The 72,089-nt window shown below is 46.8% G+C and overlaps 2 protein-coding genes across 2 annotated transcripts; both read left to right on the top strand.

Moving 5' to 3' along the window:
• The first annotated feature begins 31,437 nt into the window (after positions 1-31,437).
• On the top strand, positions 31,438-34,480 carry LOC145354252 (uncharacterized). The gene is made up of 2 exons (XM_080205339.1): positions 31,438-31,621; positions 32,765-34,480. Exons 1-2 carry the CDS (start codon positions 31,571-31,573, stop codon positions 33,746-33,748), a joined length of 1,035 nt encoding a protein of 344 aa, XP_080061465.1. The 5' UTR covers positions 31,438-31,570; the 3' UTR covers positions 33,749-34,480.
• A 15,266-nt stretch (positions 34,481-49,746) lies between these two features.
• Positions 49,747-50,797, top strand: LOC145354533 (uncharacterized). Its single transcript, XM_080205973.1, has one exon. The coding sequence runs from the start codon at positions 49,810-49,812 to the stop codon at positions 50,785-50,787; it is 978 nt and encodes a 325-aa protein (XP_080062099.1). The 5' UTR covers positions 49,747-49,809; the 3' UTR covers positions 50,788-50,797.
• The last annotated feature ends 21,292 nt before the right edge of the window (positions 50,798-72,089 follow it).

The raw sequence follows: 72,089 nt of genomic DNA, 5'->3' as shown, positions 1-72,089 counted from the left end.
GGTAAGAGGAGACAAAGAGTAATAGTGGAGGGGTCCTTTTCTAGCTGGAGGTCTGTCACTAGTGGTGTGCCGCAGGGCTCAGTACTTGGACCTCTTCTCTTTGTAGTATATATAAATGACTTGGAAGAGGGAGTAAGTGGTGCGATCAGCAAATTTGCAGATGACACGAAGATGGCTGGATTGGCGGGCAGTGAGGAATAGTGTCTGGCAATACAGCGGGATATAGATAGGCTGGTATATTGGGCAGATATATGGCAAATGGAGTTTAATCTGGATAAATGTGAGGTGATGCATTTTCGAAATAATGTAGGGGGGAGTTATATAATAAAAGGTAGACCTATAAAGAGTACAGAAACGTAGCAGGACCTGGGGGTGCAGGTGCACAAATCTTTGAAGGTGGCAGTACAAGTGGAGAAGGTTGTGAAGAAAGCTTATGGTATGTAAGCCTTTATAGGAAGGGGTATAGAATATAAGAGCTGGAGTCTAATGTTGCAGTTGTATAGAATGTTGGTTGGGCTGCATTTGGAGTACTGTGTCCAGTTCTGGTCGCCTTACTACCGGAAAGACGTGGAGACTCTGGAGAGAGTGCAGAGGAGGTTTACCAGGATGTTGCCTGGTATGGAAGGACTGGGTTATGAGGAAAGATTGAGCAAATCAGGGCTGTTTTCCCTTGAAAGACGGCGACTGAGGGGGGATCTAATAGAGGTATATAAGATTATGAAGGGTATAGATAGAGTAAACAGTGGTAAGCTATTTCCTATGTTTGAAATGCACAGTACGAGGGGCCACGGTCTTAGGGTGAGGGGGGAGAGATATAACACGGATATTAGAGGGAGGTTTTTCACACAGAGGGTAGTGGGGGTATGGAATGCTCTGCCAAGTAAGGTGGTGGAGGCAGGCACTCTGGAGTTGTTTAAGAGTAACTTAGACAGGCACATGAGTGGGTTGGAGATGGGAGGATATAGGAGATTGTTTTAAATAAGGTTCATTAGCATTGGGACGTCCCTGGTAATGTATAAGGATGTGGAATGATACTAATGTTTTCTCTTTTAATTCACAGGTTTTAAGTCTGTCCGCCTTGTTGTCCAACGAGGGGCATACACACGATGGGTCGTACAAGGGCTGCTCTTGGATGTTCGGGAATAGCCTCGTGCTTCATGTCGTTAGTGTGCGCTTAAACTGGACCAGATGCTGGGCAAGACGACAGCTCAGTGACTATCACTGTTTGCTGTGCAGACACATGGATTTGGGCCGGTGTCTGTGGGAGTTTGCGCATTCTCCCCGTGCTTGCGTGGGTTTTCTCTGGGTGCTCCGGTTTCCTCCCACACCCCAAAGATGTGCTATTAGACTGATTGGAGGTAATAAATTGTTCCTAAATTAGTTTTCCCTCAATGTGGAATGCCATAAACAATAGATAAGGGTCATGGGTGGAGGGGGGCTGGTAATGTTAAAATGGCGGCGCGGGCTCGTTGGGCCGAATGGCCTGTTTCCCAGGCTGTTTTTGTTCTTTGTTCTTTGTCTTAGGGGAATGGCCTCTAACCACCCTAACTATCGGATGGTAGGTTTGACCTTGACATCCCTAGCAGGGAATCCCTCTAAAAATCCCACTGGAAATAAATTAGTGGAAATTAGTAGAAAAGGAATGTTGGTCTTTATAGCGAGGGGGATAGAATATAAAAGTAGGGTGGTCTTGCTGCAACTGTACAGGGCACTGGTGAGGCCGCAGCTGGAGTACTGTGTGCAGTTTTGGTCGCCGCACTTGCGCAAGGATATTTTGGCTTTGGAGAGAGTGCAGAGGAGTTCACTAGGCTGATACCGGAGATGTGGGGGTTGGACTATGAAGAGAGGCTGAATAGACTGGGGTCTGTACTCGTTGGAGTTTAGAAGGATGAGGGGGGATCTTATAGAGACGTATAAGATAATGAAGGGGATGGATAGGGTAGAGGTAGAGAGATTCTTCCGCTTAGAAAGGACAGCAGGACTAGAGGGCACAACCTCAAGATAAGGGGGGTGCAGTTTAGATTAGAGTTGAGGACAAACTTCTTCACTCAAAGGGAGATGAATCTCTGGAATTCTCTGCCCGTTGAAGTGGTGGAGGCTACCTCGCTAAATATATTTAAGACGTGGGTAGATAGGTTTTTGACAGACAAGGGGATTAAGGGTTATGGAGAGAAAGTGGGAAAGTGGAACTGAGCCACTTCAGATAAGCCATGATCTTATTGAATGGCGGGGCAGGCTCGAAGGGCTAGATGGCCTACTCCTGCTCCTATTTCTTATGTTCTTATGTTCTTATACAGTGTATTAGATTTTATTAATAGAGGCATCAAGTACAAGACCAAGGGGTATATGTTCCAGCTGGAACATTATGTTCAGTTCTAGTCACCACACTTCAGGAACGATATGAAGGCATTGGAGACAGTGCAAAAAGGTTCAGAAAAATAGTTCCGGGACAAGGCATTTTCAGTTATAGAGGTAAATTAAGTAAGTTAGAACCTTTTTCCTTGGAGACAAGAAGGCCAAGAGGAAATTTTGATAGAGTATTCAAAATCTGGAGGTGTCGTAAATGAGTGGATGTATTAGCAAGAGGCAACATGGTTTTGTGACAGAGAGGTTATGTCTCAACAAATTGATCGAGTTTTTTGAGGAAGTGATGAAGATGATTGATGAGGGTAAGGTGGTGGATGTTGTCTCCATGGACTTCAGTAAGGCCTTTGACAAGGTCCCACATGGCAGACTGGTGCAGAAGGTGAAGTCACTCAGGGGATCAGAGGTGAGCTCAAAAGGTGGATACAGAACTAACTCACTCATAGAAGACAGAGGATAGCAGTGGAAGGGTGCATTTCTGAATGGAGGGCTGTGACAAGTGGTATTCCACAGGGATCAGTGCTGGGACCTTTGTTGTTTGTAATATATACATACACAAATGATTTGGAGGAAAATGTAACTGGTTTGCGAACAATTTTCGGATTTGCGGATAATGATGGATTTGCGGATAATGATGAGGACCATCAGAGGTTACAGCAGGATGTAGATCGGTTGGAGACTTGGGCAAAGAGATGGCAGATGAAGTTTAATCTGGACAAATGTGAAGAAACACATTTTGGAAGGTCTAATTTCTTAGATCTTCTATAAGGTAAGAAATATACAGAAAGTGGCAGAACCCTTAAGAGCATTGATAGGCAGAGGGATCTGGGTGTACAGGTACACAGGTCACTGGAAGTGGCAAGGCAGGTGGAGAAGGTAGTCAAGAAGGTATGTGGTATGCTTGCCTTCATTGGCCGAGGCACTATTTAAAAATTGGCAAGTCATGTTGCAATTTTATAGAATCTTAATTAAGCTGCACTTGGAATATAGTGTTCAATTCTGGTTGCCACACAACCAGAAGGATGTGGAGACTTTGGAGAGGGTACAGAAAAGATTTACCAGCATGTTGCCTGGTATGGAGGGCATGAGCCAAGAGGAGAGTTTGGAGAAACTTGGTTTGTTCTCATTAGAACGACGGAGGTTGAGGGACGACCTAATAGACGTCTACAAGATTATGAGAGGCATGGACAGAGTGGATAGTCAGAAGCTTTTTCCCAGGATTGAAGAGTCAAGTACCGGGGGCATAGCTTTAAAGGAGATGTATGAGGCAAATTTTTCACACATCGGGTGGTAGGTGCCTGAAACTTGCTGCCAGGGGAGGTAGTGGGAGCAGATACAATAATGAGTTTTAAGGGACGTCATGCCAAATACATGACTAGTGTGGGAACAGAGGGATATGGTCCCTGGAAAGATAGGGGGTTTTAGTTCAGTCGGGCAGCATGGTCAGTGTAAGTTTGGAGGGTTGAAAGGCCTGTTCCTGTGCTGTGCTTTCTTTGTCCTTTGAGTAGAAAGGAACTATTCCTAGTCTTGAAATAATCAAGGAGAGGGCGCAGATGTACAATAATTTGCAAAATAAGCAATGATGAGATGAGGAAAAACACAGCAAGTGGTTAAGGCCAGAAATTGCTTGTTTGGGAGCACGGTGGAGGAAGGTTTCAAAGCATCCGGAAGAGAAATAGACTGTTATCTGGGTTAGAATTCCCTCGAACCACAGAAAATTACAGCTCAGAAACAGGCCCTTTGGCCTTTCTTGTCTGTGCCCAACCATTTTTTGCCTAGTCCCACTGACCTGCACTTGGACCATATCTGGCTGGGATTATCCAGTCCCGCTGCTGTGAATGGAGATCTGGCTGAGCACGAAATTCTCTGTTCTCGCTGGCAACGATTGTGGGGCATGTGAGATCAGAAAATTCAGGCCCTGAAAAGGAAGAATGTGCAGGGTTACAATGAGAAGACAGGAGTGTGACACTAAATTGTTCCTTTGGAGAACTGGAGTAGACCCAATGGCCTTTGTTTGTGCTGTCACATTTCTCTGTGTGTAATAAATATCAGTTACAGTGTCAGTTTCTGGGACTTCAGATGGATACTTTCTTGGATTCATTGCCACTGGTCACTCGCGAGTCGACCTGATGATTTGGGGTCCTCCATTTTCTGTTTCATTCTCAGGGATCGCATGACTCAGGGATCCTGAGAGCTGTGACTCTGTTCCTGTTACCAGAAAATGCTACACATGATCAAAAAAGATATGTTTGTCTCTGACTTTGTTTCTGGATAAGCACTCAACCCATTAAAAAAATTCTTAACGACAGTTTAATGAACATTAATGAACAGTTTAAAGCAGTGAAATCCTTTTAATTTCTAATGGGAAAACAATTATAAGAAAGATGTGGAGGCATTGGAAAGGGTGCAGAGGAGGTTTACCAGGATGTTGCCTGGTATGGTGTCATGAGGAAAGGCTGAGGGACTTGAGGTTGTTTTCATTAGAGAGAAGGTTACGAGGTGACCTAATTGAGGCATACAAGATGATCAGAGGGTTAGATAGGGTGGACAGTGAGAGCCTTTTTCCTCGGATGGTGATAGCTAACACGAGGGGACACAGCTTTACATTAAGGGGTGGTAATTATAGGACGGATGTCAGAGGTAGGTTCTTTACTCAGAGGGTAGTAAGGGTGTGGAATGCCCTGCCTGCAGCAGTTGTGGACTCGCCAACTTTAAGGGTGTTCAAATGGTCAGTGGATAGGCATATGGATAACATTGGAAAAGTTTAGGTTAGAGGGTCATTAGATTGGTTCCACTGGTCGGTGCAGCATCGAGGGCCGAAGGGCCTGTACTGCTCTGGAATATTCTATGTTCTAAGGAAGACACAGCTTTTCCCAGAAAACCATCTGAGAAAATTCACAGGGATTGACCAATGAAAATAAAGCTATGGGACATAGTCAGCTGTTACCAGGGAGAATGTGTGAGGGAAGGTTTGTTATTCCCTGCTGCAGCCTAGTGCGAAAAACAATCAAAGAACAAAGAACAAAAACAGCCCGGGAAACAGGCCCTTCGGCCCAACGAGCCCGCACCGCCATTTTAACATTACCAACCCCCCCTCCACCCATGACCCTTATCTATTGTTTATGGCATTCCACATTGAGGGAAAACTAATTTAGGGACAATTTATTACCTCCAATCAGCCTAATAGCACATCTTTGGGGTGTGGGAGGAAACCGGAGCACCCAGAGAAAACCCACGCAAGCACGGGGAGAATGCGCAAACTCCCACAGACACCGGCCCAAATCCATGTGTCTGTACAGCAAACAGTGATAGTCACTGAGCTGTCGTCTTGCCCAGCATCTGGTCCAGTTTAAGCACACACTAACGACATGAAGCACTAGGCTATTCTCGAACATCCAAGAGCAGCCCCAGTACGACCCATCGCGTGTATGCCCCTCGTTGGGCAACAAGGCGGACCGACTTAAAACCTGTGAATTAAAAGAGAAAACGTTAGTATCATACCATATCTTTTTACATTACCAGGGACGTCCCAATGCTAATGAACCTTATTTAAAACAATCTCCTATATCCTTCCATCTCCAACCCACTCATGTGCCTGTCTAAGTAACTCTTAAACAACTCCAGAGTGCCTGCCTCCACCACCTTGCTTGGCAGAGCATTCCATACCCTCACTAACCTCTGTGTGAAAAACCTCCCTCCAATATCCGTGTTATATCTCTACCCCCTCACCCTAAGCCTGTGGCCCCTCGTACTGTGCGTCTCTAACATAGGAAATAGTTTACCTCTGTTTACTCTATCTATACCCTTCATAATCTTATATACCTGTATTAGATCCCCCCTCAGTTGCCGTCTTTCAAGGGAAAACAGCCCCAGTTTGCTCAATCCTTCCTCATAACCCAGTCCTTCTATAGCAGGCAACATCCTGCTAAACCTCCTCTGCACTCTCTCCAGAGTCTCCATGTCCTTCCAGTAGTAAGGCAACCAGAACTGGGCGCAGTACTCCAAATGCGTTCTGTAGAACTGCAACATTAGACTCCAGCTCTTATACTCTATACCTCTTCCTATAAAGGCTAACAATCCATTAGCTTTCTGCACAACCTTCTCCACTTGTACTGCCACCTTCAAAGACTTGTGCACTTGCACCCCCAGGTCCCGCTGCATTCCTATACTCTTTATAGGTTTATCCTTTATTATATAACTCCCCCCTACATTATTCCGGCCAAAATGCATCACCTCACATTTATCCAGATTAAACTCCATTTGCCATATATCTGCCCAATCAACCAGCCTATCAATATCCTGCTGTATTGCCAGACACTACTCCTCACTGCCCACCAATCCAGCCATTTTAGTGTCATCTGCAAATTTGCTGATCACACCACTTACTCCCTCTTCCAAGTCATTTACATATACTACAAAGAGAAGAGGTCCCAGTACTGAGCCCTGCGGCACACCACTGGTGACAGACCTCCAGCTAGAAAAGGACCCTTCCACTACTACTCTGCCTCCTCTTAGCAAGCCAGTTCTCCACCCATCTAGATACCTGGCCTTGTATCCCATGAGCCTTAATCTTTTCAACCAACCTACCATGAGGGACTTTGTCAAACGCCTTACTGAAATCCATATAGACGACATCAACAGCTCGTCCTTTGTCAACCGTTTTTGTCACCTCCTCAAAAAATTCTATCAGATTCGTAAGGCAAGAATTCCCCTTTACAAAGCCATGCTGCGTATCCTTAATCAGATCGCACGCTCTAAGTGCTCATACAACCTATCCCTAAGAATCCTCTCCATCAACTTGCCTACCACTGATGTCAAACTCACCAGCCTATAGTTACCCGGGTTATCCCTCCCACCCTTTTTACACAACGGTACCACGTTCACTATCCTCCAGTCCTCTGGGATCTCACCTGTGTCCAAAGAAGAGACAAAGATTTGCGTCAGAGGCCCAGCAATCTCATCTCTCGCCTCCCTAAGCAGCCTGGGATAAATGCCATCGGGCCCCGGAGATTTATCAGTTTTAATGCTACCTAAAAGCCCTAACACTTCTTCCCTCGTAATTGATAGTTCCTTCAATTGGTCTACAGTTCCCTCGATGACCGTACCAGACATCAAGCCCCTCTCCTTCGTGAATACCGATGCAAAGTATTCATTCAGGACCTCCCCCATTCCCTCAGACTCTAAGCACAATTCCCCCCGTCTGTCCCTGAAAGGACCGATTTTTCCCCTAGCCACCCTTTTGTTCCTGACATAGGAGTAAAATGCCTTTGGATTTTCCTTAATCCTACCTACCAAAGCCATTTCATGCCCCCTTTTTGCCCTCCTAACTCCCCTTTTGAGATCCCTCCTACTCTCTCTGTATTCCTCCACCACTCTCTCCATTCCCAGTTGCTTAGACCTAACATACGCCTCTCGTTTCTTCCTGACCAAGTCCTCAATATCTCTAGTAATCCACGGCTCTCTAATCCTACCTTTCCCATCCTTCCTCTTAACCGGAACATGTCTTTCCTGCACCCATTTCAGTTTTCCCTTGAAAGACTCCCACATGCCTAACGTGGACTTGCCCTCCAACAGCCTATCCCAGTCTGTATCCCTAAGCTCCTGCCTAATCCGGCGAAACTCCTTCTGCATACTATTTCAATCAAAGCTCTTAGATAATAAAACTAGCTAGGGAAGTAAATACTGAAAGGGATTTAAAATTATTTGAATACATCAGGGATCGAGAGTCAACACAATTAAAAACAGGTTCAGAACTACTATTGCAACATAAAGATAATCAGCATATAGAATGGAATTTAGGAATGCAGTCAGGTCAGATTTTCTGGAATTGTTTACGACTCAATTAGAAGCTGTGTAAATGAGTGCTAAAGATGGATTAATCAGGAAGGGTTGATTCCTCATCATCCCCCATCTATAATATTTTACGATCCGGCTGTATCTAGCCTTCCCCCAATTTAGCACCCTCCCCTTAGGACAGCACTAATCCTTTTCCATTAGTATCCTAAAGTAGACAGAGTTGTGGTCACTGTTAGCCACATGTTCACCTACTGCAACCTCAACCACCTGACCCGGCTCATTGCCCAGAACTAAATCCAGTATCGCCCCCTCTCTAGTCGGGCTATCTACATACTGCTCCAAGGACCCTTCCAATACATATCTTACGAATTCCTCCCTGTCCGAACCCCTAGCTCTAGGCACCTTCCAATCCACCCCAAAAAACTTATCCAAAATCACTGGGCAAGTGATGAAATTCCAGCAGGAGACTGGCATCAAATCCATCAGTTTCCCTTTTAAATTCGCAAAAGATTGCATAGAGACATTCTAACCACAAGATCGTAAAATATTATAGATGGGGGATGATGAGGAATCAACCCTTCCTGATTAATTCATCTTTAGCACTCATCTGCACAGCTTCTAATTGAGTCGTAAACAATTCCAGAAAATCTGACCTGACTGTATTCTTAAATTCCATTCTATATGCTGATTATCTTTATGTTGCAATAGTAGTTCTGAACCTATTTTTAATTGTGTTGACTCTCGGTCCCTGATGCATTCAAATAATTTTAAATCCCTTTCAGTATTTACTTCCCTAGCTAGTTTTATTATCTAAGAGCTTTGATTGAAATAGTATGCAGAAGGATTTTCGCAGGGGTGGGGCTAGTCAGGTTTAAGAACAGAAGAACATAAGAAATAGGAGCAGGAGTAGGCCATCTAGCCCCTCGAGCCTGCCCCGCCATTCAATAAGATCATGGCTGATCTGTCGTGGCTCAGTTTCACTTTCCCGCCCTCTCCCCATAACCCTTAATCCCCTCTCTTATCAAAAACCCATCAACCCTCGTCTTAAAAATATTTAGCGAGGTAGCCTCCACCACTTCAACGGGCAGAGAATTCCAGAGATTCACCACCCTTTGAGTGAAGAAGTTCCTCCTCAATTCCGTTCTAAACCGCCCCCCTTTTATCTTGAGGCTGTGCCCCCTAGTCCTACTATCCTTTCTGAGCGGGAAGAGTCTCTCCACCTCTATCCTATCCATCCCATTCATCATCTTATATGTCTCAATGAGATCTCCCCTCATTCTTCTAAACTCTAACGAGTACAAGCCTAGTTTATTCTGCCTTCCTCATAGCTCAACCCCCTCAACTCCGGTATCAGCCTAGTAAACCTCCTCTGCACTCCCTCCAAGGCCAAAATATCTTTGCGCAGGTGCGGTGCCCAAAACTGCACACAGTACTCCAGCTGCGGCCTCACCAATGCCCTATACAACTGCAGCAAGACCTCCCTACTTTTATATTCAATCCCCCTCGCTATGAAGGCCAGCATCCCATTCGCCTTCCTGACCACCTGCTGCACCTGCAAGCTGGGTTTTTGCGACTCATGCACAAGGACCCCGAGGTCCCTCTGCACCGTCGCCTGCTGCAGTTTTTCGCCACGTAAGTAATAGTCCTTCCTACCATTCTTCCTACCAAAGTAGACCACCTCACACTTGCCAACATTAAATTCCATTTGCCATTTCCTGGCCCATTCGCCCAGCCTATCTAGATCCTTCTGCAGACTCTCCACACCCTCCGCACAATTTGCCTTTCCCCCAGTCTTGGTGTCATCAGCAAATTTCGACACCCTACACTCGGTTCCCTCCTCCAGATCATCTATATAAATGGTAAATAGCTGAGATGGGGGATGATGAGGAATCAACCCTTCCTGATTAATCCATCTTTAGCACTCATTTACACAGCTCCTAATTGAGTCGTAAACAATTCCAGAAAATCTGACCTGACTGCATTCTTAAATTCCATTCTATATGCTGATTATCTTTATGTTGCAATAGTAGTTCTGAACCTGTTTTTAATTGTGTTGACTCTCGATCCCTGATGTATTCAAATAATTTTAAATCCCTTTCAGTATTTACTTCCCTAGCTAGTTTTATTATCTAAGAGCTTTGATTGAAATAGTATGCAGAAGGAGTTTCGCCGGATTAGGCAGGAGCTTAGGGATACAGACTGGGATAGGCTGTTGGAGGGCAAGTCCACGTTAGGCATGTGGGAGTCTTTCAAGGGAAAACTGAAATGGGTGCAGGAAAGACATGTTCTGGTTAAGAGGAAGGATGGGAAATCAGCAAATCATCAGCAAATTTCGACACCCTACACTCGGTTCCCTCCTCCAGATCATCTATATAAATGGTAAAAAGCTGAGGCCCCAGCACCGACCCCTGGGGCACTCCACTAGTCACCATCCGCCAATCTGAATAGCACCCGTTGACCCCCACTCTCTGCCTCATATTTGACAACCAATCCTCTATCCACGCTAACACCCTACCCCCTACTCCACGTCCCCTGACTTTCTGCAATAACCTCTTGTGATGTACTTTGTCAAACGCCTTCTGAAAATCCAGAAAAACCACATCCACCGGCTCTCCTCTATCCACCGCCCTAGACACATCCTCATAGAACTCCAGTAAATTTGTCAGACACGACTTCCCTTTAATGAAACCGTGCTGCGTCTGCTCTATCAAGCAATTCCCTTCAAGATGCCTCGCAATTTCCTCCTTAATGACGGATTCTAACATTTTACCTACCACAGACGTTAAACTAACCGGCCTATAATTCCCTGCCTTTTACCTGGCACCCTTCTTAAACAACGGCGTAACTTGTTGTTCTTCTGCCTTTTCTCCAGGAATAGCACAGCACTAATACCGATTTGATTTATCATTGTCACGTGAAATGTATTGTTATACTGTGATAAAATGCTTGTGAACAATTTCAATAACTCTACACCATATTAATAATTGTTTAAGGACACGGTATAAACACAGGATCCGTATCCCACACACATGGCGCTGACGACTGCTCCAGAACTAGATTCACCCTGTTCCATGACACTGGCATCGCGACCCAAGAATATAGAACATTCTGAGCAAGGGTCGTCTAGACTTGAAATGTCTGCAGCGATGTGAACTGATGTACCCGGGTTACGTCCAACTGCGAATAAGTTTCCAAGATGAGGGATTACACTCGGGAAGTATTGGGGGACAGGTGGGTTCATGGCTCAAAATTGCTGTTTGGAGGAGGGCGGGGACGGCATGTCAAAATGTTCAAATTATTTGAGGATGAAATAACAACACAGGCTTTCCCACTTTCTGTTTCGTTTTCAGCCGCAGAGGGGCGGCCTCGCTGACATGTCAAACTGCCAGGATGATTATTCTTAAAGCAAACGCTGCGGCAGGGACCAGCAACACCATCCAGCTGTAACCCGCTGCTGAGGGCGACCAGAGAAGCTCCCCTCCCAAACGTGTGTCCTTGTGGCTGGGGTGTGAAGTGGATATAACCAGCACTGCCACATTGCAGGGAATTTGAATTAAAGCCAGTTAGTTACTTAACATCAGTTAAAATTCATTTTAATGGGAAGTGTCGGTGTGTTAGAAGAGTGGAGCCCAGATTACTCCAAATCGCATAAGCACTATATTTAGACTTTATGCAAACTACTGTAAGCTTTCAAATTGGAACATGATCACTAATATAACAGATAACATGTGGAAATGAAGAAGGGTTGGGTTTGATACTATTTGCCATCATTTGATACCATTTGCATCATTGTCTTGGTGTGTGAGCTACTTCATCGATCCCACTCTGTTCTATCCAAATAGCAAACCATGTTCACCGCCGCAAAATGGCAGCGAATTCAGTCTGGCTTTCGTGGACCCGAAGATTTCTACCCACTGAAACATGTCAGCCACAGGGAATGGGGCAGGGGCTTCACTCCCCCAGATTCCGCTGTCTTTGGTATAAACATCGATGCCCTTAAAGAGTGCGAGCGGACTAAATTCTCCATCACCAATCTCATCCATGTCACCGATTGCAAAGGAGTGCGAGGTATTCTCAATGACCAATGCTTGAAAAAAGCCAGGAAGAAACAGATTGGGGAGGATCTCAAGCTCCAGTTTTCCTGGTGGAGTGTCCAAGTAAACCAGGAGGAGCTGAAGGTAAGGAGAGAAGCAGTGGCAGAACAGCTCAGACAAACCATGGAAGAGAAAGGAGTGTCAGCCCAAGATATGGACAGATTGCGGGACTCCCTGCTGGAGCAGTACCTCAGCTCTCCCGCTTTCCTGGAAATATCCAATTATGGGAATTTCAAATTCACCTACAAACTCAATAATCTAATCGGTGAATATAAAAAATCAGTTTGTAAGGGGGAAGATCCTGAGCTCAGAGCGTTGGGAACTTTCAAATATGATATCGAAATCATGCACACTGTGGTTGTCCACCCTCCCGGTGTCACCATATTCCAGAGCTGCCCTCTCCTGCCTTCTGAAGTCATATCCCAGGAAGGTACCGAATGGGAATGGAGACCAGAATCAACAGGTTCTGAAATGCGAGTGCTCACACAGGATGGTGATGGCAGCTGGAGAGTCATTGACTGTTCCCCAGACTGTCGGCGGTGGGACTTTGTGAATTTTGCTTTCTATCTGCCGGATGAAAAACCCGAGTTCCCGGTACCTCTGGAGTACGAACACCTCACTGTCTGCGAAATGGAACGGAGTCAGCGATTTCGACCGCCTTACACCTACATGAGCCTGAGAGAAGCGGAAGAATTCTATCAGTCTTTGCTTGATCAGGATAGCGCCCTGTAACCAGGCAGTTTCTGCCTGTGGGGGTTTAGTTAAATATTCTCACATTTTCTACAAATGTGACCAAATGTAATGTTAAAAGGAAAATATTGAATGGGGAATGGGGAATAGTAATCCTGTTAAATTCTGCGTTGAGCTGATAGATTATGGATTAATTGAATGTTTATTTTCGCTTTAATGAGCTAAAATACAATTACATCAAAACTTTAAACTGGTCTAGTGATGTTACTTATCTCATGTTGTATGTAAAAGTTAGATTTTTTTCAAAAATATTACATTAATCGGACAGTGTAAGGAATATGAGCAACACGGTGGCGCAGTGCCTCACGCTGCCTCACAGCACCAGGGTCCCGGGTTCAATTCCCAGTTCGGGTCACTGTCTGTGTAGAGTTTGCACATTCTCCCCGTGTCTGCGTGGGTTTCCTCTGGGTGCTCCGGTTTCCTCCCACAGTCCAAAGATGTGCAGGTTAGGTGGATTGGCCATGATAAATTGACCTTAGTGTAAGGAGGATGAGCAGGGTACTTGCTTGGGGTTGTGGGAATAGGGCTTGGGTGGGATAGTGGTCGGTAGAGACTCGATGGGCCGAATGGCCTCCTTCTGCACTGAAGGGATTCTAACAACAGCAACAACACAAGGAGCTAAAGGGAAAATGAATACTTACAAAACTGCAAACACTCAACAAATCGGTGATCACCTACACAAAAAGAGGTTTCTGCTTTTAACAAATCCCGTCTGACGACATCTCGATCTTCTGAATTTTAACCCACTAGCTGAACATCAGGCAGAAGAGATGGCAAATATTCAAGGAAGCAAGTCCTCCATTAAATAAAGACACAAGTTCGGTGTTAACTAAAAGTTGGGTAAAATATTTCTATTTTATACTGAATTTATTGAGTGCAGGGAGTTGGGCGAAGGTGAGTGAAATGAGAATTAAGAACAATGAAAACGGTGGGGACACATCAAATTCTCTGGCTTTCTTCTATTTCACTTGGGGGTCTCCACAGTTCTGGTTGATCACTTTCTCCATCTGCTCCTGCCCAGTCCAGCCCCCTCTATCTCCCCAATTCTATACGCTGCACTGGGTCACACCCGTTCTCACTGTTCTGAAGACCCAATAGGTGCATCATCATAAATCTTCAATCTTCCTTCCTCAATCTCACCTTGGAAGTGTTGTTGAGTCCGATAAACTGTGAGAGGCAAAACCACCTCCCTTTCCAATTCAGTCGACAAGTCTTGTTTGAAGTTTCCATATAAGGATATTTCAATTACGTTGCTGAGGGAGGATAAAAGATGATTGAATCAGATGCGATGTGTCCGCCCATCCCTCCCAATTATATAAAGACTGCTCTTGATTCCTTGTTGACTCGTTTCATGTGCTTCCCATCCTTCCTCTCCAGTTAGAGAAAATCATGTACACTCTCAAAAACTGGTATCGAATTCGAGTGGGATTCGGTGGTCCTGAAGATTTCTATCCCCTGAAACATGTCAGTCACAGCCAATGGGGCAGAGTCTTCGCTTTACCGGATTCATCTCTACTCGATGTAAAGATTGATGATCTCCAGCAGAGTGAAAGGACCCGCTTCTCCATCACAAACATCACTCATACCACCCACGCCGAAGCAGCCCGAAGCATCCTCGCTGACAAATGCATGAAGGGTGCAACTGGAAAGAAAATTGGAGAAAATCTCAGCGTCTGTTTCTCCTGGTGGCATGTGGAAGTGAGCCAACTGGAAAAAGAGGAAAAGAAGGAGAAACTCAAAGACAGAACGGAAAACTGGGTAAGAGAAAATACAGGAGATCTGCTCCAAGATATGGGCAGTTTGCGGGACTCCCTGCTGGAGCAGTTCCTCAGCTCTCCCGTTTTCCTGGAAATATCCAATTATGGGAATTTCAAATTCACCTACAAACTCAATGATCTAATCGGTGAATATAAAAAATCAGTTTGTAAGGGGAAAGATCCTGAGTTCAGAGTGTTGGGAACTTTCCGCTATGATCGCGAGGTGATGCACGCTGTGGTTGTCCATCCTCCCGGTGTCACCATATTCCAGAGCTGCCCTCCCCTGCCTTCTGAAGTCATATCCCGGGAAGGTACCAAATGGGAATGGAGACCAGAATCAACAGGTTCTGAAATGCGAGTGCTCACACAGAATGGTGATGGCAGCTGGAGAGTCAGTGACTGTTCCCCAGACTGTCGCTCCTGGGAATATCCCAGTTTTGCTTTCTATCTGCCGGATGAAAAACCCGAGTTCCCGGTACCTCTGGAGTACAAACACCTCACTGTCTGCGAAATGGACAGGAAATGGCGATTTCGCAAAATCTATCTGACCTTGGATAAAGCGCGCGAGATCTATAGATCCCTCAAACCCACTGAAAATGTGAGCTGTGAGATACTCTGAATCCACCCCTCAGTGTGAAAGGGAGCCACTGCCCAGCGGGCACGGTGTAGTTGGCAAGGGTGGGGTGGCACATATGGAGGTGGCTGGACCTGAGCAGCAGTCGGTGAGGGCAGGAAGGGGGGCCAGTGATGGGGGGAATGGGGGTGGGGGTGTGAAGTGGCCGGGGAATGGTCGGGGACGGGGTGGGGGGTGATGTGGAGGTTTATCTGTGCCAGCCTGGAATCGACCCCGCCCTGGTTTAGAATGAGATTTACGCTAGTGGCCTCCGTATTGCTGAGTGCGACAGATTCTTCACTGAGCTGAAAAAAAGCGTGAATTATTCCAGTTTTCACACAAATCCAACACTTCGAATTTTGGGGAGAATTCCTGCCTTTGGTTTGATCTTTGGGGATTAATTGTAAGTCTTGCGATAATTTCAAATGTTGGTTTTTAAAATCATATTGGAGAATGCATTTATTTATCGTTACTATTAATGCTCAGTGATATTTCTGCTTTGTTAACCATTCTGCGTCCTTCAGCGCTGACTCATACTGATCAGCACTGCAGACACTGGGTAGTAGGTGTGTGTACCGGCAGTAAATTATCTATTAAAATTACTCAGACATGGAGAAATATATTTCCATTTATATATTTAGTCTCGTTTAAATTACTGAAATATAATCGAATAAAACATGTTTAGCCTGCTCTATTCTGTTGCATATTTTTGTATTACTTTGAAAGGTAAAGTTTATTTATTAGTCACAAGTAAGGCTTACATTAACACTGCAATGAAGTTACTGTGAAATTCCCCTAGTCGCCATACTGTGGCACCTGTGTGGGTCACTGCACTCTAACCAGGACGTCTTTCAGACTGTGGACGGGAACCGGAGCAGCCGGAGGAAACCCACGCAGACATGGGGAGAATGTGCAGACTCCACACAGACAGTGACCCAAGGCCGGGAATCAAACCCAGGTCCCTGGAGCTGTGAAGCAGCAGTGCTAACCACTGTGCCACCCCATAAATATTCAATTTCTTACAAAATTAAATTCTATATATATCCTATTGTGTCTCCTCCCTGGCCTCCAGGCACCAGCAAATCAATCAAAACTAAGGAAGAAGGAAATAAACAAATGCTGTGGATTCTGGAATCTGATATAAAAACATATCTGGCTGCATCTGTGTGAGAGAGAAACAGAGTTTATTGATTTCACTATGACTCTTCAGAATCTGGGTCTGGTGTGAGTTTACTAGCTCATTCTGCCTGCTGATCATTGTGGTGAGCTGGGAGAATAGTGTGCAAAGCTAACAATCCAATTCTGGACCAGCCTGAAATGGTTTGCAATCTTCAGAGCCCCTTTTTAATGGTGCAAACAGCTGGACACCAAGCTTATTAATATGCAATTGACTGGATTTCAATATCATCGGCGTGTTCTGCGCGCCGGCTCCCCCCCCTCTGGGATGCATCTCACTCTCCAACGTGTGGTCACACCAGCAGCAATTGGTACTGCTCTTTAAAAGAGTGGATCAGGTGCAGCAGTCGCAGAGAGCTAGGAGGTGGATATCACCGAGTACCAACCTCTGTGGCACAGTTCTCCGCCGCTGCCATGGTGCGGGATGGGCTGGGAGGGTTACATGGGTACAGGGGTTTGGAGAGGCTGGTGCCGGTTTTGATTGCCCTCAGGTCGGGGTTGGCTGCTGAATGACCCCCAATGGATTTCACACAAGGTGTTGCACTGGCTACCCTGCTGTCTGTGGCAGGCCCCACTACAAAAACCAAGAGCCAGGCCTGGCTGCTGCTGTCTCAATCAAGGGAGTTTGGCAGGTGTTAAACACGGTTCCTCACACTGCATGGACTCAGCACTGCTCCCACTGCAGGAAGGTGCTTCTCCACTGTGAGCCGTTCCTGGGAGCCAATGCAGCAGGCATCCAGGCAGGTGCATGTAGATCCATGCTTCAGGAATCCCAATGAGGATCTCCTCGCAGCCACTCATGCTCCTTGTGCCTGCCGTGGCAAGGATGTGGTAAACCTACTGAGGTGGCGGATGGCACCTGGGATAATGTCAGGTTTCCAGCATCCAGACTCATGGTTTGCAGAGTGGGAGTGAGGGGCCTGGGCTTACGGACTGTCCCTCCCTCACTCTCTCCTTCCCCATCACCACCCTCCCCCGCCTTCCCCAGAGCAATGAGGGATTTAGCATTCGAGCCAGCAGAGCTCGTAGTTACATTCATGGCTGCTGTGGCAGATATGGGAGACAGCTACATGCGGCAAGACCAGCTCAGGATAGAGGCTGCAGCTGGAGGACAAGGAGCTGCCAGTCAACCATTGACTCGAGGTGGGGTGGGGGCTGAGAGGACAGCAGAGACTCAGGCTCGATAGGACCCACATGGGCTGTGGGACACCTTGTGCCACTGCAGCCTCTGGCTCAGAAGGGAGACAGTGCTGTACCTGTGGCAGGTCCCCACGGACCTGGCACCTTGTGGGCAGGACATTCGCTTCTGCTTGCTGTGAAGATCATGGTGTCCCTCAACATCACTGTTCTCCGGAGCAGTGTACCTGGTGGCTGTGGTGAGTGGTTGATTTTCTGTGGAAGTTCTTTGCTGTATTTCCGGTTCGTGGTGTTTTTGATTGCTTTTTATTTCTGTAGCGGAAGTTTGGCGAGAGGGTAGTTGGGAAGGGAGAGCGGGGGTATAAAAAAAGAAGGCAATAGTACACAGCGGGCAGCGTTGGGAGTGGGCAGCGGAGTGAGGTGGGAACAGAGTGAGAGCTGTAAGGGCTTTGGCTCGCTAAGCTTAGGCAAGGTGAGTTACTGGTTCCATCTTTCCTGTGTTCCATTTCTGTATACATAATTCCAAGGGTGGTCCGGTAAATGGCAGGGTCTATGGGGAGATGCTTCAGCCGTGTCAGGTGCCATATGTGGGAGTTCCTGGAGACAGCAGGTCTCCCAAAGGCCCACATCTGCATCAAGTGCTTAGAGCTGCAGCGTTTGAGGGCCCGGGTCAGGCAGTTAGAGCTCCGTTTAGAAGATGCATTTCTGGTCAGGGAGAACGAGGCAATAATGGCTATGAACCATGGTCAAGTGGAGATCCCAGGGCCTCGGGGATGGGACGGGTGGGTAACCATTAGGAAGGGGAAGAAGAGTCCAAAGTGCAAAGACTACCCCAGTGGTCCCCGAAAAGGCATCAACAGGAGTACAAAAGGTAAGACAGGAGGACCAGAATGCCTCAGAGAGAAGGAAGGGGACTGGCAATGAGATAGTGGTGGGGGGTGGGAGGGTTAAAGGAACAGATAGGCAGTTCTGTGGACAAAAGCGTGACTCCAGGATGGTAGTCTGCCTCCCTGGAGCAGGGGTACAGGACATATCAGAGAGGATAGAGGGAATTTTGAAGGGTGAAGGGACCCAGGCTGAAGTAATTATACACATAGGAGAGAAGGACGTAGGAAGGCAGAGTAGGGGGGATGTACGTAGGCAATTCAGGGAGTTGGGGGCCAAGCTGAAGAGCAGGGCCCCCAGGGTGGCATTCTCTGGGCTGCTGCCTCGTAACAGCAGGGCTAGGAATAATGAGATCATGCAGCTGAATGCGTGGCTGAGGGATTGGTGCAAGGTAGAGGGCTTTACTTTTGTCGATCACTGGGAAGTATTTGTGAGAGAAGGGCACCTGTACAGGAGGGATGGGGAACATTTGAATGGGAGGGGGACAAATATCTTAGCTGGGAGGTTAGCTGGAGTGTTTCGGTTTAAACTAATATGGAGGGGGGGTGGGGATGAGACTGACAGCTCATTAGGCACTGGGATCGGGAGCGAGTTGGGTGACAGGGGAGGTTTGGTTGAAAGGAAAATTATCCGGGGGAAGGAGGATCCGAGTGGGCCTGGAGGGTTGGATTGAGTCTGTTTTAATGCGAGGAGTGTAACGGGTAAAACGGATGAGCTTAGGGCCTTGATGTTCGTGAGGAATTTAGATGTGGTGACAGTGACGGAGATGTGGTTAAAGGAAGGGCAGGACTGGCAGCTGAATATTCCTGGGTGTAAGTGTTTTAGGTGTGACAGAGGAGGGTTGAAGAGAGGTGGTGGGGTGGCGTTGTTAGTTAAGGAGCACATCACAGCAGTGCAGAGGGAGGAGTTAGGGATTGAGTCGCTGTGGGTGGAGTTGAGGAATAGGAAGGGAGCGATTACTATGCTAGGGGTGTACTACAGGCCACCCAACAGCCCAAGGGCAGTGGAAGAAGGCATTTGTAAAGACATTTTAGATAGGTGCAGAAAGAATAGGGTGGTTGTAGTGGGAGATTTTAATCTTCCTGGAGTGGATTGGAAGGTGCCTAGAGCTGGGGGTACGGACGGGGAGGAGTTTGTAAAATGTGTGCTGGAAGGGTCCTTGGAGCAGTACGTAACTAGCCCGAGTAGGGAGGGGGCTAAACTGGATTTAGTGTTGGGTAATGAGCCGGGGCAGGTGGTTGAGGTTGCAGTAGGCGAACATGTGGCTAACAGTGACCACAAGTCTGTCTACTTTAGCATAAAAATGGAAAAAGATGAGTGCTGTCCGAAGGGGAGGGTGCTGAACTGTGGGAAGGTGAGCTATAGCCGGATTAGGAAGGAGCTGAAGGACACTGATTGGGAGAGGTTGTTGGCGGGTAAGTCCACGGTCGGCAAGTGGGAGGCTTTCAAGGGAAAACTGAAAGGGTTGCAGGAAAGACATGTGCCGGTAAAGAGGAAGGATGGGAAAGGCAGGATTAGAGAGCCATGGATTACAGGGGATATTGAGGACTTGAGCAGGAATAAGAGAGGCATATGTTAGGTCTGAGCAACTGGGAACGGAGAGAGCAGTGGAGGAATATAGAGAGAGCAGGAGGGAGCTTAAAAGGGGGGTTGGAAAGGTGAAAAGGGGGCATGAAATGGCTTTGGCTGATAGGATTAAGGAAAATCCAAAGGCATTTTACTCATATTAGGAACAAAAGGGTGGTTAGAGGGAAAATTGGTCCTCTTAGGGACAAAGAAGGGGAACTGTGCATAGAGTCTGAGGGAATGGGAGAGATCCTGAATGAATACTTTGCGTCGGTATTCACAAAGGAGAGGGGCTTGGTGTCTTATAATGTCTTGGAGGGAGCTGTAGACCAGTTGAAGGAAATATCCATTACGAGGGAGGAAGTGTTAGGGTTTTTAGGCAGCATAAAAACTGATGAAGCTCTGGGGCCTGATGGTATTTATCCCAGGCTGCTTAGGGAGGTGAGAGATGAAATTGCTGGGCCTCTGACACAAATCTGTGTCTCTTCTTTGGACACAGGTGAGGTCCCAGAGTACTGGAGCATAGCTAATGTGGTACCGCTGTTTAAAAAGGGCAGTAGGGTTAACCCTGGTAATTATAGGCCGGTGAGTTTGACGTCAGTGGTAGGAAAGTTGTTGGAAAAAATTCTTAGGGATAGTATGTATACGCATTTGGAGCGTTGCAATCTGATTAGGGATATGCAGCATGGCTTTGTTCAGGGGAGGTCTTGCCTTACGAATCTGGTAGAATTTTTTGAGGAGGTGACAAAAACGGTCGATGAAGGATGAGCCGTTGATGTCGTCTATATGGATTTCAGTAAGGCGTTTGACAAAGTCCCTCACGGTAGGCTGGTAGAAAAGGTTAAGGCTCATGGGATACAGGGACAGGTATCTAGATGGATTGAAAACTGGCTAGGCAACAGGAGACAGAGAGTAGTAGTGGAAGGGTCCTTTTCTAGCTGGAGGTCTGTCACCAGCGGTGTGCCGCAGGGCTCTGTACTGGGACCTCTTCTATTCGTGATATATATAAATGACTTGGAAGAGGACGTACGTGGTGTGATCAGCAAGTTTGCAGATGACACAAAGATGGCAGGATGGCAATGAGGAGGAGTGTCAGGTGACACAACAGGCTATAGATAGGCTGGTATATTGGGCAGATAAATGGCAGATGGAATTTAATGCTGATAAATGCGAGGTGATGCATTTTGGAAGGAATAATGCAGGGAGGAGTTACATGATAAAGGGTAGACCTATTAAGAGTATAGAAATGCAGAGGGACCTGGGAGTGCAAGTGCACAAGTCTCTGAAGGTGGCAACACAGGTGGAGAAGGTTCGAAGAAAGCTTATCGTATGCTGGCCTTCATAGGAAGGGGTATAGAGTACAAGAGCTGGCGTCTAATGCGTTGTACAGAACGTTGGTTAGACCGCATTTGGAGTACTGCATCCAGTTCTGGTCACCTTACTACCGGAAGGACCTGGAGACCCTGGAGAGAGTGCAGAGGAGGTTTACCAGGATGTTGCCTGGTATGGAAGGACTGGGTTATGAGGAAAGATTGAGCAAATTGGGGCTGTTTTCCCTTGAAAGACGGCGACTGAGGTGGGATCTAATAGAGGTATATAAGATTATGAAGGGTATAGATAGAGTAAACAGTGGTAAGCTATTTCCTATGTTTGAAATGCACAGTACGAGGGGCCACGGGCTTAGGGCGAGGGATAGAGATATAACACGGATATTAGAGGGAGGTTTTTCACGCAGAGGGTAGTGGGGGTATGGAATGCTCTGCCAAGTAAGGTGGTGGAGGCAGGCACGCTAGAGTTGTTTAAGAGTTACTTAGACAGGCACATGAGTGGGTTGGAGATGGGAGGATATAGGAGATTGTTTTAAATAAGGTTCATTAGCATTGGGACGTCCCTGGTAATGTATAAGGATGTGGTATGATAATAATGTTTTTCTCTTTTAATTCACAGGTTTTAAGTCGGTCCGCCTTGTTGTCCAACGAGGGGCATACACGCGATGGGTCGTACAAGGGCTGCTCTTGGATGTTCGAGAATAGCCTAGTGCTTCATGTCGTTAGTGTGTGCTTAAACTGGACCAGATACTGGGCAAGACGACAGCTCAGTGACTATCACTGATTGCTGTGCAGACACATGGATTTGGGTCAGTGTCTGTGGGAGTTTGCGCATTCTCCCCGTGCTTGCGTGGGTTTTCTCTGGGTGCTCCGGTTTCCTCCCACACCCCAAAGATGTGGTATTAGACTGATTGGAGGTAATAAATTGTCCCTAAATTAGTTTTCCCTCAATGTGGAATGCCATAAACAATAGATAAGGGTCATGGGTGGAGGGGGGGGCTGGTAATATTAAAATGGCGGCGCGGGCTCGTTGGGCCGAATGGCCTGTTTCCCAGGCTGTTTTTGTTCTTTGTTCTTTGTCTTAGGGGAATGGCCTCTAACCACCCTAACTATGGGATGGTAGGTTTGACCTTGACATCCCTAGCAGGGAATCCCTCTAAAAATCCCACTGGAAATAAATTAGTGGAAATTAGTAGAAAAGGAATGTTGGCCTTTATAGCGAGGGGGATAGAATATAAAAGTAGGGTGGTCTTGCAGCAACTGTACAGGGCACTGGTGAGGCCGCAGCTGGAGTACTGTGTGCAGTTTTGGTCGCCGCACTTGCGCAAGGATATTTTGGCTTTGGAGAGAGTGCAGAGGAGTTCACTAGGCTGATACCGGAGATGTGGGGGTTGGACTATGAAGAGAGGCTGAATAGACTGGGGTCTGTACTCGTTGGAGTTTAGAAGGATGAGGGGGGATCTTATAGAGACGTATAAGATAATGAAGGGGATGGATAGGGTAGAGGTAGAGAGATTCTTCCGCTTAGAAAGGACAGCAGGACTAGAGGGCACAACCTCAAGATAAGGGGGGTGCAGTTTAGATTAGAGTTGAGGACAAACTTCTTCACTCAAAGGGAGGTGAATCTCTGGAATTCTCTGCCCGTTGAAGTGGTGGAGACTACCTTGCTAAATATATTTAAGTCACGGATAGATAGTTTTTTGACAGACAAGGGAATTAAGTATATGGGGAGAAAGCGGGAAAGTGGAACTGATCCACTTCAGATCAGCCATGGTCATATTGAGTGGCGGGGCAGGCTCGATGGGCTAGAATGCCTACTCCTGCTCCCATTTCTTATGTTCTTATACAGTGTATTAGATTTTATTAATAGAGACATCAAGTACAAGACCAGGGGGTATATGTTCCAGCTGGAACATTATGTTCAGTTCTAGTCACCACACTTCAGGAACGATATGAAGGCATTGGAGACAGTGCAAAAAGGTTCAGAAAAATAGATCCGGGACAAGGCATTTTCAGTTATAGAGGTAAATTAAGTAAGTTAGAACTTTTTTCCTTGGAGACAAGAAGGCCAAGGGGTAATTTTGATAGAGTATTCAAAATCTGGAGCTGTCGGAAATGAGTGGATGTATTAGCAAGAGGCAACATGGTTTTGTGATAGAGAGGTTATGTCTCAACAAATTGATCGAGTTTTTTGAGGAAGTGATGAAGATGATTGATGAGGGTAAGGTGGTGGATGTTGTCTCCATGGACTTCAGTAAGGCCTTTGACAAGGTCCCACATGGCAGACTGGTGCAGAAGGTGAAGTCACTCAGGGGATCAGAGGTGAGCTCGAAAGGTGGATACAGAACTAACTCACTCATAGAAGACGAGGATAGCAGTGGAAGGGTGCATTTCTGAATGGAGGGCTGTGACAAGTGGCATTCCACAGGGATCAGTGCTGGGACCTTTGTTGTTTGTAATATATATATACACAAATGATTTGGAGGAAAATGTAACTGGTTTGCGAACAATTTTCGGATTTGCGGATAATGATGGATTTGCGGATAATGATGAGGACCATCAGAGGTTACAGCAGGATGTAGATCGGTTGGAGACTTGGGCAAAGAGATGGCAGATGAAGTTTAATCTGGACAAATGTGAAGAAACACATTTTGGAAGGTCTAATTTCTTAGATCTTCTATAAGGTAAGAAGGAGGCGAACTCCCTAGGGTCTTTTCAAAGACTTCTGGATGAGTATATGGGGTTTAATGGGATTGGGGGTTATAGATAGGTCTATAGATTGGTAGGTGTTGATGTGATCGGCGCAACTCGTGGGCCGAAGGGCCTGTTTGTGCTGTGGTGTTCTATGTTCTATGTTAAATATACAGAAAGTGGCAGAACGTCTACAAGATTATGAGAGGCATGGACAGAGTGGATAGTCAGAAGCTTTTTCCCAGGATTGAAGAGTCAAGTACCGGGAGCATAGCTTTAAAGGAGATGTATGAGGCAAATTTTTCACACACAGGGTGGTAGGTGCCTGAAACTTGCTGCCAGGGGAGGTAGTGGGAGCAGATACAATAATGAGTTTTAAGGGACGTCATGCCAAATACATGACTAGTGTGGGAACAGAGGGATATGGTCCCTGGAAAGACAGGGGGTTTTAGTTCAGTCGGGCAGCATGGTCAGTGTAAGTTTGGAGGGTTGAAAGGCCTGTTCCTGTGCTGTGCTTTCTTTGTCCTTTGAGTAGAAAGGAACTATTCCTAGTCTTGAAATAATCAAGGAGAGGGCGCAGATGTACAATAATTTGCAAAATAAGCAATGATGACATGAGGAAAAACACAGCAAGTAGTTAAGGCCAGAAATCGCTTGTTTGGGAGCACGGTGGAGGAAGGTTTCAAAGCATCCAGAAGAGAAATAGACTGTTATCTAGGTTAGAATTCCCTCGAACCACAGAAAATTACAGCTCAGAAACAGGCCCTTTGGCCTTTCTTGTCTGTGCCCAACCATTTTTTGCCTAGTCCCACTGACCTGCACTTGGACCATATCTGGCTGGGATTATCCAGTCCCGCTGCTGTGAATGGAGATCTGGCTGAGCACGAAATTCTCTGTTCTCGCTGGCAACGATTGTGGGGCATGTGAGATCAGAAAATTCAGGCCCTGAAAAGGAAGAATGTGCAGGGTTACAATGAGAAGACAGGAGTGTGACGCTAAATTGTTCCTTTGGAGAACTGGAGTAGACCCAATGGCCTTTGTTTGTGCTGTCACATTTCTCTGTGTGTAATAAATAACAGTTACAGTGTCAGTTTCTGGGACTTCAGATGGATACTTTCTTGGATTCATTGCCACTGGTCACTCGCGAGTCGACCTGATGATTTGGGGTCCTCCATTTTCTGTTTCATTCTCAGGGATCGCATGACTCAGGGATCCTGAGAGCTGTGACTCTGTTCCTGTTACCAGAAAATGCTACACATGATCAAAAAAGATATGTTTGTCTCTGACTTTGTTTCTGGATAAGCACTCAATCCATTAAAAAAATTCTCAACGACAGTTTAATGAACTTTAATGAACAGTTTAAAGCAGTGAAATCCTTTTAATTTCTAATAGGAAAACAATTATAAGAAAGATGTGGAAGCATTGGAAAGGGTGCAGAGGAGGTTTACCAGGATGTTGCCTGGTATGGTGGGAAGGTCTTATGAGGAAAGGCTGAGGGACTTGAGGTTGTTTTCATTAGAGAGAAGGTTACGAGGTGACCTAATTGAGGCATACAAGATGGTCAGAGGGTTAGATAGGGTGGACAGTGAGAGCCTTTTTCCTCGGATGGTGATGGCTAACACGAGGGGACACAGCTTTACATTAAGGGGTGGTAATTATAGGACGGATGTCAGAGGTAGGTTCTTTACTCAGAGGGTAGTAAGGGTGTGGAATGCCCTGCCTGCAGCAGTTGTGGACTCGCCAACTTTAAGGGTGTTCAAATGGTCAGTGGATAGGCATATGGATAACATTGGAATAGTTTAGGTTAGAGGGTCATTAGATTGGTTCCACTGGTCGGTGCAGCATCGAGGGCCGAAGGGCCTGTACTGCTCTGGAATATTCTATGTTCTAAGGAAGACACAGCTTTTCCCAGAAAACCATCTGAGAAAATTGACAGGGATTGACCAATGAAAATAAAGCTATGGGACATAGTCAGCTGTTACCAGGGAGAATGTGTGAGGGAAGGTTTGTTATTCCCTGCTGCAGCCTAGTGCGAAAAACAATCAAAGAACAAAGAACAAAAACAGCCCGGGAAACAGGCCCTTCGGCCCAACGAGCCCGCACCGCCATTTTAACATTACCAACCCCCCCTCCACCCATGACCCTTATCTATTGTTTATGGCATTCCACATTGAGGGAAACTAATTTAGGGACAATTTATTACCTCCAATCAGCCTAACAGCACATCTTTGGGGTGTGGGAGGAAACCGGAGCACCCGGAGAAAACCCACGCAAGCACGGGGAGAATGCGCAAACTCCCACAGACACCGACCCAAATCCATGTGTCTGTACAGCAAACAATGATGGTCACTGAGCTGTCGTCTTGCCCAGTTTCTGGTCCAGTTTAAGCACACACTAACGGCATGAAGCACGAGGCTATTCTCGAACATCCAAGAGCAGCCCCAGTACGACCCATCGCGTTTATGCCCCTCGTTGGACAACAAGGCGGACCGACTTAAAACCTGTGAATTAAAAGAGAAAACATTATTATCATACCACATCCTTAGACATTACGAGGGACGTCCCAATGCTAATGAACCTTATTTAAAACAATCTCCTATATCCTCCCATCTCCAACCCACTCATGTGCCTGTCTAAGTTACTCTTAAACAACTCCAGAGTGCCTGCCTCCACCACCTTACTTGGCAGAGCATTCCATACCCTCACTACCCTCTGCGTGAAAAACCTCCCTCCAAAATCCGTGTTATATCTCTCCCCCCTCACCCTAAGCCTGTGGGCCCTCGTACTGTGCGTCTCTAACATAGGAAATAGTTTACCTCTGTTTACTCTATCTATACCCTTCATAATCTTATATACCTCTATTAGATCCCCCCTCAGTTGCCGTCTTTCAAGGGAAAACAGCCCCAGTTTGCTCAATCCTTCCTCATAACCCAGTCCTTCTATACCAGGCAACATCCTGCTAAACCTCCTCTGCACTCTCTCCAGAGTCTCCACGTCCTTCCAGTAGTAAGGCAACCAGAACTGGGCGCAGTACTCCAAATGCGTTCTGTACAACTGCAACATTCGACTCCAGCTCTTATACTCTATACCCCTTCCTATAAAGGCTAACAATCCATTAGCTTTCTTCACAACCTTCTCCACTTTTACTGCCACCTTTAAAGACTTGTGCACTTGCACCCCCAGGTCCCGCTGCATTCCTATACTCTTTATAGGTTTACCCTTTATTATATAACTCCCCCCTACATTATTCCGGCCAAAATGCATCACCTCACATTTATCCAGATTAAACTCCATTTGCCATATATCTGCCCAATCAACCAGCCTATCAATATCCTGCTGTATTGCCAGACACTGCTCCTCACTGCCCACCAATCCAGCCATTTTAGTGTCATCTGCAAATTTGCTGATCACACCACTTACTCCCTCTTCCAAGTCATTTACATATACTACAAAGAGAAGAGGTCCCAGTACTGAGCCCTGCGGCACACCACTGGTGACAGACCTCCAGCTAGAAAAGGACCCTTCCACTACTATGCTCTGTCTCCTCTTAGCAAGCCAGTTCTCCACCCATCTAGATACCTGGCCTTGTATCCCATGAGCCTTAATCTTTTCAACCAACCTATCATGAGGGACTTTGTCAAACGCCTTACTGAAATCCATATAGACGACATCAACGGCTCATCCTTTGTCAACCGTTTTTGTCACCTCCTCAAAAAATTCTACCAGATTCGTAAGGCAAGACTTCCCCTTTACAAAGCCATGCTGCATATCCCTAATCAGATCGCACGCTGTAAGTGCTCATACAACCTATCCCTAAGAATCCTCTCCATCAACTTGCCTACCACTGATGTCAAACTCACCGGCCTATAGTTACCCAGGTTATCCCTCCTACCCTTTTTAAACAACGGTACCACGTTCACTATCCTCCAGTCCTCTGGGACCTCACCTGTGTCCAAAGAAAAGACAAAGATTTGCGTCAGAGGCCCAGCAATTTCATCTCTCGCCTCCCTAAGCAGCCTAGGATAAATGCCATCACGCCCCGGAGATTTATCAGTTTTAATGCTACCTAAAAGCCCTAACACTTCTTCCCTCGTAATGGATAGTTCCTTCAATTGGTCTACAGCTCCCTCGATGACCGTACCAGACATCAAGCCCCTCTCCTTCGTGAATACCGACGCAAAGTATTCATTCAGGACCTCCCCCATTCCCTCAGACTCTAAGCACAATTCCCCCCGTCTGTCCCTGAAAGGACCGATTTTTCCCCTAGCCACCCTTTTGTTCCTGACATAGGAGTAAAATGCCTTTGGATTTTCCTTAATCCTACCTACCAAAGCCATTTCATGCCCCCTTTTTGCCCTCCTCACTCCCCTTTTGAGATCCCTCCTACTCTCTCTGTATTCCTCCACCACTCTCTCCATTCCCAGTTGCTTAGACCTAACATACGCCTCTCGTTTCTTCCTGACCAAGTCCTCAACATCTCTAGTAATCCACGGCTCTCTAATCCTAACTTTCCCATCCTTCCTCTTAACCAGAACATGTCTTTCCTGCACCCATTTCAGTTTTCCCTTGAAAGACTCCCACATGCCTAACGTGGACTTGCCCTCCAACAGCCTATCCCAGTCTGTATCCCTAAGCTCCTGCCTAATCCGGCAAAACTCCTTCTGCATACTATTTCAATCAAAGCTCTTAGATAATAAAACTAGCTAGGGAAGTAAATACTGAAAGGGATTTAAAATTATTTGAATACATCAGGGATCGAGAGTCAACACAATTAAAAACAGGTTCAGAACTACTATTGCAACATAAAGATAATCAGCATATAGAATGGAATTTAAGAATGCAGTCAGGTCAGATTTTCTGGAATTGTTTACGACTCAATTAGGAGCTGTGTAAATGAGTGCTAAAGATGGATTAATCAGGAAGGGTTGATTCCTCATCATCCCCCATCTCAGCTATTTACCATTTATATAGATGATCTGGAGGAGGGAACCGAGTGTAGGGTGTCGAAATTTGCTGATGACACCAAGATTGGGGGAAAGGCAAATTGTGCGGAGGGTGTGGAGAGTCTGCAGAAGGATCTAGATAGGCTGGGTGAATGGGCCAGGAAATGGCAAATGGAATTTAATGTTGGCAAGTGTGAGGTGGTCCACTTTGGTAGGAAGAATGGTAGGAAGGACTATTACTTACGTGGCGAAAAACTGCAGCAGGCGACGGTGCAGAGGGACCTCGGGGTCCTTGTGCATGAGTCGCAAAAACCCAGCTTGCAGGTGCAGCAGGTGGTCAGGAAGGCGAATGGGATGCTGGCCTTCATAGCGAGGGGGATTGAATATAAAAGTAGGGAGGTCTTGCTGCAGCTGTATAGGGCATTGGTGAGGCCGCAGTTGGAGTACTGTGTGCAGTTTTGGGTGCCGCACCTGCGCAAGGATATTTTGGCCTTGGAGGGAGTGCAAAGGAGGTTTACTAGGCTGATACCGGAGTTGAGGGGATTGAGCTATGAGGAGAGGCTGAATAAACTAGGCTTGTACTCGTTAGAGTTTAGAAGAATGAGGGGAGATCTCATTGAGACGTATAAGATGATGAATGGGATGGATAGGATAGAGGTGGAGAGGCTCTTCCCGCTCAAAAAAGACAGTAGGACTAGGGGGCACAGCCTCAAGATAAAGGGGAGGCGGTTTAGAACAGAGTTGAGGAGGAACTTCTTCACTCAAAGGGTGGTGAATCTCTGGAATTCTCTGCCCGTTGAAGTGGTGGAGGCTGCCTCGCTAAATATTTTTAAGAAGCGGGTTGATGGGTTCTTGATAAGAGAGGGCATTAAGGGTTATGGGGAGAGGGCGGGAAAGTGGAACTGAGCCACGACAGATCAGCCATGATCTTATTGAATGGCGGGGCAGGCTCGAAGGGCTAGATGGCCTACTCCTGCTCCTATTTCTTATGTTCTTATAATATTTTACGATCCGGCTGTATCTAGCCTTCCCCCAATTTAGCACCCTCCCCTTAGGACAGCACTAATCCTTTTCCATTAGTATCCTAAAGTAGACAGAGTTGTGGTCACTGTTAGCCACATGTTCACCTACTGCAACCTCAACCACCTGACCCGGCTCATTGCCCAGAACTAAATCCAGTATCGCCCCCTCTCTAGTCGGGCTATCTACATACTGCTCCAAGGACCCTTCCAATACACATCTTACGAATTCCTCCCTGTCCGAACCCGTAGCTCTAGGCACCTTTCAATCCACCCCAAAAAACTTATACAAAATCACTGGGCAAGTGATGAAATTCCAGCAGGAGACTGGCATCAAATCCATCAGTTTCCCTTTTAAATTCGCAAAAGATTGCATAGAGACATTCTAACCACAAGATCGTAAAATATTATAGATGGGGGATGATGAGGAATCAACCCTTCCTGATTAATCCATCTTTAGCACTCATCTGCACAGCTTCTAATTGAGTCGTAAACAATTCCAGAAAATCTGACCTGACTGTATTCTTAAATTCCATTCTATATGCTGATTATCTTTATGTTGCAATAGTAGTTCTGAACCTGTTTTTAATTGTGTTGACTCTCGGTCCCTGATGCATTCAAATAATTTTAAATCCCTTTCAGTATTTACTTCCCTAGCTAGTTTTATTATCTAAGAGCTTTGATTGAAATAGTATGCAGAAGGATTTTCGCAGGGGTGGGGCTAGTCAGGTTTAACACGTTGTTCTTCTGCCTTTTCTCCAGGAATAGCACAGCACTAATACCGATTTGATTTATCATTGTCACGTGAAATGTATTGTTATACTGTGATAAAATGCTTGTGAACAATTTCATTAACTCTACACCATATTAATAATTGTTTAAGGACACGGTATAAACACAGGATCCGTATCCCACACACATGGCGCTGACGACTGCTCCAGAACTAGATTCACCCTGTTCCATGACACTGGCATCGCGACCCAAGAATATAGAACATTCTGAGCAAGGGTCGTCTAGACTTGAAATGTCTGCAGCGATGTGAACTGATGTACCCGGGTTACGTCCAACTGCGAATAAGTTTCCAAGATGAGGGATTACACTCGGGAAGTATTGGGGGACAGGTGGGTTCATGGCTCAAAATTGCTGTTTGGAGGAGGGCGGGGACGGCATGTCAAAATGTTCAAATTATTTGAGGATGAAATAACAACACAGGCTTTCCCACTTTCTGTTTCGTTTTCAGCCGCAGAGAGGCGGCCTCGCTGACATGTCAAACTGCCAGGATGATTATTCTTAAAGCAAACGCTGCGGTAGGGACCAGCAACACCATCCAGCTGTTAGCCCGCTGCTGAGGGCGACCAGAGAAGCTCCCCTCCCAAACGTGTGTCCTTGTGGCTGGGGTGTGAAGTGGATATAACCAGCACTGCCACATTGCAGGGAAGGGTGCAAAGAAGATGTACTGCCGATGTGCTGTTTTATGTATTATAAAGATACGGGAAAAGCAGGTATTCTCCTCATCAGGGCTAAGAAAATTAATAGACATTTAATAGAGATGTTCAAATCATTATGGGGTTGGGTAGAGTCGATCCATTTTACCCACAGACAGGTGAAAGCTGTCTCTGCCCGTTGAAGTGGTGGAGGCTACCTCGCTAAATATATTTAAGTCACGGGTAGATAGGTTTTTGATAGACAGGGGAATTAAGGGTTATGGGGAGAAAGCGGGAAAGTGGAACTGATCCACTATATGGATATGGTATGATAATAATGTTTTTCTCTTTTAATTCGCAGGTTTTAAGTTGGTCCGCCTTGTTGCCCAACGAGGGGCGTACACACGATGGGTCGTGCTTGCGCTGCTCTTGAATGTTCAAGGGTAGCCTAGTGCTTCATGTCGTTAGTGTGTGCTTAAACTGGACCAGATGCTGGGCAACACGACAGCTCAGTGACTATCACTGTTTGCTGTGCAGACACATGGATTTGGGCCGGTGTCTGTGGGAGTTTGCACATTCTCCCCGTGCTTGCGTGGGTTTTCTCCGGGTGCTCCGGTTTCCTCCCACACCCCAAAGATGTGCTATTAGACTGATTGGAGGTAATAAATTGTCCCTAAATTAGTTTTCCCTCAATGTGGAATGCCATAAACAATAGATGAGGGTCATGGGTGTGACGGGGGGGGGGGGGGGGGACTGGTAATGTTAAAATGGTGGCGTGGGCTCGTTGGGCCGAAGGGCCTGTTTCCCAGGCTGTTTTTGTCCTTTGTTGTTCTTCTTTGTTCACTTCAGATCAGCCATGATCTTGTTGAATGGCGGGGCAGGCTCGAAGGGCTAGATGGCCTACTCCTGCTCCTATTTCTTACGAATTTGAATTAAAGCCAGTTAGTTACTTAACATCAGTTAAAATTCATTTTAAAGGGAAGTGTCGGTGTGTTAGAAGAGTGGAACCCAGATTACTCCAAATCGCATAAGCACTATATTTAGCCTTTATGCAAACTACTGTAAGCTTTCAAATTGGAACATGATCACTAATATAACAGATAACATGTGGAAATGAAGAAGGGTTGGGTTTGATACTATTTGCCATCATTTGATACTATTTGCATCATTGTCTTGGTGTGTGAGCTACTTCATCGATCCCACTCTGTTCTATCCAAATAGCAAACCATGTTCACCGCCGCAAAATGGCAGCGAATTCAGTCTGGCTTTCGTGGACCCGAAGATTTCTACCCACTGAAACATGTCAGCCACAGGGAATGGGGCAGGGGCTTCACTCCCCCAGATTCCGCTGTCTTTGGTATAAACATCGATGCCCCTAAAGAGTGCGAGCGGACTAAATTCTCCATCACCAATCTCATCCATGTCACCGATTGCAAAGGAGCGCAAGGTATTCTCACTGACAAATGCTTGAAAGAAGCCAGGAAGAAACAGATTGGGGAGGATCTCAAGCTCCAGTTTTCCTGGTGGAGTGTCCAAGTAAACCAGGAGGAGCTGAAGGTAAGGAGAGAAGCAGTGGCAGAACAGCTCAGACAAACCATGGAAGAAAAAGGAGTGTCAGCCCAAGATATGGGCAGATTGCGGGACTCCCTGCTGGAGCAGTTCCTCAGCTCTCCCGCTTTCCTGGAAACATCCTGTTATGGGAATTTCAAATTCACCTACAAACTCAATGATCTAATCGGTGAATATAAAAAATCAGTTTGTAAGGGGGAAGATCCTGAGCTCAGAGTGTTGGGAACTTTCAAATATGATATCGAAATCATGCACACTGTGGTTGTCCACCCTCCCGGTGTCACCATATTCCAGAGCTGCCCTCCCCTGCCTTCTGAAGTCATATCCCAGGAAGGTACCGAATGGGAATGGAGACCAGAATCAACAGGTTCTGAAATGCGAGTGCTCACACAGGATGGTGATGGCAGCTGGAGAGTCAGTGACTGTTCCCCAGACTGTCGGCGGTGGGACTTTGTGAGTTTTGCTTTCTATCTGCCGGATGAAAAACCCGAGTTCCCGGTACCTCTGGAGTACGAACACCTCACTGTCTGCGAAATGGACCGGAGTCAGCGATTTCGACCGCTTTGCACCTACAAGTGCCTGAGTGAAGCGGGGAAATTGAATCAGCCTTTGCTTGGTCCGGATAGCGCCCTGTAACCAGGCAGTTTCTGCCTGTGGGGGTTTAGTTAAATATTCTCACATTTTCTACAAATGTGACCAAATGTAATGTTAAAAGGAAAATATTGAATGGGGAATGAGGAATAGTAATCCTGTTAAATTCTGCGTTGAGCTGATAGATTATGGATTAATTGAATGTTTATTTTCGCTTTAATGAGCTAAAATACAATTACATCAAAACTTTAAACTGGTCTAGTGATGTTACTTATCTCATGTTGTATGTAAAAGTTAGATTTTTTTCAAAAATATTACATTAATCGGACAGTGTAAGGAATATGAGCAACACGGTGGCACAGTGCCTCACGCTGCCTCACAGCACCAGGGTCCCGGGTTCAATTCCCAGTTCGGGTCACTGTCTGTGTAGAGCTTGCACATTCTCCCCGTGTCTGCGTGGGTTTCCTCTGGGTGCTCCGGTTTCCTCCCACAGTCCAAAGATGTGCAGGTTAGGTGGATCGGCCATGATAAATTGACCTTAGTGTAAGGAGGATGAGCAGGGTACTTGTTTGGGGTTGTGGGAATAGGGCTTGGGTGGGATAGTGGTAGGTAGACACTCGATGGGCCGAATGGGCAAAATCTATCTGACCTTGGATACAGCGCGCGAGATCTATAGATCCCTCAAACCCACTGAAAATGTGAGCGGTGAGGAACTCTGAATCCACCCCTCAGTGTGAAAGGGAGTCACTGCCCAGAGGGCACGGTGTAGGTGGCAAGGGGGGGTGACACCTATGGAGGTGGCTGGACCTGTGCAGCAGTCGGTGAGGGCAGGAAGGGGGGCCAGTGATGGGGGGAATGGGGGTGGGGGTGCGAAGTGGCCGGGGAATGGTGGGGGACGGGGTGGGGGGTGATGTGGAGGTTTATCTGTGCCAGCCTGGAATCGACCCCGCCCTGGTTTAGAATGGGATTTACGCTAGTGGCCTCCGTATTGCTGAGTGCGACAGATTCTTCACTGAGCTGAAAAAAAGCGTGAATTATTCCAGTTTTCACACAAATCCAACACTTCGAATGTTGGGGAGAATTCCTGCCTTTGGTTTGATCTTTGGGGATTGATTGTAAGTCTTGCGATAATTTCAAATGTTGGTTTTTAAAATCATATTGGAGAATGCATTTATTTATCGTTACTATTAATGCTCAGTGATATTTCTGCTTTGTTAACCATTCTGCGTCCTTCAGCGCTGACTCATACTGATCAGCACTGCAGACACTGGGTAGTAGGTGTGTGTACCGGCAATAAATTATCTATTAAAATTACTCAGACATGGAGAAATATATTTCCATTTATATATTTAGTTTCGTTTAAATTACTGAAATATAATCGAATAAAACATGTTTAGCCTGCTCTATTCTGTTGCATATTTTTGTATTACTTTGAAGGGTAAAGTTTATTTATTAGTCACAAGTAAGGCTTACATTAACACTGCAATGAAGTTACTGTGAAATTCCCCTAGTCGCCATACTGTGGCACCTGTGTGGGTCACTGCACCCTAACCAGGACGTCTTTCAGACTGTGGACGGGAACCGGAGCAGCCGGAGAAAACCCACGCAGACATGGGGAGAATGTGCAGACTCCACACAGACAGTGACCCAAGGCCGGGAATCAAACCCAGGTCCCTGGAGCTGTGAAGCAGCAGTGCTAACCACTGTGCCACCCCATAAATATTCAATTTCTTACAAAATTAAATTCTATATATATCCTATTGTGTCTCCTCCCTGGCCTCGAGGCACCAGCAAATCAATCAAAACTAAGGAAGAAGGAAATAAACAAATGCTGTGGATTCTGGAGTCTGATATAAAAACATATCTGGCTGCATCTGTGTGAGAGAGAAACAGAGTTTATTGATTTCACTATGACTCTTCAGAATCTGGGTCTGGTGTGAGTTTACTAGCTCATTCTGCCTGCTGATCATTGTGGTGAGCTGGGAGAATAGTGTGCAAAGCTAACAATCCAATTCTGGACCAGCCTGAAATGGTTTGCAATCTTCAGAGCCCCTTTTTAATGGTGCAAACAGCTGGACACCAAGCTTATTAATATGCAATTGACTGGATTTCAATATCATTGGCGTGTTCTGCGCGCCGGCTCCCCCCCCTCTGGGATGCATCTCACTCTCCAACGTGTGGTCACACCGGCAGCAATTGGTACTGCTCTTTAAAAGAGTGGATCAGGTGCAGCAGTCGCAGAGAGCTAGGAGGTGGATATCACCGAGTACCAACCTCTGTGGCACAGTTCTCCGCCGCTGCCATGGTGCGGGATGGGCTGGGAGGGTTACATGGGTACAGGGGTTTGGAGAGGCTGGTGCCGGTTTTGATTGCCCTCAGGTCGGGGTTGGCTGCTGAATGACCCCCAATGGATTTCACACAAGGTGTTGCACTGGCTACCCTGCTGTCTGTGGCAGGCCCCACTACAAAAACCAAGAGCCAGGCCTGGCTGCTGCTGTCTCAATCAAGGGAGTTTGGCAGGTGTTAAACACGGTTCCTCACACTGCATGGACTCAGCACTGCTCCCACTGCAGGAAGGTGCTTCTCCACTGTGAGCCGTTCCTGGGAGCCAATGCAGCAGGCATCCAGGCAGGTGCATGTAGATCCATGCTTCAGGAATCCCAATGAGGATCTCCTCGCAGCCACTCATGCTCCTTGTGCCTGCCGTGGCAAGGATGTGGTAAACCTACTGAGGTGGCGGATGGCACCTGGGATAATGTCAGGTTTCCAGCATCCAGACTCATGGTTTGCAGAGTGGGAGTGAGGGGCCTGGGCTTACGGACTGTCCCTCCCTCACTCTCTCCTTCCCCATCACCACCCTCCCCCGCCTTCCCCAGAGCAATGAGGGATTTAGCATTCGAGCCAGCAGAGCTCGTAGTTACATTCATGGCTGCTGTGGCAGATATGGGAGACAGCTACATGTGGCAAGACCAGCTCAGGATAGAGGCTGCAGCTGGAGGACAAGGAGCTGCCAGTCAACCATTGACTCGAGGTGGGGTGGGGGCTGAGAGGACAGCAGAGACTCAAGCTCGATAGGACCCACATGGGCTGTGGGACACCTTGTGCCACTGCAGCCTCTGGCTCAGAAGGGAGACAGTGCTGTACCTGTGGCAGGTCCCCATGGACCTGGCACCTTGTGGGCAGGACATTCGCTTCTGCTTGCTGTGAAGATCATGGTGTCCCTCAACATCACTGTTCTCCGGAGCAGTGTACCTGGTGGCTGTGGTGAGTGGTTGATTTTCTGTGGAAGTTCTTTGCTGTATTTCCGGTTCGTGGTGTTTTTGATTGCTTTTTATTTCTGTAGCGGAAGTTTGGCGAGAGGGTAGTTGTGAAGGGAGAGCGGGGGTATAAAAAAAAGGCAATAGTACACAGCGGGCAGCGTTGGGAGTGGGCAGCGGAGTGAGGTGGGAACAGAGTGAGAGCTGTAAGGGCTTTGGCTCGCTAAGCTTAGGCAAGGTGAGTTACTGGTTCCATCTTTCCTGTGTTCCATTTCTGTATACATAATTCCAAGGGTGGTCCGGTAAATGGCAGGGTCTATGGGGAGACGCTTCAGCCGTGTCAGGTGCCATATGTGGGAGTTCCTGGAGACAGGACGTCTCCCGAAGGCCCACATCTGCATTAAGTGCTTAGAGCTGCAGCGTCTGAGGGCCTGGGTCAGGCAGTTAGAGCTGCGTTTAGAAGATGCATTTCTGGTCAGGGAGAATGAGGCAATAATGGCTGTGAACCATGGTCAAGTGGAGATCCCAGGGCCTCAGGGACGGGACGGGTGGGTAACCGTTAGGAAGGGAAAGAAGAAGAAGAATAGTCCTGGTCCAGAGACTACCCCAGTGGTCCCCCAAAAGGCATCAACAGGAGTACAAAAGGTAAGACAGGAGGACCAGAATGCCTCAGAGAGAAGGAAGGGGGCTGGCAATGAGATAGTGGTGGGGGGTGGGAGGGTTAAAGGAACAGATAGGCAGTTCTGTGGACAAAAGCGTGACTCCAGGATGGTAGTCCACCTCCCTGGAGCAGGGGTACAGGACGTATCAGAGAGGATAGAGGGAATTTTGAAGGGTGAAGGGACCCAGACTGAAGTAATTATACACATAGGAGAGAAGGACGTAGGAAGGCAGAGTAGGGGGAATGTACGTAGGCAATTCAGGGAGTTGGGGGCCAAGCTGAAGAGCAGGGTCTCCAGGGTGGCATTCTCTGGGCTGCTGCCTCGTAACAGCAGGGCTAGGAATAATGAGATCATGCAGCTGAATGTGTGGCTGAGGGATTGGTGCAAGGTAGAGGGCTTTACTTTTGTCGAACACTGGGAAGTATTTGTGAGAGAAGGGCACCTGTACAGGAGGGATGGGGAACATTTGAATGGGAGGGGGACAAATATCTTAGCTGGGAGGTTAGCTGGAGTGTTTCGGTTTAAACTAATATGGAGGGGGGGTGGGGATGAGACTGACAGCTCATTAGGCACTGGGATCGGGAGCGAGTTGGGTGACAGGGGAGGTTTGGTTGAAAGGAAAATTATCCGGGGGAAGGAGGATCCGAGTGGGCCTGGAGGGTTGGATTGAGTCTGTTTTAATGCGAGGAGTGTAACGGGTAAAACGGATGAGCTTAGGGCTTTGATGTCCGTGAGGAATTTAGATGTGGTGACAGTGACGGAGACGTGGTTAAAGGAAGGGCAGGACTGGCAGCTGAATATTCCTGGGTGTAAGTGTTTTAGGTGTGACAGAGGAGGGTTGAAGAGAGGTGGTGGGGTGGCGTTGTTAGTTAAGGAGCACATCACAGCAGTGCAGAGGGAGGATAATATGGAGGAGTTAGGGATTGAGTCGCTGTGGGTGGAGTTGAGGAATAGGAAGGGAGCGATTACTATGCTAGGGGTGTACTACAGGCCACCCAACAGCCCAAGGGCAGTGGAAGAAGGCATTTGTAAAAACATTTTAGATAGGTGCAGAAAGAATAGGGTGGTTGTAGTGGGTGACTTTAATCGTCCTGGAGTGGATTGGAAGGTGCCTAGAGCTGGAGGTACGGATGGGGAGGAGTTTGTAAAATGTGTGCTGGAAGGGTCCTTGGAGCAGTACGTAACTAGCCCGACTAGGGAGGGGGCTATACTGGATTTAGTGTTGGGTAATGAGCCGGGGCAGGTGGTTGAGGTTGCAGTAGGCGAACATGTGGCTAACAGTGACCACAAGTCTGTCTACTTTAGCATAAAAATGGAAAAAGATGAGTGCTGTCCGAAGGGGAGGGTGCTGAACTGGGGGAAGGCGAGCTATAGCCGGATTAGGAAGGAGCTGATGGACACTGATTGGGAGAGGTTGTTGGCGGGTAAGTCCACGGTCGGCAAGTGGGAGGCTTTCAAGGGAAAACTGAAAGGGTTGCAGGAAAGACGTGCCGGTAAAGAGGAAGGATGGGAAAGGCAGGATTAGAGAGCCATGGATTACAGGGGATATTGAGGACTTGGGCAGGAAGAAGAGAGGCATATGTTAGGTCTAAACAACTGGGAACGGAGAGAGCAGTGGAGGAATATAGAGAGAGCAGGAGGGAGCTCAAAAGGGGGGTTAGAAGGGTGAAAAGGGGGCATGAAATGGCTTTGGCTGATAGGATTAAGGAAAATCCAAAGGCATTTTACTCTATTAGGAACAAAAGGGTGGTTAGGGGGAAAATTGGTCCTCTTAGGGACAAAGAAGGGGAACTGTGCATAGAGTCTGAGGGAATGGGAGAGATCCTGAATGAATACTTTGCGTCGGTATTCACAAAGGAGAGGGGCTTGGTGTCTTATAATGTCTTGGAGGGAGCTGTAGACCAGTTGAAGGAAATATCCATTACGAGGGAGTAAGTGTTAGGGTTTTTAGGCAGCATAAAAACTGATGAAGCTCTGGGGCCTGATGGCATTTATCCCAGGCTGCTTAGGGAGGTGAGAGATGAAATTGCTGGGCCTCTGACGCAAATCTGCGTCTCTTCTTTGGACACACGTGAGGTCCCAGAGGACTGGAGGATAGCTAATGTGGTACCGCTGTTTAAAAAGGGCAGTAGGGATAACCCTGGTAATTATAGGCCGGTGAGTTTGACGTCAGCGGTAGGAAAGTTGTTGGAAAAACTTCTTAGGGATAGTATGTATACGCATTTGGAGTGTTGCAATCTGATTAGGGATATGCAGCATGGCTTTGTTCAGGGGAGGTCTTGCCTTATGAATCTGGTAGAATTTTTTGAGGAGGTGACAAAAACGGTCGATGAAGGACGAGCCGTTGATGTCGTCTATATGGATTTCAGTAAGGCATTTGACAAAGTCCCTCACGGTAGGCTGGTAGAAAAGGTTAAGGCTCATGGGATACAGGGACAGGTATCTAGATGGATTGAAAACTGGCTAGGCAACAGGAGACAGAGAGTAGTAGTGGAAGGGTCCTTTTCTAGCTGGAGGTCTGTCACCAGCGGTGTGCCGCAGGGCTCTGTACTGGGACCTCTTCTATTCGTAATATATATAAATGACTTGGAAGAGGGCGTACGTGGTGTGATCAGCAAGTTTGCAGATGACACAAAGATGGCAGGATGGCAATGAGGAGGAGTGTCAGGTGACACAACAGGCTATAGATAGGCTGGTATATTGGGCAGATAAATGGCAGATGGAATTTAATGCTGATAAATGCGAGGTGATGCATTTTGGAAGGAATAATGCAGGGAGGAGTTACATGATAAAGGGTAGACCTATTAAGAGTATAGAAATGCAGAGGGACCTGGGAGTGCAAGTGCACAAGTCTCTGAAGGTGGCAACACAGGTGGAGAAGGTTCAAAGAAAGCTTATGGTATGCTGGCCTTCATAGGAAGGGGTATAGAGTACAAGAGCTGGCGTCTAATGCGTTGTACAGAACGTTGGTTAGACCGCATTTGGAGTACTGCATCCAGTTCTGGTCATCTTACTACCGGAAGGACGTGGAGACCCTGGAGAGAGTGCAGAGGAGGTTTACCAGGATGTTGCCTGGTATGGAAGGACTGGGTTATGAGGAAAGATTGAGCAAATTGGGGCTGTTTTCCCTTGAAAGACGGCGACTGAGGTGGGATCTAATAGAGGTATATAAGATTATGAAGGGTATAGATAGAGTAAACAGTGGTAAGCTATTTCCTATGTTTGAAATGCACAGTACGAGGGGCCACGGTCTTAGGGTGAGGGGGTAGAGATATAACACGGATATTAGAGGGAGGTTTTTCACGCAGAGGGTAGTGGGGGTATGGAATGCTCTGCCAAGCAAGGTGGTGGAGGCAGGCACGCTAGAGTTGTTTAAGAGTAACTTAGACAGGCACATGAGTGGGTTGGAGATGGGAGGATATAGGAGATTGTTTTAAATAAGGTTCATTAGCATTGGGACGTCCCTGGTAATGATAAGATGTGGTATGATAATAATGTTTTTCTCTTTTAATTCACAGGTTTTAAGTCAGTCCGCGTTGTTGTCCAACGAGGGGCATACACGCGATGGGTCATACAAGGGCTGCTCTTGGATGTTTGAGAATAGCCTAGTACTTCATGTCGTTAGTGTGCGCTTAAACTGGACCAGATACTGGGCAACACGACAGCTCAGTGACTATCACTGTTTGCTGTGCAGACATGTGGATTTGGGCCGGTGTCTGTGGGAGTTTGCGCATTCTCCCCGTGCTTGCGTGGGTTTTCTCTGGGTGCTCCGGTTTCCTCCCACACCCCAAAGATGTGCTATTAGACTGATTGGAGGTAATAAATTGTCCCTAAATTAGTTTTCCCTCAATGTGGAATGCCATAAACAATAGATAAGGGTCATGGGTGGAGGGGGGGGCTGGTAATATTAAAATGGTGGCGCGGGCTCGTTGGGCCGAATGGCCTGTTTCCCGGGCTGTTTTTGTTCTTTGTTCTTTGTCTTAGGGGAATGGCCTCTAACCACCCTAACTATGGGATGGTAGGTTTGACCTTGACATCCCTAGCAGGGAATCCCTCTAAAAATCCCACTGGAAATAAATTAGTGGAAATTAGTAGAAAAGGAATGTTGGCCTTTATAGCGAGGGGGATAGAATATAAAAGTAGGGTGGTCTTGCAGCAACTGTACAGGGCACTGGTGAGGCCGCAGCTGGAGTACTGTGTGCAGTTTTGGTCGCCGCACTTGTGCAAGGATATTTTGGCCTTGGAGGGAGTGCAGAGGAGTTCACTAGGCTGATACCGGAGATGTGGGGGTTGGACTATGAAGAGAGGCTGAATAGACTGGGGTCTGTACTCGTTGGAGTTTAGAAGGATGAGGGGGGATCTTATAGAGATGTATAAGATAATGAAGGGGATGGATAGGGTAGAGGTAGAGACATTCTTCCGCTTAGAAAGGACAGCAGGACTAGAGGGCACAACCTCAAGATAAGGGGGGTGCAGTTTAGATTAGAGTTGAGGACAAACTTCTTCACTCAAAAGGAGGTGAATCTCTGGAATTCTCTGCCCGTTGAAGTGGTGGAGACTACCTTGCTAAATATATTTAAGTCACGGGTAGATAGTTTTTTGACAGACAAGGGGATTAAGGGTTATGGGGAGAAAGCGGGAAAGTGGAACTGATCCACTTCAGATCAGCCATGATCTTATTGAATGGCGGGGCAGGCTCGAAGGGCTAGATGGCCTACTCCTGCTCCCATTTCTTATGTTCTTATGTCCTTATACAGTGTATTAGATTTTATTAATAGAGGCATCAAGTACAAGACCAAGGGGTATATGTTCCAGCTGGAACATTATGTTCAGTTCTAGTCACCACACTTCAGGAACGATATGAAGGCATTGGAGACAGTGCAAAAAGGTTCAGAAAAATAGTTCCGGGACAAGGCATTTTCAGTTATAGAGGTAAATTAAGTAAGTTAGAACCTTTTTCCTTGGAGACAAGAAGGCCAAGAGGAAATTTTGATAGAGTATTCAAAATCTGGAGCTGTCAGAAATGATTGGATGTATTAGCAAGAGGCAACATGGTTTTGTGACAGAGAGGTTATGTCTCAATAACTTGATCGAGTTTTTTGAGGAAGTGATGAAGATGATTGATGAGGGTAAGGTGGTGGATGTTGTCTCCATGGACTTCAGTAAGGCCTTTGACAAGGTCCCACATGGCAGACTGGTGCAGAAGGTGAAGTCACTCAGGGGATCAGAGGTGAGCTCGAAAGGTGGATACAGAACTAACTCACTCATAGAAGACAGAGGATAGCAGTGGAAGGGTGCATTTCTGAATGGAGGGCTGTGACAAGTGGTATTCCACAGGGATCAGTGCTGGGACCTTTGTTGTTTGTAATATATATATACACAAATGATTTGGAGGAAAATATAACTGGTTTGCGAACAATTTTCGGATTTGCGGATAATGATGGATTTGCGGATAATGATGAGGACCATCAGAGGTTACAGCAGGATGTAGATCGGTTGGAGACTTGGGCAAAGAGATGGCAGATGAAGTTTAATCTGGACAAATGTGAAGAAACACATTTTGGAAGGTCTAATTTCTTAGATCTTCTATAAGGTAAGAAATATACAGAAAGTGGCAGAACCCTTAAGAGCATTGATAGGCAGAGGGATCTGGGTGTACAGGTACACAGGTCACTGGAAGTGGCAAGGCAGGTGGAGAAGGTAGTCAAGAAGGTATGTGGCATGCTTGCCTTCATTGGCCGAGGCACGATTTAAAAATTGGCAAGTCATGTTGCAATTTTATAGAATCTTAATTAAGCTGCACTTGGAATATAGTGTTCAATTCTGGTTGCCACACAACCAGAAGGATGTGGAGACTTTGGAGAGGGTACAGAAAAGATTTACCAGCATGTTGCCTGGTATGGAGGGCATTAGCCAAGAGGAGAGTTTGGAGAAACTTGGTTTGTTCTCATTAGAACGACGGAGGTTGAGGGACGACCTAATAGACATCTACAAGATTATGAGAGGCATGGACAGAGTGGATAGTCAGAAGCTTTTTCCCAGGATTGAAGAGTCAAGTACCGGGGGCATAGCTTTAAAGGAGATGTATGAGGCAAATTTTTCACACATCGGGTGGTAGGTGCCTGAAACTTGCTGCCAGGGGAGGTAGTGGGAGCAGATACAATAATGAGTTTTAAGGGACGTCATGCCAAATACATGACTAGTGTGGGAACAGAGGGATATGGTCCCTGGAAAGATAGGGGGTTTTAGTTCAGTCGGGCAGCATGGTCAGTGTAAGTTTGGAGGGTTGAAAGGCCTGTTCCTGTGCTGTGCTTTCTTTGTCCTTTGAGTAGAAAGGAACTATTCCTAGTCTTGAAATAATCAAGGAGAGGGCGCAGATGTACAATAATTTGCAAAATAAGCAATGATGAGATGAGGAAAAACACAGCAAGTGGTTAAGGCCAGAAATTGCTTGTTTGGGAGCACGGTGGAGGAAGGTTTCAAATCATCCAGAAGAGAAATAGACTGTTATCTGGGTTAGAATTCCCTCGAACCACAGAAAATTACAACTCAGAAACAGGCCCTTTGGCCTTTCTTGTCTGTGCCCAATCATTTTTTGCCTAGTCCCACTGACCTGCACTTGGACCAGATCTGGCTGGGATTATCCAGTCCCGCTGCTGTGAATGGAGATCTGGCTGAGCACGAAATTCTCTGTTCTCGCTGGCAACGATTGTGGGGCATGTGAGATCAGAAAATTCAGGCCCTGAAAAGGAAGAATGTGCAGGGTTACAATGAGAAGACAGGAGTGTGACGCTAAATTGTTCCTTTGGAGAACCGGAGTAGACCCAATGGCCTTTGTTTGTGCTGTCACATTTCTCTGTGTGTAATAAATATCAGTTACAGTGTCAGTTTCTGGGACTTCAGATGGATACTTTCTTGGATTCAGTGCCACTGGTCACTCGTGAGTTGACCTGATGATTTGGGGTCCTCCATTTTCTGTTTCATTCTCAGGGATCGCATGACTCAGGGATCCTGAGAGCTGTGACTCTGTTCCTGTTACCAGAAAATGCTACACATGATCAAAAAAGATATGTTTGTCTCTGACTTTGTTTCTGGATAAGCACTCAACCCATTAAAAAAATTCTCAACGACAGTTTAATGAACTTTAATGAACAGTTTAAAGCAGTGAAATCCTTTTAATTTCTAATAGGAAAACAATTATAAGAAAGATGTGGAAGCATTGGAAAGGGTGCAGAGGAGGTTTAACCAGGATGTTGCCTGGTATGGTGGAAAGGTCTTATGAGGAAAGGCTGAGGGACTTGAGGTTATTTTCATTAGAGAGAAGGTTACGAGGTGACCTAATTGAGGCATACAAGATGGTCAGAGGGTTAGATAGGGTGGACAGTGAGAGCCTTTTTCCTCGGATGGTGATGGCTAACACGAGGGGACACAGCTTTACATTAAGGGGTGGTAATTATAGGACGGATGTCAGAGGTAGGTTCTTTACTCAGAGGGTAGTAAGGGTGTGGAATGCCCTGCCTGCAGCAGTTGTGGACTCGCCAACTTTAAGGGTGTTCAAATGGTCAGTGGATAGGCATATGGATAACATTGGAATAGTTTAGGTTAGAGGGTCATTAGATTGGTTCCACTGGTCGGTGCAGCATCGAGGGCCGAAGGGCCTGTACTGCTCTGGAATATTCTATGTTCTAAGGAAGACACAGCTTTTCCCAGAAAACCATCTGAGAAAATTGACAGGGATTGACCAATGAAAATAAAGCTATGGGACATAGTCAGCTGTTACCAGGGAGAATGTGTGAGGGAAGGTTTGTTATTCCCTGCTGCAGCCTAGTGCGAAAAACAATCAAAGAACAAAGAACAAAAACAGCCCGGGAAACAGGCCCTTCGGCCCAACGAGCCCGCACCGCCATTTTAACATTACCAACCCCCCCTCCACCCATGACCCTTATCTATTGTTTATGGCATTCCACATTGAGGGAAAACTAATTTAGGGACAATTTATTACCTCCAATCAGTCTAATAGCACATCTTTGGGGTGTGGGAGGAAACCGGAGCACCCGGAGAAAACCCACGCAAGCACGGGGAGAATGCGCAAACTCCCACAGACACCGACCCAAATCCATGTGTCTGCACAGCAATCAGTGATAGTCACTGAGCTGTCGTCTTGCCCAGTTTCTGGTCCAGTTTAAGCACACACTAACGACATGAAGCACGAGGCTATTCTCGAACATCCAAGAGCAGCCCCAGTACGACCCATCGCGTGTATGCCCCTCTTTGGACAACAAGGTGGACCGACTTAAAACCTGTGAATTAAAAGAGAAAACGTTAGTATCATTCCATATCTTTTTACATTACCAGGGACGTCCCAATGCTAATGAACCTTATTTAAAACAATCTCCTATATCCTCCCATCTCCAACCCACTCATGTGCCTGTCTAAGTTACTCTTAAACAACTCCAGAGTGCCTGCCTCCACCACCTTGCTTGGCAGAGCATTCCATACCCTCACTAACCTCTGTGTGAAAAACCTCCCTCCAATATCCGTGTTATATCTCTCCCCCCTCACCCTAAGCCTGTGGCCCCTCGTACTGTGCGTCTCTAACATAGGAAATAGTTTACCTCTGTTTACTCTATCTATACCCTTCATAATCTTATATACCTGTATTAGATCCCCCCTCAGTTGCCGTCTTTCAAGGGAAAACAGCCCCAGTTTGCTCAATCCTTCCTCATAACCCAGTCCTTCTATACCAGGCAACATCCTGCTAAACCTCCTCTGCACTCTCTCCAGAGTCTCCACGTCCTTCCAGTAGTAAGGCAACCAGAACTGGGCGCAGTACTCCAAATGCGTTCTGTACAACTGCAACATTAGACTCCAGCTCTTATACTCTATACCCCTTCCTATAAAGGCTAACAATCCATTAGCTTTCTTCACAACCTTCTCCACTTGTACTGCCACCTTTAAAGACTTGTGCACTTGCACCCCCAGGTCCCGCTGCATTCCTATACGCTTTATAGGTTTATCCTTTATTATATAACTCCCCCCTACATTATTCCGGCCAAAATGCATCACCTCACATTTATCAGGATTAAACTCTATTTGCCATATATCTGCCCAATATACCAGCCTATCTATATCTCGTCGTATTGCCAGACATTACTCCTCACTGCCCACCAATCCAGCCATTTTAGTGTCATCTGCAAATTTGCTGATCACACCACTTACTCCCTCTTCCAAGTCATTTACATATACTACAAAGAGAAGAGGTCCCAGTACTGAGCCCTGTGGCACACCACTGGTGACAGACCTCCAGCTAGAAAAGGACCCTTCCACTACTAGCTCTGTCTCCTCTTAGCAAGCCAGTTCTCCACCCATCTAGATACCTGGCCTTGTATCCCATGAGCCTTAATCTTTTCAACCAACCTATCATGAGGGGCTTTGTCAAACGCCTTACTGAAATCCATATAGACGACATCAACGGCTCGTCCTTTGTCAACCGTTTTTGTCACCTCCTCAAAAAATTCTACCAGATTCGTAAGGCAAGACTTCCCTTTTACAAAGCCATGCTGCGTATCCGTAATCAGATCACACGCTCTAAGTGCTCAGACATCCTATCGCTAAGAATCCTCTCCATCAACTTACCTACCACTGATGTCAAACTCACCAGCCTATAGTTACCCGGGTTATCCCTCCTACCCTTTTTAATCAACGGCACCATGTTCACTATCCTCCAGTCCTCTGGGATCTCACCTGTGTCCAAAGAAGAGACAAAGATTTGCGTCAGAGGCCCAGCAATCTCATCTCTCGCCTCCCTAAGCAGCCTAGGATAAATGCCATCACGCCCCGGAGATTTATCAGTTTTAATGCTACCTAAAAGCCCTAACACTTCTTCCCTCGTAATCGATAGTTCCTTCAATTGGTCTACAGCTCCCTCGATGACCGTACAAGACATCAAGCCCCTCTCCTTCGTGAATACCGATGCAAAGTATTCATTCAGGACCTCTCCCATTCCCTCGGACTCTAAGCACAATTCCCCTCGTCTGTCCCTGAGGGGACCGATTTTTCCCCTAGCCACCCTTTTGTTCCTGACATAGGAGTAAAACGCCTTTGGATTTTCCTTAATCCTACCTACCAAAGCCATTTCATGCCCCCTTTTTGCCCTCCTAACTCCCCTTTTGAGATCCCTCCTACTCTCTCTGTATTCCTCCACCACTCTCTCCATTCCCAGTTGCTTCGACCTAACATACGCCTCTCATTTCTTCCTGACCAAGTCCTTAATATCTCTAGTAATCCTTGGTTCTCTAATCCTACCTTTCCCATCCTTCCTCTTAACCGGCACATGCCTTTCCTGCATCCATTTCAGTTTTCCCTTGAAAGACTCCCACATGCCTAACGTGGTCTTGCCTTCCAACAGCCTATCCCAGTCTGTATCCCTAAGCTCCTGCCTAATCCGGCTGTATCTAGCCTTCCCCCAATTTAGCACCCTCCCCTTAGGACAGCACTAATCCTTTTCCATTAGTATCCTAAAGTAGACAGAGTCGTGGTCACTATTAGCCACATGTTCACCTACTGCAACCTCAACCACCTAACCCAGCTCATTGCCCAGAACTAAATCCAGTATCGCCCCCTCTCTAGTCGGGCTATCTACATACTGCTCCAAGGACCCTTCCCATACACATCTTACGAATTCCTCCCTGTCCGAACCCCTAGCTCTAGGCACCTTTCAATCCACCCCAAAAAACTTATCCAAAATCACTGGGCAAGTGATGAAATTCCAGCAGGAGACTGGCATCAAATCCATCAGTTTCCCTTTTAAATTCGCAAAAGATTGCATAGAGACATTCTAACCACAAGATCGTAAAATATTATAGATGGGGGATGATGAGGAATCAACCCTTCCTGATTAATCCATCTTTAGCACTCATCTACACAGCTTCTAATTGAGTCGTAAACAATTCCAGAAAATCTGACCTGACTGTATTCTTAAATTCCATTCTATATGCTGATTATCTTTATGTTGCAATAGTAGTTCTGAACCTATTTTTAATTGTGTTGACTCTCGGTCCCTGATGCATTCAAATAATTTTAAATCCCTTTCAGTATTTACTTCCCTAGCTAGTTTTATTATCTAAGAGCTTTGATTGAAATAGTATGCAGAAGGATTTTCGCAGGGGTGGGGCTAGTCAGGTTTAACACGTTCTTCTGCCTTTTCTCCAGGAATAGCACAGCACTAATACCGATTTGATTTATCATTGTCACGTGAAATGTATTGTTATACTGTGATAAAATGCTTGTGAACAATTTCAATAACTCTACACCATATTAATAATTGTTTAAGGACACGGTATAAACACAGGATCCGTATCCCACACACATGGCGCTGACGACTGCTCCAGAACTAGATTCACCCTGTTCCATGACACTGGCATCGCGACCCAAGAATATAGAACATTCTGAGCAAGGGTCGTCTAGACTTGAAATGTCTGCAGCGATGTGAACTGATGTACCCGGGTTACGTCCAACTGCGAATAAGTTTCCAAGATGAGGGATTACACTCGGGAAGTATTGGGGGACAGGTGGGTTCATGGCTCAAAATTGCTGTTTGGAGGAGGGCGGGGACGGCATGTCAAAATGTTCAAATTATTTGAGGATGAAATAACAACACAGGCTTTCCCACTTTCTGTTTCGTTTTCAGCCGCAGAGGGGCGGCCTCACTGACATGTCAAACTGCCAGGATGATTATTCTTAAAGCAAACGCTGCGGCAGGAACCAGCAACACCATCCAACTGTAACCCGCTGCTGAGGGCGACCAGAGAAGCTCGCCTCCCAAACGTGAGTTCTTGTGGCTGGGGTGTGAAGTGGATATAACCAGCACTGCCACATTGCAGGGAATTTGAATTAAAGCCAGTTAGTTACTTAACATCAGTTAAAATTCATTTTAAAGGGAAGTGTCGGTGTGTTAGAAGAGTGGAACCCAGATTACTCCAAATCGCATAAGCACTATATTTAGACTTTATGCAAACTACTGTGAGCTTTCAAATTGGAACATGATCACTAATATAACAGATAACATGTGGAAATGAAGAAGGGTTGGGTTTGATACTATTTGCCATCATTTGATACTATTTGCATCATTGTCTTGGTGTGTGAGCTACTTCATCGATCCCACTCTGTTCTATCCAAATAGCAAACCATGTTCACCGCCGCAAAATGGCAGCGAATTCAGTCTGGCTTTCGTGGACCCGAAGATTTCTACCCACTGAAACATGTCAGCCACAGGGAATGGGGCAGGGGCTTCACTCTCCCAGATTCCGCTGTCTTTGGTATAAATATCGATGCCCTTAAAGAGTGCGAGCGGACTAAATTCTCCATCACCAATCTCATCCATGTCACCGATTGCAAAGGAGTGCGAGGTATTCTCAATGACCAATGCTTGAAAGAAGCCAGGAAGAAACAGATTGGGGAGGATCTCAAGCTCCAGTTTTCCTGGTGGAGTGTCCAAGTAAACCAGGAGGAGCTGAAGGTAAGGAGAGAAGCAGTGGCAGAACAGCTCAGACAAACCATGGAAGAAAAAGGAGTGTCAGCCCAAGATATGGGCAGATTGCGGGACTCCCTGCTGGAGCAGTTCCTCAGCTCTCCCGCTTTCCTGGAAATATCCAATTATGGGAATTTCAAATTCACCTACAAACTCAATAATCTAATCGGTGAATATAAAAAATCAGTTTGTAAGGGGGAAGATCCTGAGCTCAGAGTGTTGGGAACTTTCAAATATGATATCGAAATCATGCACACTGTGGTTGTCCACCCTCCCGGTGTCACCATATTCCAGAGCTGCCCTCTCCTGCCTTCTGAAGTCATATCCCAGGAAGGTACCGAATGGGAATGGAGACCAGAATCAACAGGTTCTGAAATGCGAGTGCTCACACAGGATGGTGATGGCAGCTGGAGAGTCAGTGACTGTTCCCCAGACTGTCGGCGGTGGGACTTTGTGAGTTTTGCTTTCTATCTGCCGGATGAAAAACCCGAGTTCCCGGTCCCTCTGGAGTACGAACACCTCACTGTCTGCGAAATGGAACGGAGTCAGCGATTTCGACCGCCTTACACCTACATGAGCCTGAGTGAAGCAGAAGAATTCTATCAGTCTTTGCTTGGTCAGGATAGCGCCCTGTAACCAGGCAGTTTCTGCCTGTGGGGGTTTAGTTAAATATTCTCACATTTTCTACAAATGTGACCAAATGTAATGTTAAAAGGAAAATATTGAATGGGGAATGAGGAATAGTAATCCTGTTAAATTCTGCGTTGAGCTGATAGATTATGGATTAATTGAATGTTTATTTTCGCTTTAATGAGCTAAAATACAATTACATCAAAACTTTAAACTGGTCTAGTGATGTTACTTATCTCATGTTGTATGTAAAAGTTAGATTTTTTTCAAAAATATTACATTAATCGGACAGTGTAAGGAATATGAGCAACACGGTGGCACAGTGCCTCACGCTGCCTCACAGCACCAGGGTCCCGGGTTCAATTCCCAGTTCGGGTCACTGTCTGTGTAGAGTTTGCACATTCTCCCCGTGTCTGCGTGGGTTTCCTCTGGGTGCTCCGGTTTCCTCCCACAGTCCAAAGATGTGCAGGTTAGGTGGATTGGCCATGATAAATTGACCTTAGTGTAAGGAGGATGAGCAGGGTACTTGCTTGGGGTTGTGGGAATAGGGCTTGGGTGGGATAGTGGTCGGTAGAGACTCGATGGGCCGAATGGCCTCCTTCTGCACTGAAGGGATTCTAACAACAGCAACAACACAAGGAGCTAAAGGGAAAATGAATACTTACAAAACTGCAAACACTCAACAAATCGGTGATCACCTACACAAAAAGAGGTTTCTGCTTTTAACAAATCCCGTCTGACGACATCTCGATCTTCTGAATTTTAACCCACTAGCTGAACATCAGGCAGAAGAGATGGCAAATATTCAAGGAAGCAAGTCCTCCATTAAATAAAGACACAAGTTCGGTGTTAACTAAAAGTTGGGTAAAATATTTCTATTTTGTATTGAATTTATTCAGTGCAGGGAGTTGGGCGAAGGTGAGTGAAATGAGAATTAAGAACAATGAAAACGGTGGGGACACATCAAATTCTCTGGCTTTCTTCTATTTCACTTGGGGGTCTCCACAGTTCTGGTTGATCACTTTCTCCATCTGCTCCTGCCCAGTCCAGCCCCCTCTATCTCCCCAATTCTATACGCTGCACTGGGTCACACCCGTTCTCACTGTTCTGAAGACCCAATAGGTGCATCATCATAAATCTTCAATCTTCCTTCCTCAATCTCACCTTGGAAGGGTTGTTGAGTCCGATAAACTGTGAGAGGCAAAACCACCTCCCTTTCCAATTCAGTCGACAAGTCTTGTTTGAAGTTTCCATATAAGGATATTTCAATTACGTTGCTGAGGGAGGATAGAAGATGATTGGATCAGATGCGATGAGTCCGCCCATCCCTCCCAATTATATAAAGACTGCTCTTGATTCCTTGTTGACTCGTTTCATGTGCTTCCCATCCTTCCTCTCCAGTTAGAGAAAATCATGTACACTGACAAAAAATGGCATCGAATTCAAGTAGGATTCGGTGGTCCTGAAGATTTCTATCCCCTGAAACATGTCAATCACAGCCAATGGGGCAGAGTCTTCGCTTTACCGGATTCATCTCTACTCGATGTAAAGATTGATGATCTCCAGCAGAGTGAAAGGACCCGCTTCTCCATCACAAACATCACTCATACCACCCACGCCACAGCAGCCCGAAGCATCCTCGCTGACAAATGCATGAAGGGTGCAATTGGAAAGAAAATTGGAGAAAATCTCAGCGTCTGTTTCTCCTGGTGGCATGTGGAAGTGAGCCAACTGGAAAAAGAGGAAAAGAAGGAGAAACTCAAAGATAGAACGGAAAACTGGGTAAGAGAAAATACAGGAGATCTGCTCCAAGATATGGGCAGTTTGCGGGACTCCCTGCTGGAGCAGTTCCTCAGCTCTCCCGTTTTCCTGGAAATATCCAATTATGGGAATTTCAAATTCACCTACAAACTCAATGATCTAATCGGTGAATATAAAAAATCAGTTTGTAAGGGGGAAGATCCTGAGTTCAGAGTGTTGGGAACTTTCCGCTATGATCGCGAGGTGATGCACGCTGTGGTTGTCCATCCTCCCGGTGTCACCATATTCCAGAGCTGCCCTCCCCTGCCTTCTGAAGTCATATCCCGGGAAGGTACCGAATGGGAATGGAGACCAGAATCAACAGGTTCTGAAATGCGAGTGCTCACACAGGATGGTGATGGCAGCTGGAGAGTCAGTGACTGTTCCCCAGACTGTCGCTCCTGGGAATATCCCAGTTTTGCTTTCTATCTGCCGGATGAAAATCCCGAGTTCCCGGTACCTCTGGAGTACAAACACCTCACTGTCTGCGAAATGGACAGGAAATGGCGATTTCGCAAAATCTATCTGACCTTGGATAAAGCGCTCGAGATCTATAGATCCCTCAAACCCACTGAAAATGTGAGCGACGAGGAACTCTGAATCTACCCCTCAGTGTGAAAGGGAGCCACTGCCCAGCGGGCACGGTGTAGTTGGCAAGGGTGGGGTGGCACATATGGAGGTGGCTGGACCTGAGCAGCAGTCGGTGAGGGCAGGAAGGGGGGCCAGTGATGGGGGGAATGGGGGTGGGGGTGTGAAGTGGCCGGGGAATGGTCGGGGACGGGGTGGGGGGTGATGTGGAGGTTTATCTGTGCCAGCCTGGAATCGACCCCGCCCTGGTTTAGAATGAGATTTACGCTAGTGGCCTCCGTATTGCTGAGTGCGACAGATTCTTCACTGAGCTGAAAAAAAGCGTGAATTATTCCAGTTTTCACACAAATCCAACACTTCGAATTTTGGGGAGAATTCCGGCCTTTGGTTTGATCTTTGGGGATTGATTGTAAGTCTTGCGATAATTTCAAATGTTGGTTTTTAAAATCATATTGGAGAATGCATTTATTTATCGTTACTATTAATGCTCAGTGATATTTCTGCTTTGTTAACCATTCTGTGTCCTTCAGCGCTGACCCATACTGATCAGCACTGCAGACACTGGGTAGTAGGTGTGTGTACCGGCAGTAAATTATCTATTAAAATTACTCAGACATGGAGAAATATATTTCCATTTATATATTTAGTCTCGTTTAAATTACTGAAATATAATCGAATAAAACATGTTTAGCCTGCTCTATTCTGTTTCATATTTTATGAACTCTGTTGAACACTGATCACTCCTTCAGTGATTTTTCACCTAACCAACGAACCTCATATTTGTTGTCTTTTTTTTATCATGATTTCATCTCAGTATCTTTAATCATCCAGGGAGCTGTATATCTGATGCCCTTCCTTTCCCCGCTATAGCAATATGTCTCGAGATAATTACTGCAGGAATCACTCAGGGTTGTGTCCTAGGCCCAAGAATCTTCAACTGCTGCGTCAATGACCTTCTGTCTATCATAGGGTCAGAAGTGGGGATGTTCGCTGTTGGGGCGGACAGTGGTTAGCGTCGCTGCCCGAGCGCACCAGGGACCTGGGTTCGATTCCCAGCTTGGGTCACTGTCTGTGTGGAGTTTGCACATTCTCCCCACGTCTGTGTCCAGGTACTCCGGTTTCCTCCCACAGTCCAAAGATGTGTGGGTTAGGTGGATTGGTCATGCTAAATTGACGGTAGTGTTAGGGGCATTAGCAGGATAAATATGTGGTGTCACGGGAATAGGGCCTTTATTGGGATTGTGGTCAGTGCAGACTCGATGGGCCGAATGGCCTCCTTCTGCACCGTGGGAATTCTACAATTCTACAGTATTACTTTGAAAGGTAAAGCTTATTTATTAGTCACAAGTAAGGCTTACATTAACACTGCAATGAAGTTACTGTGAAATTCCCCTAGTCGCCATACTGTGGCACCTGTGTGGGTCACTGCACCCTAACCAGGACGTCTTTCAGACTGTGGACGGGAACCGGAGCAGCCGGAGAAAACCCACGCAGACATGGGGAGAATGTGCAGACTCCACACAGACAGTGACCCAAGGCCGGGAATCAAACCCAGGTCCCTGGAGCTGTGAAGCAGCAGTGCTAACCACTGTGCCACCCCATAAATATTCAATTTCTTACAAAATTAAATTCTATATATATCCTATTGTGTCTCCTCCCTGGCCTCGAGGCACCAGCAAATCAATCAAAACTAAGGAAGAAGGAAATAAACAAATGCTGTGGATTCTGGAGTCTGATATAAAAACATATCTGGCTGCATCTGTGTGAGAGAGAAACAGAGTTTATTGATTTCACTATGACTCTTCAGAATCTGGGTCTGGTGTGAGTTTACTAGCTCATTCTGCCTGCTGATCATTGTGGTGAGCTGGGAGAATAGTGTGCAAAGCTAACAATCCAATTCTGGACCAGCCTGAAATGGTTTGCAATCTTCAGAGCCCCTTTTTAACGGTGCAAACAGCTGGACACCAAGCTTATTAATATGCAATTGACTGGATTTCAATATCATTGGCGTGTTCTGCGCGCCGGCTCCCCCCCCTCTGGGATGCATCTCACTCTCCAACGTGTGGTCACACCAGCAGCAATTGGTACTGCTCTTTAAAAGAGTGGATCAGGTGCAGCAGTCGCAGAGAGCTAGGAGGTGGATATCACCGAGTACCAACCTCTGTGGCACAGTTCTCCGCCGCTGCCATGGTGCGGGATGGGCTGGGAGGGTTACATGGGTACAGGGGTTTGGAGAGGCTGGTGCCGGTTTTGATTGCCCTCAGGTCGGGGTTGGCTGCTGAATGACCCCCAATGGATTTCACACAAGGTGTTGCACTGGCTACCCTGCTGTCTGTGGCAGGCCCCACTACAAAAACCAAGAGCCAGGCCTGGCTGCTGCTGTCTCAATCAAGGGAGTTTGGCAGGTGTTAAACACGGTTCCTCACACTGCATGGACTCAGCACTGCTCCCACTGCAGGAAGGTGCTTCTCCACTGTGAGCCGTTCCTGGGAGCCAATGCAGCAGGCATCCAGGCAGGTGCATGTAGATCCATGCTTCAGGAATCCCAATGAGGATCTCCTCGCAGCCACTCATGCTCCTTGTGCCTGCCGTGGCAAGGATGTGGTAAACCTACTGAGGTGGCGGATGGCACCTGGGATAATGTCAGGTTTCCAGCATCCAGACTCATGGTTTGCAGAGTGGGAGTGAGGGGCCTGGGCTTACGGACTGTCCCTCCCTCACTCTCTCCTTCCCCATCACCACCCTCCCCCGCCTTCCCCAGAGCAATGAGGGATTTAGCATTCGAGCCAGCAGAGCTCGTAGTTACATTCATGGCTGCTGTGGCAGATATGGGAGACAGCTACATGCGGCAAGACCAGCTCAGGATAGAGGCTGCAGCTGGAGGACAAGGAGCTGCCAGTCAACCATTGACTCGAGGTGGGGTGGGGGCTGAGAGGACAGCAGAGACTCAGGCTCGATAGGACCCGCGTGGGCTGTGGGACACCTTGTGCCACTGCAGCCTCTGGCTCAGAAGGGAGACAGTGCTGTACCTGTGGCAGGTCCCCACGGACCTGGCACCTTGTGGGCAGGACATTCGCTTCTGCTTGCTGTGAAGATCATGGTGTCCCTCAACATCACTGTTCTCTGGAGCAGTGTACCTGGTGGCTGTGGTGAGTGGTTGATTTTCTGTGGAAGTTCTTTGCTGTATTTCCAGTTCGTGGTGTTTTTGATTGCTTTTTATTTCTGTAGCGGAAGTTTGGCGAGAGGGTAGTTGGGAAGGGAGAGCGGGGGTATAAAAAAAGAAGGCAATAGTACACAGCGGGCAGCGTTGGGAGTGGGCAGCAGAGTGAGGTGGGAACAGAGTGAGAGCTGTAAGGGCTTTGGCTCGCTAAGCTTAGGCAAGGTGAGTTACTGGTTCCATCTTTCCTGTGTTCCATTTCTGTATACATAATTCCAAGGGTGGTCCGGTAAATGGCAGGGTCTATGGGGAGACGCTTCAGCCGTGTCAGGTGCCATATGTGGGAGTTCCTGGAGACAGCACGTCTTCCGAAGGCCACATCTGCATCAAGTGCTTAGAGCTGCAGCGTTTGAGGGCCCGGGTCAGGCAGTTAGAGCTCCGTTTAGAAGATGCATTTCTGGTCAGGGAGAATGAGGCAATAATGGCTATAAACCATGGTCAAGTGGAGATCCCAGGGCCTCGGGGACGGGATGGGTGGGTAACCGTTAGGAAGGGAAAGAAGAAGAAGAATAGTCCTGGTCCAAAGACTACCCCAGTGGTCCCCCAAAAGGCATCAACAGGAGTACTAAAGGTAAGACAGGAGGACCAGAATGCCTCAGAGAGAAGGAAGGGGACTGGCAATGAGATAGTGGTGGGGGGTGGGAGGGTTAAAGGAACAGATAGGCAGTTCTGTGGGCAAAAGCGTGACTCCAGGATGGTAGTCCACCTCCCTGGAGCAGGGGTACAGGACGTATCAGAGAGGATAGAGGGAATTTTGAAGGGTGAAGGGACCCAGGCTGAAGTAATTATACACATAGGAGAGAAGGATGTAGGAAGGCAGAGTAGGGGGAATGTACGTAGGCAATTCAGGGAGTTGGGGGCCAAGCTGAAGAGCAGGGTCTCCAGGGTGGCATTCTCTGGGCTGCTGCCTCGTAACAGCAGGGCTAGGAATAATGAGATCATGCAGCTGAATGTGTGGCTGAGGGATTGGTGCAAGGTAGAGGGCTTCGCTTTTGTCGATCACTGGGATGTATTTGTGAGAGAAGGGCACCTGTACAGGAGGGATGGGGAACATTTGAATGGGAGGGGGACAAATATCTTAGCTGGGAGGTTAGCTGGAGTGTTTCGGTTTAAACTAATATGGAGGGGGGGTGGGGATGAGACTGATAGCTCATTCGGCACTGGGATCGGGAGCGAGTTGGGTGACAGGGGAGGTTTGGTTGAAAGGAAAATTATCCGGGGGAAGGAGGATCCGAGTGGGCCTGGAGGGTTGGATTGAGTCTGTTTTAATGCGAGGAGTGTAACGGGTAAAACGGATGAACTTAGGGCCTTGATGTCCGTGAGGAATTTAGATGTGGTGACAGTGACGGAGATGTGGTTAAAGGAAGGGCAGGACTGGCAGCTGAATATTCCTGGGTGTAAGTGTTTTAGGTGTGACAGAGGAGGGTTGACGAGAGGTGGTGGGGTGGCGTTGTTAGTTAAGGAGCACATCACAGCAGTGCAGAGGGAGGAGTTAGGGATTGAGTCGCTGTGGGTGGAGTTGAGGAATAGGAAGGGAGTGATTACTATGCTAGGGGTGTACTACAGGCCACCCAACAGCCCAAGGGCAGTGGAAGAAGGCATTTGTAAAGACATTTTAGATAGGTGCAGAAAGAATAGGGTGGTTGTAGTGGGTGACTTTAATCTTCCTGGAGTGGATTGGAAGGTGCCTAGAGCTAGGGGTACGGACGGGGAGGAGTTTGTAAAATGTGTGCTGGAAGGGTCCTTGGAGCAGTACGTAACTAGCCCGAGTAGGGAGGGGGCTATACTGGATTTAGTGTTGGGTAATGAGCCGGGGCAGGTGGTTGAGGTTGCAGTAGGCGAACATGTGGCTAACAGTGACCACAAGTCTGTCTACTTTAAGATAAAAATGGAAAAAGATGAGTGCTGTCCGAAGGGGAGGGTGCTGAACTGGGGGAAGGCGAGGTATAGCCGGATAAGGCAGAAGCTGATGGACACTGATTGGGAGAGGTTGTTGGCGGGTAAGTCCACGGTTGGCAAGTGGGAGGCTTTCAAGGGAAAACTGAAAGGGTTGCAGGAAAGACATGTGCCGGTAAAGAGGAAGGATGGGAAAGGCAGGATTAGAGAGCCATGGATTACAGGGGATATTGAGGACTTGGTCAGGAAGAAGAGAGGCATATGTTAGGTCTAAACAACTGGGAACGGAGAGAGCAGTGGAGGAATATAGAGAGAGCAGGAGGGAGCTCAAAAGGGGGGTTAGAAGGGCGAAAAGGGGGCATGAAATGGCTTTGGCTGATAGGATTAAGGAAAATCCAAAGGCATTTTACTCTTATGTTAGGAACAAAAGGGTGGTTAGAGGGAAAATCGGTCCTCTTAGGGACAAAGAAGGGGAACTGTGCATAGAGTCTGAGGGAATGGGAGAGATCCTGAATGAATACTTTGTGTCAGTATTCATGAAGGAGAGGGGCTTGGTGTCTTATAATGTCTTGGAGGGAGCTGTAGATCAGTTGAAGGAAATAGCCATTACGAGGGAGGAAGTGTTCGGGTTTTTAGGCAGCATAAAAACTGATAAAGCTCCGGGGCCTGATGGCATTTATCCCAGGCTGCTTAGGGAGGTGAAAGATGAAATTGCTAGGCCTCTGACGCAAATCTTTGTCTCTTCTTTGGACACAGGTGAGGTCCCAGAGGACTGGAGGGTTGCTAATGTGGTACCGCTGTTTAAAAAGGGCTGTAGGGATAACCCTGGTAATTATAGGCCAGTGAGTTTGACATTGGTGGCAGGAAACTTGTTGGAAAAAATTCTTAGGGATAGTATGTATACGCATTTGGAGCGTTGCAATCTGATTAGGGATATGCAGCATGGCTTTGTTCGGGGAGGTCTTGCCTTACGAATCTGGTAGAATTTTTTGAGGAGGTGACAAAAACGGTTGATGAAGGACGAGCCGTTGATGTCATCAATATGGATTTCAGTAAGGCGTTTGACAAAGTCCCTCACGGTAGGCTGGTAGAAAAGGTTAAGGCTCATGGGATACAGGGACAGGTAGCTAGGTGGATTGAAAACTGGCTAAGCAATAGGAGGCAGAGTAGTAGTGGAAGGGTCCTTTTCTAGCTGGAGGTCTGTCACCAGTGGTGTGCTGCAGGGCTCAGTACTGGGACCTCTTCTCTTCGTAATATATATAAATGACTTGGAAGAGGACGTACGTGGTGTGATCAGCAAGTTTGCAGATGACACAAAGATGGCAGGATGGCAGTGAGGAGGAGTGTCAGGTGACACAACAGGCTATAGATAGGCTGGTATATTGGGCAGATAAATGGCAGATGGAATTTAATCCTGATAAATGCGAGGTGATGCATTTTGGAAGGAATAATGCAGGGAGGAGTTACATGATAAAGGGTAGACCTATTAAGAGTATAGAAATGCAGAGGGACCTGGGAGTGCAAGTGCACAAGTCTCTGAAGGTGGCAACACAGGTGGAGAAGGTTCGAAGAAAGCTTATGGTATGCTGGCCTTCATAGGAAGGGGTATAGAGTACAAGAGCTGGCGTCTAATGCGTTGTACAGAACGTTGGTTAGACCGCATTTGGAGTACTGCATTCAGTTCTGGTCATCTTACTACCGGAAGGACCTGGAGACCCTGGAGAGAGTGCAGAGGAGGTTTACCAGGATGTTGCCTGGTATGGAAGGACTGGGTTATGAGGAAAGATTGGGTAAACTGGGGCTCTTCTCCTTAGAAAGATGGAGATTAAGGGGGGGATCTGATAGAGGTGTATAAAATAATGAAGGGAATAGATAGAGTAAACAGTGGTAGGCTTTTTCCTAGATTGGAGACAAATATCACGAGGGGTCACGAGCTTAGGGTGAGGGGGAAAAGTACAATTCGGATGCTAGAGGGAGGTTTTTCACACAGAGGGTCGTGGGGGTATGGAATGCACTACCAAGTAAGGTGGTGGGGGCAGGCACGCTGGACTTGTTTAAGGTTTACTTAGATAGGCACATGAGTGAAACAGGGATGGAGGGTTATAGGAGACGGTTTTAAATAAAGGTCAGAGCCTCAGGACGTTCCTGGAAATCTAATGCTACATGTGTTGATGTTTTGTCTCTTTTACTCTGCAGGTGTGTTGGTCCACCTTGTTGTCAAACGAGGGGCATGCACATGGTGGGTTGTGCGTGGGCTGCTCTTGGATGTTTCAAGAGTGGCCTAGAACTTCGCGTCGTTTGTGTGTGCTTAAACCTGGACCAGCAGATGGGCACCACGACAGCTCAGTGACTATCACTGCTAGGTGTGCAGATACATGGATTTGGGCCAGAGTCTGTGGGAGTTTGCGCATTCTCTCTGTGGTTGCGTGGGTTTCCTCCGGGTGCTCCTGTTTCCTCCCACACCCCAAAGGTGTGCTCTTCGGCTGATTGGTGTAACAAATTGGCCCTAAATTATTCTCCCCTGAATCTGCTTTCCAATGGGGTTACCATAAGCATAGACATGGGTCAAGGGAGGTGTAGGAAAAACACATTGTTAAGATGGCGGTGCCAGCTCGTTGGGCCGAAGGGCCCGTTTCCCGTGCTATGTTGTTCTTTGTTCTTTGTCTATGCCTTGGGTTGTTCCAGGCTTCCAGTGGAGGCCTCTGTGGCAGCTTCCAGTCCTTTGCACACAAGTGCATCTGTGAGGTGACAGATGCCCTGTACATCTGGGCATCCGTCACCACGCTACATCCACTTTGACCAGGGCCAACAGCATACCTGGGCTGCAGGCTTCGCCATTATCGCTGGGATGCCCCACATGCAGGGGATTATCGACAGCACACACAATGTCCTGTGGGCCCTGTGAGATCAAGGGGTGCTCTTTATTAATTGGGAGGAATTCCACTCCCTTAACATGCAGATAGGTTGTGACCACCAGATGAACATCACAAAAGTCTGTGCATGCCATCCAGGGGGCATACAAGACAGCACATCCTGCGGAGTACAGATAGCCCCATGCTCTACCCGAGGCTGCTAGGATAGCTCGTGGGGGTCGAGGGTTACCCTCTGAGGCCATGACTGATGACACTATTGGAGAGGGTTGAGACCAAGGTGGAGACCCCCCGACAATGAGACTCATGCTACCACCTGGTCCATCATCAGTTGGTGCACCAGTCTCTTGAAGATGCAGTTACACTGCCTGAACTGCTCTGGCAGCGCTCTGCAGTAAAGCCTCCTGAGGGTCTCCGGCATTATTGTAATCTGCTGCATGCTCCAGAACCTGGCACAGCAGCAAGGAGACATCCTGGATGAGGAGGAGGGGGACCAGGTGAATGCCTCTCAGGAGAAGGAGGGCCAGGAAGATGTGGAAGATAAGGCTGAGGAGGAGCCAGAGAATGGAGGGCAGGCGGTGGCAAGGGTCCAGCATGGCAGGACGGAGAGGGGGGCCTCCGTTGTTGCTAGATTCTTCCACCTGGCAGCTGGTGAAGGAAGTTGGGCAGGTGTTAACACAGTTCTTTGCATCACATGCACTCAGCAGTGCTCCCTACAACGGGCAGCCATCTCATGCAAGTCAGGAAGGCATTTCCCTACCATCTGTCTGAACTGCAAGCTGTGTCCAGAAGCCTGTTTGCACTGAACATCCAGGTGGGTTCAGGCAGGTTTAAACTGTAAGGCTTCTTCAATGAGGACCACCCAACAGCCATACTTACACTCTACACGAGTGTCAGAGCACTGAGCCCAGTCAGCTCCATGCTGCCACCACTATATGGTATTTGGTATCAGGGGTCCCTATCTGGGGCGGGGGGTGCGGGGGGGGAAGGGAAGAGATGGGGGGTGGGATTGGCCATCTGGGGGAACAGCAGTAAGCCACACACCAGTAAGCATTCACCTGCACTGGGATGCAGAAGGTGTTGTGCTGCATCATGTACAGGATGGGGACAGTCATGTAGAAGGCCATTGGTGACCATACAGCAGCATGTGCAGTACCAGTGGCTGCTGAGGTGATGATGTAGTAACAGTTATCAACCCAATCGAGGTGGTGCTTGGCACTGGGGATGGTTGTGGCCAAGGTTCATGGGAACACGGGTGCTCGGAGGGATTGAGTGGCCTGGACTGTTTCAACTCTCACCAATCCTCCCAGAGCAAGAATTATCTCAGATTGATCCAGCAGAGCAGGCAGAAATTGTCGTTGGTGCCATAGCCCTCGATAGATGTTGACTGGGCACAGCCATCCCAGACCAGAGACTGCAACAGGATAACAGGGGGCCACTGCTCTGTTTCAGGACCTGACTGCACATCAGCCCGAGGAGAAGGGCAGGAGATTGCATACAGCAGGCTCCACCTATACCGGACATGCATGTCCTTCATGAGCTGCTGGACACCCTGTGCCACCAAAGGCTCTGCCCGAGTGCGGAGACAGTGTGACACCTGTGCCACATCCTCGCTGACCTGGCACCTCGGAAAAGGAGAAAACCGACTCGCGGTGACAGCAGTGAAGGTGACAGCGGCCCTTACCATCTACGCCACTGGGCCAATCCAGGGCTCGAGCAGGGACTTGTGTTACATTTCCCAGTCGGCAGCTACAGGTGCTTCTGGGAGGTAATGGATGCCCTGTACCCCTGGTTGGGCCAGTTCATGCATTTTGATCCGAGCCAGGCCCAACAAGGTGCATGGCTGAAGGTTTCGCTGCCATCGCTGGCATGCCACAGGTGAAGGCGGTGATACACATCATGTACATCATCCTGTGGGCTCTGTGGCATCAGTGAGGGTTCTTTATATACAGGAAGGGGTTCCACTCCCTGAGTGTGCAAATCATGTGCAAGCACCTCACCAACATCTTGGAAATCTGCGGGAGCATGAACAACAGCTACATCCTGGGGCACCCGGAATTCTCGGGGGTCTTTGAGCTCCAGCCTGGCCTGCCTGAATGGCTTGTAGGGGACAAGGGCTAGCCTCTGAGGTCATGGCTGATGATGCCTGTGCAGAGACCTGAGACCGAGGCAGAACTCACTATAATGAGGCCCATGTAGCCATCTTCAGTACAGTCACTGGAGGGTCTCTCGCAACGTGGTGGTCTGCTGTGTGCTTCAAATCTGGCAGAGCAGCGTCGTAACATCCTGCAGATGGAAGACCAGGTGAGTGTCCCTATGGATGAGGTGGACCAGGAGGATGTGGAAGATGAGAGGATGAGGCTGAGGACCAGGAGGATACTGGACCAGTGGTGGTGCCAATGGGCTGGCAGGCCAGGAAGACCAGGGAGGTCTTCATCGCTGCCAGGCTCAGTGCCAGGAACTGCCCCCACTCCTCCAATCTGCCTACGAGCCCTTTAACCGCTCCCCCTCCATGACAGGGCACCCCACTCTCTCAGTGAGTGCTAGTGACTGATTTGTCCAGGCAGGATGACTTGTTGGGCGACAAACTGTGATTCTGCCTTACTGCTGCCAAATTCAGACTCCTACTTGTCCTCTGCCTGAGCACATGATCAAGTGAGGGTCTAGACCACCACCCTCTGGTCCAGTTCTCTGGGGCTGTGGGTATGTGTGTGTGTGTGTGTGTGTGTGTGTGTGTTGGGGGGGGTGTTGTACTGTTTTCTGTAGTGCAGCAGAGGCTGAGGGGCTTATAATGGCTGGGGTCCATTTGTTCCAGAGAGTTGCGAACATAGAGAGCTGCTCTTCCCTTGGTGGGGGAGCTATTACAAGGCAGCACAATTACAAGGTGTGGGACAGGGGTGACAGTGGGATCTGTGGGGGAACAGTCTGCACACAGCAGGTGGGGGGGTCGGGAAAGCACTGTCTGGGTTGGCAGTGAGGGGCCGTTAGCCTTACAACATTTCACGTATTCACACTGTATGATGCTCTATGTGTTTACAAGTGTGGGTGTGGGTAGGAAGCTCCCTGTGGGAGATGGGTTACAGACAGCAGAGTCACAGCTGTGGAGTGCAATAATCTTTAATTGTTATTATTCACAGTGCATTCTATCCCTAATTACAGTGTCTACCTTTGCCTGTACCTTCTTGGTAATCCTACAACTTCTTCACCTTACAGGGCCTCCCACTATGTCTAAGTGACTATCCAGGATGCACACCAGAGGTGGAGGCAGTCAGCTGTGTTCTGCTGCATCCTGTGACCTTTTAAGCCCTAGGTGAGTGTCCCTGGAGAGCTGGGAGCTGGGGGCCTTGGCCAACTTTCAGGTGTTCGGGATGCACCAGCTCACTGCCCAGGAGATGCACCGGTGTCAGAAGAGAGGATTCCGAAAAACTGAGGATGGCCAGTTTTGCCTGGATGGAAGGCTTTGGCATGGGCTGCAGTGCTTCCTCCTCCTTTGGGATGCTTGTGGGTGCCTGGGGGCCACACCCCACGGGACGGTGGGGCAGCTGGAGTGAGCTTTAGAAGCCTCTGTGTCACCTGATGCTGCCCAACCTGGAGGCTAACAGCATCTGTACTATGGTGTGCAAGTCCTCAGCGATAGCCCTCTGAGTCGGGACTAAGCTCTGGAGCCCTTCTGCATTTGGTCACTGTGTCTCGAGCATACTCCCAGGGCTCTTGGCCATGGTCATCAGCGACTTGGCCATGTCTTGGACCCTGCCACCTATAGCTACCATTTCCTACCCCAGGTTCTCTACCGCGGTAGGCATCCTTGAAGTTTTGGGCTGGGTGCCACACAATGCCGGGACCATCTTCATTATGCCACTTAGAATTTCTTTTGGAGAATTCCACCTGTTAACTCGGGTTCTCTCCACTGATGCTGCCAGACCTGCTGAATTGTCCAGCATTTTCTGTTTTTAGGACTGAAGAAGGCAGATGCGGAGGGTGGCACTGTTTTGTGGGATTCTTGCCAATGATCTGTCTTTGGTGTTGCTAATCCCTTGGCAAACAGTTATTACCATAGCAGCAGAAAGTAAACCTCCTTACATTTCAGAGGAAGAAGTGGGAACATACAGAGGCAAAACATGTAATTCAGTGAAATCCAGAGATAACTAACAATTATATTTGGACAGGAGCTTCAGTAACATTTCATTAATCGTACAGCCCAAGTCCACATATTATATTCTTCTATAGGCCGATCCAAACTCAGGTTCTGGAACCAATGGAAAAGTCATCCAGAGTCAACCTGAAGTCCTGCAAATGAGTAAAACATCTGCTGGACTTCAGGCTGTTTCCCATTGACTTCCCGGTGGTTTTTTTTCCTCTTCAGAACATCACGTCCGCAGTGAACTGCAGCATCACAGAATTGTTAAAGAGCAGAAAGAGGCCTATCTGCACATTGTGTCTGTACGGACTTTCCTAAAGAACAATTCACCTCATACCATTCTCCCCATCACCCCAGAAATATTTCTAATGTAAAGCAGCAGTGACCATTAGTTCAGAAACCCAAGCAACCATCCAAAGAGGAAGCTGAGAATCAGAGAATGAGGGTGGAGAACATGCAACGAGAATGACTGCAGCAGAAGAGGGTATGATCAGTCATCAAACAAGAATGACAAGTGGGATTCTACTGAAAAGATGGACATGCAAAAACAGATATGCTCCCCAAGGGGTCAGCTCACTCCCCATCTGTCATCTTAGAATATTGAACATAGAACAGTACAGCACAGTACAGGCCCTCCGGCCCTCAATGTTGTGCCAAACTATGTCCGAGATCAAGCTATCCCACTCCCTGCCATTCTGGTGTGTTCCATCTGCCTATCCAATAATCTTGTCCAAAGCACATTAATAAAATTATTGTGAAAGTCCAAAAAAAATTTCAACATTGAAGTCAATTTTTCATGTTTCTCAGCAGTCCCATTAACATATTTCAATAACACTTAAACACTGAAATTCATTTTGTCCAATCAGCATTAAAGAGGCCCACTTATCGTTGACGGTGAAAGTACCCAAGTTGGACGTCAATTCAGGCTTTCAGGCTTGGCCTCTGTTCACTAGATTCCAAGTTATCCTTTCTGACTCAGACGCAAAAATCCAGTGGCTACTGTATTCAGTGCACAACTCAGGCCTAACTCTCATCATGTATCCACATCTCTGTAAGGTCCTCCAGCTTGACAACACTCAATTCCTCAACTCAAACTGTTTGTCCATAGACCCTTCATTCAGCTGGCTATTGCTGGCCACCTCCTTCAGCTGCCAGTCTATAAACTCTGGACTGCCTTCCTCAAATATCCCTCCACTACTGTAAGAGACTTCCCAAAAACCAACATTACAAGCAAGCTTTTGGTCACCTGGCCTGATGCCTTCTTTGTTTTGGCTTGGTGACATTATACTCATGTGAAGTAGCTTGGGGTGTTTGACAATGGTAAAGATAATATATAAATGCAAACTGTTGTAATGGATTCACTCGTTTGGACAGAAACTAACTGTACAAAGAAAATAGTACATAATTATACGAATATGAAACTGAATTTATCTCAGTCACTGCACTATAAATACAAAATTGCTTGTTAGATATAAATTTCTCTGTAATAACTGAACAATAGAAAAGGGTTTTACTTGGCCTTATGTGAAATTGTTTTCAATTTCTATGGTAGATATGCCAGTTATTATGTAAAGCGACGATTTTACAGTTTAAAGAGAATGATTTTGGGTACTTCCAGTATGCAAGACAGAATGGTCCATGTTCTCAGACAGCTCAGGCTGTGTATTCTGTTGATATTTGCCAAGGGATTAGCAACACCAAAGACAGATCATTGGTAAGAGTCCCACAGAACAGTGCCACCCTCCGCATCTGCCTTCTTCAGTCCTAAAAACAGAAAATGCTGGAAAGTTCAGCAGGAATGGTGGCATCAGCGGAGAGAACCAGAGTTAACAAGCGGAATTCTCCATCAAGCAGAAAAATTCCCAAAGCATTTTTGGTGATGATGTGTGTCATTGTAGTTTCAAGCCAAAATTACAAATTACATTTTAACAGACCCTATGCCCTTAAGGTTTATTTATTCCAACAATGGTATGCCACAAAATTGTAAGGAATCACCAGAAAGTTCAAAAATGACCAAATTATTCAGCAATGCTCAGGTTAAGACTTTGACAACCTCAATCTAGTTGGCCCTGCCAAGCCCTATTAAAGCCCAGAAACTTTTCACCAATCTGGAAAAATTGTTCCAAAGGTTATTCAAGCAACAGTCTGATATGTTTTTACTCACGGAATCATACCTATCAACCTACATCCAAACTTCTCTATCACCATTAGTATTAAGCCAACAGTCAGATGAAGTCCTGCATCTCAATTGGACAAGGAACAATGTACTCTCTGTGGCACTGAAAATGACTACTGGAATTTCCCAGATAATCCTTGTCACATTTGGCAGACCGCAGCTTACCTCATCACAATGTCATTGAATTTTTTGTTGTGGAGATGCCGGCATTGGACTTGGTTAAGCACAGTAAGAAGCCTCACAACACCAGGTTAAAGCCCAACAGGTTTATCTGGCAGCGCTACTTTCGGAGTCTCAGTCTCCTTCGTCAGGTGACTCACTTGTCAAACTTGTTGGACTTTAACCTGGTGTTGTGAGACTTCTTACTGATGTTTTTTCACAGACCTCTCATTTCAATTCTATAGCCTGGCAGGACTCCTGAAACCCCCAGATGATCACTTCTTCAATTTCATTACGCAGTTTCATTTCTACAGACTAGCAATATTTTTTTAAAAATCCCTTATGATCACTTCCTGACTTCCCTCACTGAGTCCAGCGAGTGCATGGGGCAATCATCTTACAGTGTGATGCAATATCCTTTCATCAATTTATACACAGCCAGTATCAGTCTTCATGGCTTAAAAATCATAAATCGGGAAGATTGATTGGTGATCATGCTGCCACTTATCCGCCCAATCCACCAACATGTCTATGACCTTTAGAAATTCAAGACTATCCTCATCATGTTTGACAACATTTCCAATCTTTGTATCATCTACAGACTTTTCATGCCCTGAACACCACAGTCTAAGTCATTAATATACATGAAGAAGAAGATATGACCCAACACTGACTCCTGGGGAACTCCACTGCAAACCTTGCTACAATGTGAAAAACAACATCAACAACAATTCTTCCCATCCATTGACTACATTTATACTTCCCGCTGCATCGGAAGAACAACCAGCATAATCAAGGATCCTATACACCCGGGACATACTTTCTTCCACCTTCTTCTGTCAGGGTGAAGATACAAAAGTCTGAGATCTCATATCAACCCACCCAAGAACAGTTTCTTCCTTGCTTTTGAATGGACCTACAATATATTAAGCTGACCTTTCTCTACATCCTAGCTATGACTGTAACACTATATTCTGCAGTCTTTTCTTTCCTTTTTCCCTATGTACTCTAAGAACAATGCGATTTGTCTGTATAATGCACAAGAAACAATACTTTTCATTGTATCCCAATACATGTGACAATAATAAATCAAATCAAAAACTATTCATCATTACTTTGTTGCGTGTCGCCCAGCCAACTGTTGTGAAGCTAGTGTTTGTAAAATTATAAAAAAATGTAAAATTCGAAGTGTTGTAAAATTGCATGGTCTGTTAAAAAATGTAGCTTTTTTGAGAGATAGAGGTGCAAATGCAAGTACACAGAGAGTATAGAGCAAAACATTGTGTTGAGGGATGAGGCAACAGTGTTGCCAAGACAACAGACTGTTTTTGAATTTTAACCAAACAATTTAAAATAAGCACTTGAATAACAGCAGTCTGTCAGGATTTGATGTTTTGGTAACCTGAGAACCAATCCTATTATGGGGATGTTGGAATGATCTCAAGGGTATAAGAGACAGCTCCCAGCTCCAGAGAGACCCAGCCAGCAACTGTCTCTGCCGCAGCTTTAGAGAGAGAGAGAGAGACACACACACAGCCAGCAACTGTCTCTGCCACAGCTAATAGCTTTTTGTTCAAAACCTCATATGAATAGAGAAAGTAACCAAGGAAAGCCTCATCTCGATAATGAAGACAGAAGAAATCAGCAGAGAAGATAGAAGATTCCAGGAGATAAAACCTGGCTGCATTTTGAGAGTGACTAAAAGTTCTATTTTTTTATTAATGAGTGGAAATTGTATTTATCTGAACAGCATTCCATGAGAATAGTGTTTTATTTGGATTGTTAATAGTTTATTTAACCAGTTCACAGTTAGATATATGGTGTTGTTGATTTTGCAGAGAGAGTCTCAGGTGGTTCTTTTGATTTAACAACTAAAAGTTGCTTAAGAATAGGCTGTACTATTTCTCACATACTTTAGTAGATTATGAGGTGAGGCACTTCTCTTTGAGTGGTTGCGGGTTAGTTCTCAGAGAAGGGATCAACCTCCCCCTTCATAACATTTCTTATTTGAGGGCCTATTCCCTTTTATTACATGGGCTACAATTTTTCTCACAAGTCTGTTATATGGGACACTGTATCAAATGCCTTTTGAAAGTCTATGCACACCACATCAACAATGTCGCCCTTATTAATCTTCTCTGTTAACCCCTCAAAAAACTCCAGCAAGTTAATTAAACATGATTTTCCCTTAATGAATCTATGCTGACTCTTCTTAACTATCCCAGACTTGCCTAAGTGACTATTGATTTTCTTCTGAATTATAGCTTCCAGAAGTTCCACAACCACTGAAGTCAAACTGATTGGTCTGTAGTTGCCGCCTCTATCCTTGCACCCCTTTTTGAACCAGGGTGTAACATGTATGGTAGAACCCTGCAGTATATCCCAGTAAGATTCATGAAGGGGAAGTCGTGTTTGACGAACTTACTGGATTTTTGTGAAGATGTGACTAGTGCGGTAGACAGAAGGGAACCAGTGGATGTGGTGTTTTTAGATTTCCAGAAGGTGTTCGATAAGGTGCCCCACAAAAGGTTGCTGCAGAAGGTTAGGGTACACGGATTTGGGAGTAAAGTGTTAGCGTGGATTGAGGATTGGTTAGCTAACAGGAAGCAGAGAGTTGGAATAAATGGGTGCTTTTCTGGTTGGCAGTTGGTGAGTAGTGGAGTGCCGCAGGGATCGGTGCTGGGGCCTCAACTGTTTCCCATATATGATCTGGAGGAGGGGGCTGAGTGTAGGGTAACAAAGTTTGCTGATGGCACGAAGATGAGTGGAAAAGTGAATTGCGTGGAGGACGCGGAAAGTCTGCAGAGAGATCTGGATAGGCTGAGTGAGTGGGCGAGGACCTGGCAGATGGAGTATAACGTTAGCAAATGTGAGGTTATCCACTTTGGAAGAAATAATAGTAGGATGGAATATTATTTAAATGGTGAAAAGTTGCAGCATGCTACTTTGCAGAGGGACCTGGGGGTCCTTGTGCATGAATTGCAAAAACTCAGTCTGCAGGTGCAGCAGGTGATCAAGAAGGCAAATGCAATGTTGGCTTTTATAGTGAGGGGGATAGAATATAAAAGCAGAGAGGTCTTACTGCAACTGTACAGGGCACTGGTGAGGCCGCAGCTGGAGTACTGTGTGTAGTTTTGGTCCCCTTATTTTGCGAAAGGATATATTGGCCTTGGAGGGAGTACAGAAAAGGTTCACCAGGCTGATACCAGAGATGAGGGGGTTAGCTTATGAGGAGAGATTGAAAAGACTTGGCCTGTACTCATTGGAGTTTAGAAGGCTGAAGGGAGATCTTATAGAGACTTACAAGATAATGAAGGGACTAGACAGGAAAGAGGTAGCGAGATTCTTTCCACTTAGAAAGGAAACCAGAACTAGAGGGCACAGCCTCAAAATAAGGGGGTTTAGAACAGAGTTGAGGAGGAACTTCTTCTCTCAGAGGGTGGTGAATCTCTAGAATTCTCTGCCCATTGAAGTGGTGGAGGCTACCTCATTGAATATGTTTAAGTCACAGGTAGATAGATTTCTGATAGATAAGGGAATTAAGGGTTATGGGGAGCAGGTGGGTAAGTGGAATTGATCCACTTCAGATTAGCCATGATCTTATTGAATGGCGGGGCAGGCTTGAAGGGCTAGATGGCCTACTCCTGCTCCTATTTCTTATGTTCTTAAGATCATTTGGCATGATACAAACAGACAGATTAGGAGCAGGAGTAGGCCATATGGCCCCTCAAGTCTGCTCCACCATTCAATAAGATCATGGCTGATTGTGACCTAAACTCCACATTCTGCCAACCCTCATAACCTTTGACTCATTAGTCAAAAATCTATCTACCTCTGCATTAAAAATAAGCAATGAGCCTCCCTTCTCCACTCCTTGGGAAAAGGATTCCTAACCGGATGAAAGAAATAAATTCTGTACATTTCCACCCTGAACGTAGAGAAACCTTATTTTTAAACTTCTCCCCTAGTACTAGTTTCACCTACAAGGAGGAGCATCCTTTCAGCACTTACCCTGTCAATTCCCCTCAGAGCCTTATATGTTTCAATGAGATCACCTCACAATCTTCTAAAGTCCAGCCTTTATAAGATAAATGAACCCATCCCCTACAGCCACACCCCAGGTTTCAGTCAAGTGAACATTCTAAACCTTGTTGCATCACGGATAATGTTATTCTAAGGAAAGGATCAGTGAAATTGAGGAGGATGATAATAAAGGAAATAAAAATTGTCCTCCATTCCCACAGGAAAGACTTGCTTTACAAAAGTGCTTTTCCATGACTTCAGGAAGTTCCAAAGCTCTTTACAGCCTATGAAACACTTTTATAATATAATCACTGCTGTAATGTTAGGAATGCAGTAGTCAATTTGTACAAAGCAAGATCCCACTATCAGCAATGAGGAAATGATCATGATTTTTTTGAGGGGTCTGGTTAAAGAACAAATATTGGCCAGGGGAATTCTCCA

This window comes from Carcharhinus amblyrhynchos, chromosome 17 (genome assembly GCF_965287045.1).
Source record: "Carcharhinus amblyrhynchos chromosome 17, sCarAmb.v2.hapA, whole genome shotgun sequence".
NCBI classification, from domain to species: domain Eukaryota; kingdom Metazoa; phylum Chordata; class Chondrichthyes; order Carcharhiniformes; family Carcharhinidae; genus Carcharhinus; species Carcharhinus amblyrhynchos.
Note: the sequence above shows the minus strand (reverse complement) of the source record. Positions and strands in the feature narration are given on the sequence as shown.

What these genes read in the sequence shown, in the direction of transcription:
- LOC145354252 (XM_080205339.1), top strand. Translation starts at nt 31,571, where the DNA reads ATGTACTGCCGATGTGCTGTTTTATGTATTATAAAGATACGGGAAAAG. An exon ending in TAAAGATACGGGAAAAGCAG is followed by an intron (nt 31,622 to 32,764) that starts GTATTCTCCTCA and finishes CTATCCAAATAG; the next exon opens with CAAACCATGTTCACCGCCGC.
- LOC145354533 (XM_080205973.1), top strand. Translation starts at nt 49,810, where the DNA reads ATGTTCACCGCCGCAAAATGGCAGCGAATTCAGTCTGGCTTTCGTGGA.